Source organism: Acanthochromis polyacanthus, chromosome 22, assembly GCF_021347895.1.
Source record: "Acanthochromis polyacanthus isolate Apoly-LR-REF ecotype Palm Island chromosome 22, KAUST_Apoly_ChrSc, whole genome shotgun sequence".
In the NCBI taxonomy this organism is placed as follows: domain Eukaryota; kingdom Metazoa; phylum Chordata; class Actinopteri; family Pomacentridae; genus Acanthochromis; species Acanthochromis polyacanthus.
The window spans coordinates 30,263,646-30,335,734 of NC_067134.1; the positions used below are offsets into that span (position 1 = coordinate 30,263,646).

The 72,089-nt window shown below is 41.3% G+C and overlaps 2 protein-coding genes across 3 annotated transcripts in view; both read left to right on the forward strand.

The window, feature by feature from the left end:
- The first annotated feature begins 6,513 nt into the window (after window positions 1-6,513).
- LOC127532213 (NACHT, LRR and PYD domains-containing protein 12-like) lies at window positions 6,514-39,161 on the forward strand. 2 transcript variants are annotated; one of them, XM_051943566.1, is made up of 8 exons: window positions 6,514-6,795; window positions 8,537-10,316; window positions 20,346-20,519; window positions 20,943-21,116; window positions 25,788-25,964; window positions 33,441-33,614; window positions 34,221-34,394; window positions 37,479-39,161. In XM_051943566.1, exons 1-8 carry the CDS (start codon window positions 6,516-6,518, stop codon window positions 37,483-37,485), a joined length of 2,940 nt encoding a protein of 979 aa, XP_051799526.1. In that variant the 5' UTR covers window positions 6,514-6,515; the 3' UTR covers window positions 37,486-39,161. The 2 variants fall into 2 exon arrangements, with proteins under 2 accessions (XP_051799526.1, XP_051799525.1); XM_051943565.1 differs by lacking the exons at window positions 25,788-25,964; window positions 37,479-39,161 and having other exon boundaries at window positions 34,221-34,868.
- Window positions 39,162-53,278: 14,117 nt separating this feature from the next.
- LOC127531929 (NACHT, LRR and PYD domains-containing protein 12-like) overlaps window positions 53,279-72,089 on the forward strand; it is a 101,411-nt gene continuing 82,600 nt past the window's right edge. The window contains exons 1-4 of the mRNA XM_051942371.1: window positions 53,279-53,527; window positions 55,381-55,535; window positions 56,980-57,051; window positions 57,875-58,157. Coding sequence (XP_051798331.1) covers window positions 57,031-57,051; window positions 57,875-58,157 — 304 coding nt within the window. The 5' untranslated portion in view covers window positions 53,279-53,527; window positions 55,381-55,535; window positions 56,980-57,030. The remainder of the gene's footprint in view (window positions 53,528-55,380; window positions 55,536-56,979; window positions 57,052-57,874; window positions 58,158-72,089) is intronic.

A 72,089-nucleotide genomic window follows, 5' to 3' on the forward strand; every position in this document is an offset into this window, starting at 1 on the left:
CACCAAATATCTCAGCGGGACCGGAAGTACGATTTCTGATTTGCACCTGTAGAAAACAGAGAATGTGTGACTCGTGGGGAGGATTCGAGTGGTTGTAAGTAGCAATTTGTGTTTGTGTGTTAGAGGACACAGCTATTTTCATGGTAAATTATTTCACATACTTATTGCACAAGTTCACATTCAGATTTGCACATACTCAAATTCTCACTTCAACTTCACTTCGTACAATACAGGTGCACAAGTATGTTTTGCACTTAGTGTGCTGCAACAATAGGTGCAAAATGTGAGCGTGTCAGTGTTGAAATATGTGACTTGTGGAGAAGGATTTGTGCACCTGTAAATGTGATTTTGTGAATGTGTATTTTTGTGTTGTATTTGTGGGAAGAAAAAAATCGACACATACAAGAAATTATCTTACAAGTACACAACTCATAGAGTGTGGGAAACCAGATTTGCTGATATACAAATTCAATGTACACAACTACAAATTTGATGCTACAGGTGCTCAAACATTTTGCACCTGAAATACCTTCATACAAATGTTTCTGTAGACTTCTGAGATCATTTTGTTGCTGCCATCATGTGTTCCATCATCAGTGAAGATTAATGAGTCCGTCCCAGAAGAAGCCATTCAAACCCAAGCCATGACATTACCTCCACTGTGTTCACAGATGATTTTATATGTTTGGGATCGTGAGTAGATCTTTTCTTTCTCCAAACTTTAGCCTTCCCATCACTTTGGTAAAGGTTCATCTTTGTTTCATCAGCACAAAAAGCTTTGTCTCAGAATATTTGAGGTTCATCTCTGTACTTTTCTTCTTGCTAATGAGTGGTTTACATCCTCTGGTGAATTCTCTGTACTTTTGTTCATGAAGTCTTCTGCTAACAGTAGATTGTGATGCCTTCACTGACAGTTGTTTTAGGTTCTTTCTTTACAGCTCTCACAATGTTTCTGTCATCAGCTGCTGCTGGTTTCTTTGGTCTATCTGTTCCACGTGTGTTGCTTTGTCCACCAGTGGTTTCTTTCTTCTTCAGGACATTCCAAATGGTTGCATTTGCTATGGCCAATGTTTGTTTAATGGCTCTGACTGATTTTCCATCTTCTCTCAGCTTCACAATTGCTTGTTTTCCACCCATAGACAGCTCTCTGGTTTTCATGTTGGTTACATCTCTAACTATAGATGCAGTCTGCACAGATAAAACCCAAATCTGAAACTGAACATAGACATTGAGCACTATTTATTGTTTGAATAATCAATGTAATAGGACACACCGGGGCAACAAAACACACCTGTCTGTCACATGTTGCAGTATTTCTGGTCACATTAAAAATGGGTGGGTTCAACAAAAAGGTGCTATCTTCTAAGTTGTCTATCAAATCCTGATGTAAATACCTGGAAATAAAAGCTGAAATGTTGATCTCTTGTCTCATATTCATTGTTTGATGTCAATATACTGAACTTTATGTAATAGTATCGGTACTGAAACACACCTGTTTCCTGTTCTTAAATCAATGCATCTGCATCTATACCAGCTATCTTTCCATCAGTCATCATGTTCTGACCTTTGTTCCTGTTTCTTATCTGCATGACCTGACTACAGTCTGTTCCTGGTGTGTTTTACAGCTCTGTTACTCTGTAAATGATTCTCTGACCCACCCAGAGAACCTTTAATTTACAGTCAGAGCCTTACTGAGAATATTACTCACAGCTCCAAACTGCCACATCATCATTTAATTCATCTGTATTGATTTCATCTCTCTAAAGAATGTGAGATAATATTCTGATCAGACTGATGGTTTCAGGTAGAACGTCTCTGGAGCTGCCGAGGTAACATGACACCTGTTAGATTATTGGAGCAGCTGCTATGAGAAGTTCTGACAGGATACAGCAAACTTTAGAGTAACTGATTTCTGATCACCTCTTTAACCAATATTTTACTTTCGCATTATGAATGTACATATTCCAAATAATGGCGTAGTGGTTAGCACTTTCGCCTTGCAGCAAGAAGATCTCTGGTTCGACTCATGGGGTGGGCCTGGGATCTTTCTGCATGGAGTTTGCATGTTCTCCCTGAGCATGCGTGGGTTTCCTCCGGGTACTCCGGCTTCCTCCCACAGTCCAAAAATATGCTGACGTTAACTGAGTACTCTAAATTGCCTGTAGGTGTGAATGCGAGTGTGATTGTTCGTCTGTGTATGTAGCCCTGCGACAGACTGGCGACCTGTCCAGGGTGTCCCCTGCCTTCGCCCGAGTCAGCTGGGATAGGCTCCAACACCCCCCGCGACCCTAATGAGGATAAAGCGATGGATAGAGAGAGGATGTTCCAAATAAGAAACTTTTTAATAAGTTTTTAGTTCTTTCTAAGGGAGTGGAAGCAAGAAGGTGCAGCAGGTTAATGATTTATGATAATAAAGTCCAACAAAGGAGCTCTTTGATCTGTTTGAGGTGTTTCAGTGACGGCAGCCTGCAGACTCAGAGGACCGGTGACAGAGAAGCAGCCCAGGATTTTCTGTGTTTCTGCTCAAACCAGGACAGCAGAGATCTGTACTGGTGGGAAGAAGCTCAGTAAGTAGAACTTTGATTGATTGCAGTCTCTGAGGTTCCTCCTTCATCACCAACAATCAAACATGAGGCTCAGTGTCTTTAAAAGCAAGTGTGCAGACAGAGAGAAGTTTTCTTCCAGAGGACACAGACATCCCATCAGACTGAGGACTGGACATTTCATCTGATCCTGTTTTATCCTCGACACTAAACTGGTGACTAAAATGTGCTGTTTAGTGAGACTCAGTTTGTTGTTTGGACTCAGTGGCGTCATCAGAGCTGGACATCCCAAGCTGTAGCCCCCAGTGTTTATGAAGAGCCCTGGATCTGGTTCATGGATCAGTCCAGTCATTAAACTCCCCAAAATAAGAGCAGAGCACTGATCCAGCTGTAGCTGATGTTGTGTGTCATGAGTTTGTGTGGTTTACAGACGGAGTGCTTGTTAGAAAACTGGTTGATCTGCTTTAGCTGGCAGGGTGTCTGCTTTTGGATCCTTCAGCCAATCAGTGAGTGAGAGGAAATCTCTCGTTTGTTCATGATGTTGATTTTTCTTGTGAGAGGTGTGTTTCGTCCCTGGTTTGTTAACTCTGACTGAAGTTTTAGTTTTTATCAAGCCGACTTCCACAAATAAAGTCTGGCTTTGTTGAACTTGTTTCATAGTTCATCCCTCTGTTGTGGTGTTTGTTCTGAACTATTCTGGTTGATCATTCAGAGGATGTCTTCAGATGTGAAGAGCTTCTTTCAGACTCCTTCAGAGTCTTTCTGGATCAGTGCACCAAGGAGCAGCTTCTACAAATACAGAGCATTATGGGATAGAAACTGCTGATAGGAAGCCTGAAGTGAGTGTAAAGGTTAGTTGAAGCTGGACCTGATTGAGGCTGGTGAGCTTTGGAAGCAGCCTGTTTGTCGTCCAGGAGTCAGTGAGAGACTTAGACGGTAATTTAACTTGTGGACAGCAGAGGGAGTTATTGCAGTTCTAGTTAAAGCAGCAGTTGGAGCTGCAGTGACTGAGGCTTGAAATAGAGGAAAAACGAGAAACCATAAAACAGAGAACTAAAGAGGAAAATCCTGAGGAGCAGCAGAACCATTTGGAGCTTTACTTTCTGAAGGACCTCGTCCAAAATCTACCATGAAAATATTGGACATTAATATGATTTTCAACTTTCACTCTGTTATATTTTGAAGCATCATCAATCCTGATCATGTCTAACAAATATTCATTCACTTCTCAGATTTTAACTTTTCAGATTGCAGTTTATTTGCGTTGTACAGATGTTGATAAAATGACATAAAGAAGTGTTTTCTATATAATATATGTTAAAGGGATATTTTTACAGTGTGGTACTACCAATACCACAGAGTGTAGCTGAAAGCAAAGTGTGTAAAACTGCAAAATTTCATGATTTTTTCACACCTCTGTATTTGGTACAGCATGGTATCAATAGACCTTCGCATACTGATCAATAGTTGGCTTAATTTGCATTCCAATTTTGCATTGATGCATCTCGATAGATATATAAAATATTTTAATGATAAGTAAGCTTTGACGGCATTCTTTTCCTGGAAATCATCTGATAAAACGTACCACAGACTAAATGCTTCATTTGTGGAACATTTGAGTTTTGATACACTCTACAATTTCCTCATGTTTCCTGAACGTCTCACATGCAGACTATGGTAGATGCTGCTGGGTTCTCAGACAGGTGTATGACCAACAATAACTGAAAGAAATACGGTGTTCTAATGTCAGATTTATCCAAGCTGACACCAAGTCATTTTATCTCCATCATCTGTTTTCAGAGTTTTCTACCAGTGGAGCTCGCAGTGAATACCACAATTGATCAGTTTCATTTAATGTGGAATGTCAAAATCATGACTGTGGTTAGTATTCACTTAGTTTTGCTGCTCTAGTGCTGTGTGAACTTTTCAGAATGAGGTGTGTCTGAGTCACACCTCTCCCTCTCCACTAGCCTCCTCCTCTCTTCTCATTTAGTTTTGAAGAATATCATCCACAGACTGCTTTATTTTTAGAATATGCAGCAGCTGAATATCTCTCAGAGCACCACATGCTTTCCTTTTGGAGTCTGTTTCCATTTTCTTGTGAAGCAATACATGGCATGGATCTGGTCCCTCTCTCTGTTCCTTTGCATCAAATGACGTTAACTTGTGGGTTGGTTGAGGCTGACATGGCCGTTGGCTTTCAGTCTCAGCTCCCAGTAGAGGAGGAGCAGCTGATGCTTGGTAAGGATTTAGCCGTGGATAAAGTGTGGGCCGGCTGGTAATCTGAATATATTAAAGCAGCCGACACCACGCCCTGCAGGGACTCCCTAGTGAAGTTTCTAGACTCTGATGGGGAGACTCCAGGTGATATTTTCCCAGCCTGTGCTGTTATTTGAGCTTCCTCCGGTGCTACACTAGTTACAGTTAGTTGCAGCTGCTATGAACGTTGCAGGTAAACCAGCTAGCTGTTTGTAGCACAGAGTTGGTGGCAGCACAGAAAGTAAGTTCTGTTTTGTCTCAGTTGTTTGACAGAGTTATGTCAGCATCAACAGTGAGGAACAGCACTCAATGCTATTTCCTCCTGGATGGGATCTTGGTTGCCACATAGTGGCCACTTTGTAGGAGAGCCAGTTTTCTAAGTGGTGGTTCTGACAAGTCTGCATGGCAAAGTACCCCGATTTGTTGCATTCCAAAAATGATCCAATCTGGTGAAGTTTCCAATTTTACATCCAATTTGTTTGCTCAATCGACTTAAACAGATTTCATGTTAAACATAACAGATCTACTGAGTTTCATGCTCAGAGCCAGGGTGCTTTGGAACATTTCCTTTACTCAGTGATGTCATTTGGTTTCAGCATTCGATGAACTAGAAAGTTGCTGGTCTCTCCGAGTGTGCAGTGTGTTTGGAGGACATGGTGGTGTATTCATGCACTTGATGGGTGCATGTTAACTGTGTGTGTGTGTTCTATTTGATAGCTGTGCAGCTGTGCTGCAGTTTCCCCAACCAGTAACCTAAAAGGAGCTGAGACGTCTTTTAGGAATGTTTGATTTTGTGAAAACTTTGCATCGTTAGTCTCCCTGCTGACAGACCTGTTAAAGGAGAGAGCTGAGTTTATCTGGACTCCACAATGTCAGGAGGCATTTCAGGGAGTAAAAGCTGTGTTGTTTTTAGCTCCAGTGTTATTGGCAGCACAGAGAGATGCCAACCAAGTGGATGCTGGGTTGTTGTGGTTGTTGTTGCTTTTTGTGGTAGAATGCCCTGAGCGTGGGTTGTCCTGTGAGTTTCTTTTCAAAGAAGATTAATAAATATGAACTAAACTACTGAGTCACTGAAAAGGAGACGATGGTTCTGGTGTGGGATTTGCAGCACTTCAATGTTTCCATTGATTGTGAAATGTTGCCCCTGGTGGTTTTTACTGCCCATCATCACATAGTCTGTGTAAAACCCAAACCAGAGACTGATGCATTGGACTTTATTTCTCCAACCATACAGTTAACACGTTGACCATATTAAGGTGTTGAGGAGGGTCATGAGACTGAACTGGTTCTACCTCTGTAGGCCTCCACTCAGATTACTTTGGTCTAAACATCGTCTCTCTCTCCTCGAGGATCCACACCTCTTGTCTGTAGTTTGTTTCCTCATTTGTTTCTCGCTGGTAACACTCACACACGCCTCACTCATCCACCAACACTACTGACACTTGGATTCCTCACACCTCAAGCTCATCATTGTTTGTCCTGATATTCCTTTGAAATGAAACATAGATGTTGCATCTTAGACTTGTTTCTCCTCTTTTGTCACTGACTGTGAATGAATCACAACATGAAACAGTTTCACTTGTTAAGGAAAATATCTACAACAGCTGCTTCAATCATGCAGACTGGTGGTGAATCATAAAGTAAATTGCGCAGCTGTTTCCACAGCAATGATTTATTTTTTGTCATTTCTGTTGGATCTTTACAGGGTGAAAGATGACGACACCTCAAGAAGTTCTTCTGAGGACTTTGGAAGATTTAGGAGATGAGGACTTTGAAAAATTCAAATGGTTCTTGACCCAGGAAGGAGTCCTAGAAGACTTCAAATCAATCCCAAAGTCTCACTTGGAGAAGGCAACCAGGGTCAACACTGTGGATCAAATGGTCCAGATCTATGGTACTTCAAATGCCCTTAAAGTCACTGAGAAGGTTTTAATGAAGATGAATAAAATTGATCTGGTGAGGAAAATCTTAAGAACCATCAAAGAACGTACAGGTAAGTCAGGTGAAGTTTAAAATGAGATGTTTCAGAGATTCTAAGAAGAATACATAGATGCTAGAATGATTAATTTACATTATCTATCAAGCATAAGCAACAATCAACAAAACCCACAGTAGCAGCACAAACCATTATTACAAAGTTTCCTTGTGAAACTGCGATCAACAAAGCAGGTCTGACAAAATCTGCAGAGAACACAAATCTGTGGATTCAGGTTTGAAGCACCTCTAGAACCCTCCAGACTGCCAATATTTTCTACCTCATTCTTTATGTCTCCACACACAGGAGACATATTACTGATCAAAAACCAGTAGAAAACTAAACCACACAAAAACTGCCCCCAAAATTATGACAGAAACATAAAACATTAGTTAACAATCTGCACATGAATATGACTAAAGTCAAAATGAGTTCAGGAACTGCAGAAAATAGCCCCGAGATTGATCCCAAACACACTTTGTCCATGTGGACAACCAAAGCAAACACACTGCAGTTGGTGTCTCCAGTCTCTTAGTTTAAGGCTTCATTCACACTAATGTGGACATTTTCTAAGAAGGATATTGTCACACTTCACATACTACTCTTAAAAAATTACACAACCGTCATTTTGCACACCTGTACACGTGACAACACAGAAACGACTGACTTGTATCAGTGGACTGGTTGGTAAAGGTGTGTCCATGTGTGAGTAAGAGACAGAGATGATGGGAGACAGTGGAGTGGAATTAGTGATCTGCAGTACATTATGCTTTCTATACTTCTAAATGTACACAAACACACATTTCTCAATGCACACATACACAAAATGAGCTCCACAGCAGTTAATGGAAAGAAGCCTAATTAGCGTTGCTGCTAACCTGCTCCAGAGGAGGTCATGTTCAGAGTTTGGAATTTAATCGTCTGTAAGAAGCATCTTCCTTTCACCAGTTCTTCTTTTGACAATTCTCGTTGAGTAAAATAGATTCTCAGCTGAAGTTTTATCTGAAAGCCACTTGATCTGTACATTAGTGATGGCACTGAATGACGCTATCTAGGTACGATATTTCATAGTGTATATGTTGTGTTGCCATGGGAACCCACATGCTTTCACTGACTGATGCAGAAAATTCTTAAATAAGAGTTTCATACTTGGTCCTAAGTGGCTGCCCATCCTGTTCTACACTGCTGGTGCTGCAGTTAATAGAATAAAGATAACAAAACTGATTAATCTATCGGTTTTTATTTCAGAAAATATTCAGTAAGAGTAATTTCACTTTGGTTTGGCTATAAACCAAAGTGAAATCCTTTATTATGGGATAGTGTAACAGAAATATTGAGTATCATGTCTAAATGAATGAAGTTTAAAGTTTAACAGCTCTAGTTTGCAGCTATAAGTTAAAAATAAGCAGCTGCATTGAGAGTCACTGAGTAGGAAAATACATATCATAACTGACAGCATTAACAGTTTTCTGCCAGAATTACTCTCTGGATTCATAACTGTGATTAAACTCTGATTTTAATATCTGTCAAACGCCAGTAAAACCGTTCCTCTCTGCTTGGATTCAGTCTGTGTTTGCATCATCCTCTCTGATTTCATGAAATAAAGGATGACTTTACCATAAAACCTCACCCAGTAAGGACCTGACAGTCCAATAAGATGAATCTATAACACACCACTCAGAATATGTTTTTATTCAGACATTTTTAAACAGGATCTTCACGTTTGTGTATTTTTTTTGTTTGTTTGTTTTTGATGCAGAGATTCTGTCCGGGTGTCAAGATAAGCTCAAGTCTAACCTAAAGAAGAGGTTCCAGTGTGTGTTTGAAGGCATTGCTAAAGCAGGACAGAAAACCCTTCTGAATGAGATCTACACAGAGCTGTACATCACAGAGGGAGGGACTGCAGAGGTCAATGATGAACATGAGGTCAGACAGATTGAAGCAGCATCCAGGAAACCAAACAGAGCAGAAACAACCATCAGACCAGAAGACATCTTTAAAGACCCATCTGGAAAATACAAACCAATCAGAACAGTGATGACACTGGGAGTGGCTGGCATCGGGAAAACAGTGTTAACACAGAAGTTGACTCTGGACTGGGCTGAAGACAAAAGCAACCAGGACATCCAGCTCATGTTTCCATTGACTTTCAGAGAGCTGAATTTACTGACAAAGAGAAAGTTCAGCTTGGTGGAACTTGTTCATCACTGTTTCATTGAAACCAAAGCAGCAGGAATCTGCAGCTTTGAAGACTTCCAGGTTGTGTTCATCTTTGACGGTTTGGATGAGTGTCGTCTTCCTCTGGACTTTGACAACAATGAGATCCTGACTGATGTTACAGAGTCCACCTCAGTGGATGTGCTGCTGACAAACCTGATCAGGGGGAAGCTGCTTCCCTCTGCTCGCCTCTGGATAACCACACGACCTGCAGCAGCCAATCAGATCCCTGCTGACTGTGTGGACATGGTGACGGAGGTCAGAGGGTTCACCGACCCACAGAAGGAGGACTACTTCAGGAAGAGATTCACAGATGAGGAGCAGGCCAGCAGCATCATCTCCCACATGAAGACATCACGAATCCTCCACATCATGTGCCACATCCCAGTGTTCTGCTGGATCACTGCTACAGTTCTGGAGGAGCTGCTTAGAAGCAGAGAGGGAGGAAATCTGCCCAGAACCCTGACTGAGATGTTCATCCAACACCTGGTAGTTCAGACCAAAGTCAAGAAGATCAAGTATGATAGAGGAACTGAGACAGATCTAGACAGCAGGAGGATGGTTGAGTCTCTGGGAAAACTGGCTTTTGAGCAGCTACAGAAAGGAAAACTGATCTTCTATGAGTCCGACCTGACAGAGTGTGGCATCGATGTGGAAGCAGCATCAGTGTACTCAGGAGTGTTCACACAGATCTTTAAAGAGGAGAGTGGCCTGTACCAGGACAAGGTGTTCTGCTTCGTCCATCTGAGCATTCAGGAGTTTCTGGCTGCAGTCTACATGTTCCACTGTTACACCAACAGGAACCAGAAGGTTCTGGAGGACTTCCTGGGAAAAGACTGGAAATACAAGAACAGAGACACTCTGGATGTGTTCATGTACGGAGTCATGGAGAAATCCCTCAGCAGTAAAAATGGTCACCTGGACCTGTTGGTTCGCTTCCTTCATGGGCTCTGTCTGGAGTCCAACCAGAGACTGTTAGGAGGTCTGCTGGGTTGGACAGAGAACCATCCAGAAATGATCCAGACAGTCATCAACAACCTGAAGGAGATGAACAGTTATGGAATGTCTCCAGACAGAAGCATCAACATCTTCCACTGTCTGATGGAGATGAAGGATCTCTCAGTACATCAGCAGATCCAAGAGTTCCTGAAGTCAGAAAACAGATCAGAGAAGGAATTCTCTGAGATCCACTGCTCAGCTCTGGCCTACATGCTGCAGATGTCAGAGGAGGTTCTGGATGAGTTGGACCTGGACAAGTACAGAACATCATGGGAGGGACGGTGGAGACTGATTCCAGCTGTGAGGAACTGCAGAAAGGCTGGGTGAGTCCAGATGTGATGAACATGATCAGTCAGTGTAGATCAGTAGTTCAGTTCTTCAGATGTTCTCCAGAACATTCTCATTACACACGTGGACAAAATTGTTGGTACCCCTCAGTTAAAGAAGGAAAAACCTACAATTCTCACTGAAATCACTTGAAACTCACAAAAGTAACAATAAATAAAAATGTATTGAAAATTAAATAATCAAAATCAGCCATCACTTTTGAATTGTTGATTAACATAATTATTAAAAAAAACAAACTAATGAAATAGGGCTGGACAAAAATGATGGTACCCATCACTTAATATTTTGTTGCACAACCTTTTGAGGCAATCACTGCAATTAAACGATTTCTGTATTTGTCAATGAGCGTTCTGCAGCTGTCAACAGGTATTTTGTCCCACTCCTCATGAGCAAACAGCTCCAGTTGTCTCAGGTTTGATGGGTGTCTTCTCCAAATGGCATGTTTCAGCTCCTTCCACATATGTTCAATGGGATTCAGATCTGGGCTCATAGAAGGCCACTTTAGAATAGTCCAACGCTTTTCTCTCAGCCATTCTTGGGTGTTTTTGGCTGTGTGTTTTGGATCGTTGTCCTGTTGGAAGACCCATGACCTGCGACTGAGACCAAGCTTTCTGACACTAGGCAGCACATTTCTCTCCAGAATGCCTTGATAGTCTTCAGATTTCATCGTACCTTGCACACTTTCAAGACACCCTGTGCCAGATGCAGCAAAGCAGCCCCAAAACATTACTGAGCCTCCTCCATGTTTCACCGTAGGGACAGTGTTCTTTTCTTCGTATGCTTGGTTTTTGAGTCTATGAACATAGAGTTGATGTGCCTTACCAAAAAGCTCCAGTTTGGTCTCATCTGTCCAAAGGACATTCTCCCAGAAGCTTTGTGGCTTGTCAAAATGCATTTTTGCAAATTCCAGTCTCGCTTTTTTATGAGTTTTTTTCAGCAGTGGTGTCCTCCTTGGTCGTCTCCCATGAAGTCCACTTTGGCTCAAACAACGCCGAATGGTGCCATCTGACACTGATGTACCTTGGCCTTGGAGTTCACCTTTAATTTCTTTGGAGGTTCCTCTGGGCTCTTTGGATACAATTCGAACGATCCGTCTCTTCAATTTGTCATCAATTTTCCTCTTGCGGCCACGTCCAGGGAGGTTGGCTACTGTCCCGTGGGTCTTGAACTTCTGAATAATATGAGCCACTGTTGTCACAGGAACTTCAAGCTGTTTAGAGATGGTCTTATAGCCTTTACCTTTAAGATGTTTGTCTATAATTTTTTTTCGGATGTCCTGGGACAATTCTCTCCTTCGCTTTCTGTTGTCCATGTTCAGTGTGGTACACACCTTTTCACCAAACAGCAGGGTGACTACTTGTCTCCCTTTAAATAGGCAGACTGACTGATTATGAGTTTGGAAACACCTGTGATGTCAATTAAATGACACACCTGAGTTAATCATGTCACTCTGGTCAAATAGTTTTCAATCTTTTATGGAGGTACCATCATTTTTGTCCAGGCCTGTTTCATTAGTTTGTTTTTTTAAATAATTATGTTAATCAACAATTCAAAAGTAATGGCTGTTTTTGATTATTTAATTTCCAATAAATTTTTATTTATTGTTACTTTTGTGAGTTTTCTCAGTGAGAATTGTGGGTTTTTCCTTCTTTAACTGAGGGGTACCAACAATTTTGTCCACGTGTGTATTCTCAGTGTTCCACTTGTTTATTTCAAACATCACATGTCAGCTGTGTTTAGTCTCAGATGTTCTTGAGATGTTTCAAATGCTGTGAAAATGTAGATTTTTCATTTGCTTGTGTTTAAAGCTGTGAAGTTAATAACTGTTTTATGTTTCATTCTGGGGCTGCACAGTGAGTCGTGTTTAGCACTTTCGCCTTGCAGCAGAAGATCCCGGTTCAAATCCCGGGGTAGGCCTGGGATCTTTCTGCATGGAGTTTGCATGTTCTCCCTGTGCATGCGTGGGTTTTTTCCGGGTACTCCGGCTTCCTCCCACAGTCCAAAAATATGCTGAGCTTAATTGGTTACTGTAAATTGCCCACAGGTGTGAATGTGAGTGTGATTGTGTGTCTGTATATGTAGCCCTGCGACAGACTGGTGACCTGTCCAGGGTGTCCCCTGCCTTCGCCCGAATCAGCTGGGATAGACTCCAGCACCCCGTGCGACCCTAGTGAGGATAAAGCGGTGTATAGAGAATGGATGGATGAATGTTTCATTCTAATATTTGGTTATCTGACAGTTTTTTTCTTTTGTGTTTCTTCCTTTGGCTGATGGAGGAAACATGCAGATCTACTGAAACACATGAAGAACTGTAGAAGTTCTTGTCCAGGTTTTATCACAGCATCACTTTATCACATGTGAACACACTAAAGTTGTTATTACACGAGGAGCTTCTGAAATCAGATTTTATTCACTCCTGTTCAGAGTTTAAAATATGGTCTGAATCATTTTCTAAAGTCTGGGACAACAGCTTGAATGGATTGGTGGTATTTTTATTGAGTTGCTCTCGATTTATTCTTTTTGTATCAGTTTTTATTCATCTAAAGCTTTAGAAGTTGTTTTGCAGCACTAGATAGTTCAACAGATAATTCCTCTAATTTAAACTGAGTATCTAAGTTTAGCTGAAGCAGCTGCTTTGGTCACACATGACAATAATGAGATAATGTTGATGCTGAAACAGTGATTTGGTTTCTCAGATAGAGAATAATCCAGAGATCAGTGAAGTGATTCAGTCACTTGTCTAACAGTTTCTATCTAAAGCTTGTTAACGTGGACATGAGACTCCTTAACTAGTGATTATACAGAGACTGTCGCTGCAAAGTGTGTTAAACTGAGTCATGGAAAATTTTATTGATCTGAACTCAGCTGTTAATTTTGTTTAACAATGTGTCTATTTGTTTTTGAAAGGAAACAAACACAAACAATGTGGAGAACAAAAACAAAACAAAAATAGCTCAGGTGGGACAAGACAATAACCAGTTCCAGATCAGACAGGAGTTTACATAGGCAGGCTAGACCAGTGTAGGAAATCCTGATAGTATGGGAGAAGACAGTGTAGGTCCAATATATTTTAAGTACGGTTCCCAGACTTTATGGAAAGTGTCCACTGTTGAGTGCAACATACAGGTAATATATTCATTAGGGATACAGTCCATTTGGAGATTGTGCCACGATTTCTTTGATGGGGTGGCGTCCTTGCTCCAAAAGAGCAGAATGTTCTTCCTTGCAGCAAAAGTCAGTAATTTGAAGAGTCTTTTATGCTTCCTCTTGGTAATATGAACATCGAGGAGACCGAGTATGAGGCACATAAGGTCCAGCAGTATTGACTTACCAAAAATAGTGGAGAGTTCATTTGTAATATCTAGCCAATACCACTGTAGTTTAGCATGACCAGAAACAGTGCACATAATCACCAGTCTCAGTATTACATTTCCAACACAATGAGGAGGAGTTAGAGTCTAGTTTGTTTTTTAGAACAGGTTTGATATGGACACGATGTAGAATTCATAACTGAATAGATCTGGCCTGGTTACAAACAGATATATCCACAGCATGTGCCCATACCTCCCATCAGGCTGCACTGTCTATAGAGATGTCCAGGTCTCTCTCCCAAGCTTCCTTGGTGGGCTGGGCGGTTGGAGGTAGATTGGAAATAAGTGCCTTATAGAAAATAGTAACATGTTTCTTCCTAATCTAAGCTTCCTAATCAAATCAGAATTATTCACAGACAAAAGGTTAAACAGCGGACATTTGGACTGAGAGGATTCTACATCAAGCCAAATGGAGGCTGGATCTTGTTTAAGCCAGTCAGCTATCACCCGTCGGTGAGCTGCAAGCTGATGTAGTCTCATATTAGGAACATCTAAACCACCATCAGAAGCAGCCATTTGAAGTTTTGTCATCTTGAGTCTGGGTTTCCTTTTGCTGCAGATAAAAGCACTTAGCCAGCCTTCCAACACCTTAATAACCCTGTTTGATAAAAGAATAGGGATCATTTGCAGTGAGTAAAGCAATCTGGGTAGAATGTTCATTTGCAGTTGTTCAGCTGTTCATTTTAAAGAGGGAAGTCGTGTTCCAGAGTCCAGATTTTACGTCTTTACTCATATTCAGTTTCTCACAGACAGAATCTCAGGTTATCAGAGCAGAATGGTAGAAGTCAGACTGTTTCCAGAAATCTGATTCACTCAAAGTTCAGAGTTGTGTTTTAATGCTACAAACCCTGATAATGTGTTTGTGATGACTTTTTGATGGAAATAATTCAGCTATGTTGGTTTGTTCTTTGTGTTTCTGCTGAACAAGTTTCTCAGAATCTCAACAAAGAACGTTGAGGACAAAAGTTGACTCAGTGGTCTGTCATCACATCAGAATATTTCCTGATGTTCATATTAATGATGTTCAGGTGTGATGCTGTCCAGTGATCAGTTTGATTTGTGTAGCGTTTGACAGCAGGCTGTAAATGTTGAGTGATGGAGGTGAAGCTGACAGCAGCAGGTCCACAGCAGAGACATCATCATCTTTCTACTGGAACTGTTTATACAAAACCAACAAGCAGTAAAGTCTCAGTAAAAACAGACAGAAAATGTTCTTCTGATCCAGATGTTCTCCTGAGAACTTTGTGAAGTCAGACTTGGGATCAGATCACACTGACAGACTGTGGACAGTATGGAGGCCTGAACATAACTCCATCTTCTGTGCTCCATCTGCAGATTCAACATTTACATTTTATGTACAGTTGAAATCAGAAGTTTACATACACTGATGAAAAAACACCTCACTTTCCCCAACACTGTCTGACTTTAAATCAGAATAAAATTTTCCTGTTTCAGGTCACTTAGAATAACCAAAATTATTTCTTTTTGCTCAGTGCCAGAATAATGAGACAGAATTTTTTGGGGAAAATTTTTAATTACTTTCTTCAAAGTCAGATGTTTACGTACTCTAAGATTACTTATGCCTTTAAACTATTTGGGAATGCCCAGATGATAATGTCATGGCTTTGAAAGCTTTTGATAGGTTCATAGAAAACATTTTAATGAATTGGAGGATACCTGTGGATGTATTTTAAGGCACACTTCAAACAAAATGCTTCCTTGTGTGTCATCATGGGAAAATCTAAAGGGTTCTGTGTCCCAGATATGATCATGTTTGACTGCATAATGTGTGTATCAACTCCAGAACAAAAGCTAAAGACCCTCTGAAGATGCTGGATGAAGCTGGTAAGACAGTGTCATTATCCACAGTGAAATGAGTTCTGTACCCACATGGACTGAAAGGCTACTCCACGAGGAAGAAGCTATTACTACAAAAGGAACATAAAAAACTCAGATTACAGTTTGCAAATGCACACAGGAACACAGACCTTAATTTTTGGAGACTTATCCTGTGGTCTGATGAAAATAAAATTGAACTGTTTGGCCATAATGAGCATCGTTACATTGGAAGGAAAAAGGGAGAAGCCTGAGTACACCATCTCAGTGTAGGAATAATTATGAATTATGAATTATGAACTTGTTAATTGGGGCACCACCTCGCGTTTTAATTGCGAGGAAATTTATTAACATTAATAAAAATATTAATTAATATAAATTTTGATTAATTAATCAGTCTAATATTTGAACATCGAAAATTCTGAGAAAAATTGACCCCAGTCTAGACACACAGAAATGCCAAAGACGGTACTTTTGTGCTAAATGAAGGACATTTATTGACTAATAATAACACAGTGATTGATACAGTGACAAAATAGAATGTGTACGTGCCTAAATGAATAAAGACTATGTGTGTGTGTGTGTGTGCAATGAGATGGGTGTAAGCCATGAATCTTCTGTCTTGAATCTGAGATTATGGTACGGAGTAATCAGACCGCGGAAGAGAATGGCTAATAATTTGGAATATGACCGATTGACACAGAACTAAACGGAGTTATTAATATTTAGATGAAATTATGATTATTTTTGACATCAACCACTAATTCAGATCACAAGTCAGCTGGTCTTACTTGATGATGGGTCACCCAAGAGTCCAGGAGCCAGGATGCGGTTGCGGTATCACAGAGCTTAGCTGATTCCCAGATGGAGGCTGGAGCCGTGTGTTGTCTAGCAAAGCTTCTGCTGCGTCCTGCTCGCTTCAAACTTCGGGGCCTCGGGGTCTGGTTCGACCCAATTCGGCTGATGCTCGGCTGACGGTGGAGAGGGCTGGAACAGTCTGCGTTCTTCTGGGTAGACTTTGCCAAAAATAATTTGAAAAGTGAAGGCTCACGTTCGATTTCTGCCGGCAGGTCTGGCTGAGGCACAGAGCAGATGTATAGACGGAGCCGCTGAAAAACCGGAGGAATAAAAACTGAACCGGGACCAAATTGGTTCCTAATACAAAAATCGCAGATAAAACAAAATGAGTTCTGCTTGTTGAGAATGAGCAAAAATGATCTATTATCGAAAAAGGACAAATGAATAAGAAGTCGTGGTTAACAGAGACCTGCTCTGATGACCACGAGGGAGAAAAGTTTCAGGGTGAAGACAAAGGAAAGAAGGCGCGCCTAAAAAAAAAAAATCAGAGAGTCACTCGGACAGAGTTTCCAGAAGCAGATCAAAAGGCAAGAGAGCAAGAGCTGTAAAATGGCTGTTTTTATACCTTTACTGGCGAAAGAAGGCGGAGAGCTGAAGGCTGAGGCGTACATTCCTTTGAATCTGGGGTGCCTCCCCCTGAGCTACAGGAGAGAGATGAGACCTGACCAAATAGCTGATTAAAATATTAAAACGCGCAAAAAGAGGTCTGTTTACTTTGTCCATAATCCAGGGACTACTTTTAATGCACTCTAAGGTTACAATATTACAGAATGTATCGGCTATTCAAAAATATGTGAGATATTAATTCATAACTATATGTTTGTGTACTCTGTCTAGAAATTATGTGGGTCACAGTGCAAATATCATAACATAACATACATAAGGTGGTAAATAAACACTTTTCAACTCTTTTTGACCTGTATAAAACACAATTTTATGATTAATACGGTGACATTCTTGATCATGTCATGGCATTCCGGCGTCAAGAGGTGGCAATGTTGAGCTGTGGAAGAAATGGCATTGGTTATGAACTACACAGTAAATTTGATAACTTTTGATTTAAACCAGCTAGAAACATGGGATTTGCTTCAAAGTGCATAACGAGTCCTTATTATAACATTGGTAATCACAACATCACAAGATATATTTCAGAAACATGATTTTGGAGAGAGAGTCCTTGTGGGCAGCAGACAGAAAGTGAGCGTCTTTCTGCAGCCCTCCCGGGGTGGCGGAAAGGTCATTAATTATTTACGACCTGTAGAGAACCAGAAACAGAGTGGAGCCTCAGAAGAGGATTTCAGTTCATCAAAGCAGTTCCTGTCAGTGTGAGCAACAAACATTTAAATGGTAATTTTTAAAGGTGTTAAAAGGTCTGTGAACAACAGTTCTCTGCAGGGACTCCGGGGTCTCTCTGTGGAAGTGGAAACAATAGGGGAATATACCTGTCCCAATCTTCTTATAGGAACACATGTGTCCTTTGTTTGGAAAAGGAGGTTTTCTTTAAGAGTCAGATGTCATCATAAGTTAATTTTATGAGTCCTGGTGGAAGGTACGGATCGCATCTGGAGTCGTAAAAATCCTCTTTGGGGCTCTTGGTTTGTTTGTTTAAGGCCTCTCTGGCTGAGAGAGGTTGTTTTCCCTGAGTTGATATCTCCTCAGGAGTGTTTAGGATCCCTTTGATCTGGATGTCTGCCTACATCAGCTGTGAAGTACATCAGTGGCAGCATCATGTTGTTGGGGTGTTTTGCTGCAGGAGGGACTGATGCACTTCACAAAATAGATGACATCATGAGAGAAGAATATTACCGTATTTTCACGACCAAAAGGCGCAGTCTCAGTTATGTGTGCCATTACTGTATTTAACACACACATAAGGCGCACCTGATTATATGGCGAGGGTTTTATATGCAATCCATGCCCACACTTCCCCCTTTAACGTTCTCATGGTGTCCTCTACTACTTCCGCCTTACAACAACAACACACACACAAGCATACAAGTGTGCGTATTTAAAAATAGAGCGGGAGCAAAACTGAGTTTGGTTGTGCTTTATTTAAGTATTGATTACAAAGTACTAACATTTTTTTAAACATCAATAGGCGCGGGCATGGTAAAACACACGGATGAAACAAGCACACAAGTGCGCATATTTAAAAATAGAGCGGGAGCAAAACTGAGTTTGGTATTCACATTTTTTTTACTGGTAATCGTCATCAATCAAACCCATGGAAGTCCTCATCCTCTGTTTCTGAATTGAACAGCTGCGCTAAACCTCCATCAAACATGCCAGGTTCACTTTCTTCACTGTCAGAGTCACTTTCCGTGCCGTGCGGCGCCTCGGAAATGATGCCGGCTTTTGCGAAAGCTCGAACAACAGTGCCAGCAGACACGTTAGCCCAAGCATCTACAATCCATTCGCAAATTGTGGCGTAACTCGCCCGGCGCTGCCTTCCACTCTTAGTGAAACTGTGGTCTCCATTGGTCATCCATCGCTCCCACGCCGCTCGCAGCCTTACTTTGAACGGCTGGTTCACACTGATGTCCAGCGGTTGGAGTTCCACCTCGCCTTATGTCCGCGGAAACTCAGCTGCGTCTTCTTGACCTGTCGGAGCTCGTTTTCCAGCTTCCTCCACTTGCGAACCATTGATTCATTAATCTTAAATTCTCTCGCGGCTGCTCGATTTCCATGTTCCTCCGCGTAGCTGATGGCCTTCAGTTGAAACTGTGCTTCATAAGCGTGTCTCTTTGCCATTTTCAGGGTTGTTAAAACAACGATGTTCTGCATAATGCACCTACCTGTTCTTTTATATACAATCCACGCCCACACTTCCCCCTTTAACGTTCTCATGGTGTTCTCTACTACGTCCGCCTTACAACAACAACACACACAGGACGCACTGCACCATAGGGCGCGCCGCACAATTTGAAGAAAATCTAAGACTTTTATGTGCGCCTTATAGTCGTGAAAATACGGTATGTGGAAATATTGAAGCAACATCTGAAGACATCAGCCAGGAAGTTAAAGCTTGGGCACAAAGGAGTCTTCCAAATGGACCATGACCCTAAGCATTCTGTTAAATTAATTACAAAGTGACTTATGGAGAACAAAGTCAATGTTCTGGAATGACCATCACAAAGTCCTGATCTCAGTTCTGGAGAAAGTTTGTGGGCAGCTGAAAAGGGATGTGTGAACAAGGCTGACTACAACCTGACTCAGTCACACCAGTAACTAAGTAAAATGGTAAAAAAAAAAAAAAAAAAAGTCAGATTTTATGTCAGACGGTGAGAAAACAAATGTTGTGTCTTTTTCTACAGTGTGTGTAAACTTCTGGTTTCACCTGTATTTCTATAAAATGGTTACAGATTCCAGGAAGCGTCCAGGTGGGATCCGATCCTCCTGGGAGAGTGAGGCAGGGGAGTAAGGACAGAGCAGAGGCAGGCAGAATCTGAGACCTCCTCCAGAGGTGAGAGTAGGTATTCATGGACAGACAGGAACGACCGGGCAGCACGGCCAGCAGAAACTACAGACACAAGAGAGCACAGGTCAGGTAAAGCATGAGAGTTCCAGCAGACCTGTGTGTGAGCCAAAACACTAACAGCTGAAGCGACTATCTGGCAGGGTGTGGAGTGTGGAGCCAGTTTCTATTGTGGAGGATGAGGGACAGGTGTGCTGCCCGGAGTTCTGCTGATGAGGCTGACTGAAGATTGAAGAAAGCTGCTGGAGAGAGTAAGGGCAGGAGAACAGAGAGAGAGAAAGAACTAAGGAGTGTAGAAGAGGAAGAATCAGGGAGGAGGAATTCAGAATTCAGTTTCATGTCAAATACAGAGAAGATCAGCTGAACCACTGATGTGTCCAAATGTTCTGCTGTCAAATGCATGAAGGAAATATAAAATGTTTGCTTTCATGTTAATATGTTTTCTCATTTATGTGTCTTTACAGACTTTCTGACTGTAGACTCTCAGAGAGTCACTGTGAAATCGTGGCCTCAGCTCTGAAGTCCAACCCCTCCCATCTGATAGAACTGGACCTGAGTAGAAACAAAATCCAGGATTCAGGAGTGAAACATCTTTCTGATGGACTGCAGAGTCCAAACTGTAAACTGGAAGCTCTCAGGTCAGTTCACTGTTTTCAATATATTCAGTTCAAATCCTGGTTTGTGGTTCATAAGTTTTCAGTGGAAGATTTGAATGAGACAAATCTATGAAGCTGATTTCCACAGAAGAAGAAGGTGATGGAAAAATGAAAGAATGAAGAGATTTGATGTTGATCCTGTAATGAGAGAGTGGACTGAGGTCAGCAGATGTTATTGATGTGTGGACATGAATAGGTGGATGAATGTTGTGCTGACATGTGGATGATGTGTGTAGAAGGCTGACATGATGATGATCCACAATAAGAGAAGGACAAAGTCACTCTGCTGGTTTTAGAGAAAAGCTGATTGATGAGGACAAAGTAATGTTGATCTGCACATTCAGAACCTGAACACATCTGATGGATCATCAATGATTTTATCTACATCTTTTATTCTTTATTCAGATTGGAGTACTGCAGTTTGTCAGAGATCAGCTGTGATTCTCTGGTCTCAGCTCTGAAGTCCAACCCCTCCCATCTGGAACATCTGGACCTGAGTCTGAACAACCTGCAGGATTCAGGAGTGAAACATCTGAGTGGTTTTCTGGAGAGTCCAGACTGCATCCTGAAGACTCTGAGGTCAGACATCATGTTTTATTTGTGTGCTGAGATGAATGTGATGTAAAGTTGTGGTGACTCTAAACTGCAGCCATCAGGCTGATATTCTCTATCTTCTACTCTTCAATTCAAACTGGCAGCAGCAACTAACAGTTGTTTTCATGATTGATGGAGCTGTCAGTTATTTCAGTAGTTTAGTTCATCAAATGTTAAAAACTGAAAAATGTTGATCCCAGTTAGTCAGAGTTGAAGGTGACGTCTTCAAATGTCTGATTTTGTTCCAGCAACATTTTGAAACCACAAATATTCAGTTTAATGTGATAGAGAACATAAAATGTTGACAGTGAACAAAGTAGAACCAGTTTGATGTTTTACTGGATAAATAACTGAAACCATGAAGGAAATGTTTCTGATGTTTTGTTCATGGACTCATCCAACAGTGGACTGATAGTTTCAGCTGTAATTGAAGCTGTTTTTCATCCTGAGAGACAGAAACTAATATTCAACATCTGCTGGTTGAACTCTTGGAAGAAGCCGTGTGATGTTTTAGAAAGTGAAATGTTCAAATCCAAGAGACCTCCACTGACAGAAAAATTGTGACAGTTGATGAACAGTTGAAGTCATTTATCAGGAACAATGGAACATTTTCTGCTTCAGTTTCTGCTGATTTTCTTTTTTTTTTAAAGAAAGGGGCAGCATGGATCAGTGGGTAGAGCGGCCGTCTTGTAACCGGAGGGTTGTCGGTTTGATCCTGGCCTGGAGAGCTCATGTTGAAGTGTCCCTGAGCACCACACCGAACCCCTAACTGCTCCTGATGGGTCATGGTTAGCGCCTTGAATGGCAGCTTCCACCATCAGTGTGTGAATGGGTGAATGTGTCATATCATGTAAAGCACTTTGGGTATCACTTCAGGTAAAGTGCTTTATAAATTCAGATCATTTACCATTTTCTCTGGTTTGTGTCATTAGAAAGTGAAGATGTTTGTGTTTGAGAAAACAGTTCGAAGACGTCACCTGGTCCTCTGAAAACTGTGATGGACACTTTCCACCAGAGGCGTCACTAGGTTTTAAGGACAGGGGGGGCTTAGCCCCCAGGAGATGCACAGGATGTGAGCGAACATTCAATTTTACAGCTAACAGAAACTGAAAAATTGCTTTTCCACATTAAGATTTAGATTTATTCAGAGTTACTTTACTGTGTAAATGTTTTACACCAAAGTGTCCATGAATTTTGCTCACAACACAATAACTCAGAGTTGCCAAGTTGTGACCAGACCTCAGAGTGAGATTTGGTTTGTGCAGGATGCTGATGGGGGTCTGGGGGTCCTCCCCCAGAAAATTTTGAAAATTACTGATCCTATTTCCTGCATTCTGGTATATTTTATGAGCATTTTGTTAAAATCTTATTATAGAGGGATAATAAAAAAACAACATTGAGCTAAAAAAAAAAGGCAAAAAACAAACAAACTGCAATGGCAGGCGCAGTATTGAAAATGGCTCTTCATGTAAAATATGGATGAAAGTTCTGTGGCTGGATGAGCACAACACATTTCAGCATTTTCCATAAATATCTGCATAACTGAAATAACTCCAGCAACCACTTGTAACATTTGTCTTGGAGGATTCTAATGCACAACAGCTTCAATTTGACCACATCAGCAACTAAACAATAAAAAGTGCTTAAGCAAAAGCAAAACATCTTTATAACTAAAGTTAACTATTCACTGAACAGAATTACAATCACACACTAAACTCTGTCTCACAGGAGCAGGGTATCATGGACTAAAATCAGGACTAAACCAGATCTGACTGGATATCACAGGAGCAGGGTATCATGGACTAAAATCAGGACTAAACCAGGTCTGACTGGATATCACAGGAGCAGGGTATCATGGACTAAACCCAAGACTAAATGAATGAATAACTTCACGAGGCCCAAAAATAAATAATAAAGACTGTCAACTCAGAATAAATGGCACAATTGTAAACAGGAACAGGGAAAGAACAGGGAAAAATGAATTCTTGTGAGCCATGTTGTACTCCCTGGCGGCTTTTTTTGAAGCCTTGATGATCTCTGGGGTGGGTTCCCATTTATTGCATGGCTCCAAACGAGCCATTTTAATAATCATAAAAGAGGAGAGTGTTCCCTCTAGAGCCACAGTGCTCCTGGTCTTAGTCTTCTTCAGTCCAACCAGTGAAAACAGAGTCATATTAGGTCCAAAATTAGCAAAATTATTTATTTATTTATGTCATATATTTGGCTTATATATCTCTTTCTTGGCTATCTCCACTTTCCAATCATTACTCTAATAAATAAAAGCTCAAGTTAAATAAGTCTTATATGGTGCACCTGGACTGAAATGTTTCATATTTCATATTCATATTCATATCAAGTTCCATAAAAATCCAAGACTGTCTGCATCACAAATGACTCTCTCCTGTAAAATCCTTTAGACTCACCTTTCCAGTAGAGGTTTCTCCCCTCTCACTCTCTCTGCTCCTCTGCCCTGACTCCTACAGGTCAATAGGGGTGGTGGAGTGATTATTATTATTATTATCATTATTATTATCATTATTCACATAATCATATGTGAATGAGCTCAGCTCCTGTTTCACTGTGTCTGATGCTGGAGCTGATGCTCCAGAAGGAAGTCACCCCAAAGGTAGTATGGTAAAAAAAAAAAAAAAAGAGAGTGCACACCCAACTCCATGAACAACCAGAACCTTCACAGTGTATTTCAGACTAACTAGCTAGCTAAGTAGCAGCGTTCTTTTAGAACTGAAATGTAACTTTTGACCGCAGAACAACAAAGGTAAGACGTGCACAGAGATACAGCAGCGTCTCACGCTGCCTCCTTTACAGGGACTCTCTCCTACAGAGTGTGAAGCCAGGTTTTTATTTGTCAAACAGGGAGCATTTGGTTCATTAATTACATGGGACTTTCTGCTGTTAGCTGGGGGGCTGGAGCTCACTTATTGTTACTATCAGCACTGAAGAATACTTACTCTCTTGAAAACATTCGCATATCCATTCTTGTTCACGTTCTTCTCCTAATGCTGCTCTAGTTGGTTCTGTGTGCTCCTCCCGGTAAACACATGCTGCACGTACCGAGAGCTGCCTAGGTTGCAGGGAAAACGTGGACTGGATTTCAGTGATGTGGGCGTGCTCCATATGAACAAGTGGAATGGACTGGATAACGACGCACTGACTCGGACTCTCTACCTTCCACTATGAAGTGAAGAGAAACTAAGATTTATGATCGTATCTAAGTTAAAAATGACTGGTTATGTGATTATGTATTTAAACTCATATTCTGGTCACATTATATGGAACTTTTTGGCGCTTTTTTGTAAAAAAAACAAAAAAAACAAACAATTTAAAAAAAAAGAACATAAAATTATTTAGGGGGGCTTAAGAATATTTTAGGGGGGCTGAAGCCCCCCTAAAATAGGCCTAGTGACGCCACTGCTTTCCACTATCAATGACAGATGGATCAATAATGAAATCATGTGAATGTAGAGTCCTGATGGAAACGTCTCCATGGTTCCAGATCATGAAGATATTTTAGAGTCTGGAGCCTCATTTTGTCCATGTTTCCTTCTTGTGTGTTTGTGTGACTCTGAGCAGAAAGTGAAATAAATGTGCGAGTGTTTTTCCTTGTGTTTGTTGCTCAGCATGAGTTTGTGTGGATGGAGCCACTGGTGGAGCTGCAGAGTTTAAGGGTGCTTTCACACCTGTTAGTCCGTTAGAGTGGTTCGCTTGGACCCAAAAGTTGTTACAATGTTGCTAATTTCAACTGGTTCGGTTCGCATTCACACCAGTGTTTTCGCAGTTGAACCAACTACGATGAATGTTTTATCTCCCCCCAGTCGTTTGGTGGCGCTGTTCACAAAAATAATGATGCAGGTGAACGCTGATTGGCGCAGCATATGAAGAGGGAAAATCCCAGAAGAAAACAACAGGCTGGTTTATTCGTAAACAATGAACTATGCTCTCCTGTTCGTTCTTGTTGCCATATATTCGTATCATTGCTTTATGCAGCAAGCACAAATACTGCTGTTGTTCCAGCATGAAGCTCGCATTCGGTACGAGAACATTACACAGTCGTTTTTGGCACGGAGAAGATGCATTGCAAGACGTTATCGTTATCCCAAAATTCCCCCTGCAGGTTGCTACGGCAGCTCCCGTACACCAAAAAGTCTGCTGCGCCATCAAGCCGGTCCGAATGAGACAGGTTTGTGTTCTCACCAGGAGCGAACCGAACTGGAGTTCACATAGAAGCGGACCGAGACCACATCTCGAAGGTGGTCTCGGTCGGGTTCTTTAGTCCGCACCAAAAACATCTGGTCTGCTTTCACACCAGCCGAAATGAACCATACTTGCTGGTGTTGCGGACTCCAGTCCGCTTTAAGCGGACCAAAAGCCGTATGTGTGAAAGCACCCTAAGAGCTGAAGTCACTCCGTCTTTATTGAAGCAGCAGCATGTTGTCATTAATATTAATGAGAGCTCTTCTTCACTGCTTCTGTTGGACTGTTTGAAGCTGCATCCTGTTGGCTTCAGCTGTTTGGAGTTTCCATTTTCTAAACTTGGACATTCTGAAGCTTCTTCATCTCTGAACTCATGATGAAACTCTGAATGATTTCAAGCAGGAACTTTGTCTCCTCAACTCACATCTTTTATTCTTTATTCAGATTGAGAGGCTGCAGTTTGTCAGAGATCAGCTGTGATTCTCTGGTCTCAGCTCTGAAGTCCAACCCCTCCCATCTGGAACATCTGGACCTGAGCTGGAACAACAAGCTGCAGGATTCAGGAGTGAAACATCTGAGTTGTTTTCTGGAGAGTCCAGACTGCATCCTGAAGACTCTGAGGTCAGACATCATGTTTTATTTATGTGCTGAGATGAATGTGATGTAAAGTTGTGGTGACTCTAAACTGCAGCCATCAGGCTGATGTTCTCTATCTTCTACTCTTCAATTCCAACTGTCAGCAGCACCTCATTTTTTTTTATTATTATTCATGGAGCTGTCAGTTATTTCAGTAGTTTAGTTCATCAAATGTTAAAAACAGAAAAATGTTGATCCCAGTTTGTCAGAGTTGAAGGTGACGTCTTCAATTGTCTGGTTTTGTTCCAGCAACATTTTAAAACCACAAATATTCAGTTTAATGTGTTAGAAAACATAAAATGTTGACAGTGAACAAAGTAGAACCAGTTTGATGTTTTACTGGATAAATGACTGAAACCATGAAGGAAATGTTTCTGATGTTTTGTTCATGGACTCATCCAACAGTGGACTGATAGTTTCAGCTGTAATTGAAGCTGTTTTTCATCCTGAGAGACAGAAACTAATATTCAACATCTGCTGGTTGAACTCTTGGATGAAGCCATGTGATGTTTTAGAAAGTGAAATGTTCAAATTAGGGATGTCAGATAATATCAGCCCACCGATATGATCAGTCCGATATTGGCGTAAAAATGCATTCTCTGTCAATATCATTGTCGAGTTTTTTGCCTATCATGAAAACTGATAAAATAATGCCTGGATTTTGCCGACATTTACCGGCGTGCAAATGATCACATCATCAAACTCTGTCCTGAAGCGTGTAAACAACCATAATGGATTTCTGTCGTTTGGCTCAAAATAAAAAAGATAGGACTCATTGCCAGTTGAGTTCGTCTACCAATGGAATGAGGGGAACGCAGCTTTTGCTCTCAACCAAACTAAATCACTAGCCAATGGAAGTAGAGTGGGGGCGGGTCTTAGAAAGCCGTTGAGATCCAGCTGCAGGTGAGTCCATTGTTGTCATGGTTACAGTGACGCAGTGATACAGAAATCTTTAACAAATCCGTGGATTCAGCCTATAAGCCACATCACTGCTAAAATCTAATCACTTGGTCCTTGTGTCATTTATAACCTTCCATGAAAATGTCATACAAATCCGTTCTTCCATTTTTTTGAGTAATGTTGCTCACAGACAAATAGACGGAAGGACAAACGTACGCTGATCGTCACATAACTCTGCTGCATTCCTTGATGGAGTAAAAATAAATGGCGCTTTGTGTGGTTGGAAGAGTTAAACAGAGACAGAAAGCCCTTTGGTTGCTTTTGTGAAAAACTGAAGGAGTCTGGTGCTTGCTTCTGTACTGTGTGTTAACAAAAACCTCATGCTGCAACTAGCGGCAAAAAGTGCTGCCACGCCACAAGTCTGACCCACAGAGCTGCTGTCTGCTCTGATACTGACAACTGGTTTACCGGGAGCAACAGTCACCACTGAGGTATCGGCATCAGACTGACCGGGTTTGAGATTTAAAAACACGCGTGTGCTCGTTGATTGCAGAACACGACTTGTCCTTCACCAGATCTCAGCCACTTGTTAATCTGTGTAAAAAGTTGGCTGAAGATAAAAATGCTTTGTCTAAACTGTCCGTGTCAAATCAGCATGTTGGTTCCATAAATACACATGGCATAGCACCAACATTTAAGAAACTTAATTCTGAAAAGCTGAAAAAAATGTGTGTTTTCATTGAATATTGATAAAGCCACTCGACAGAACATGGACACAATTCTTCATGTGCTTGTTTGTTTATTTGATGATGATGAACCAGAGGAACTCAACATCTAGCAACCAGAAAAGTGAACACTGCCTCAATGCTGACGGAAGAAGTGAAAGATGTCAGAAAGAAGGAAGAAATAGATAAAAATAGATAGCTTACCAGTTCTTGTAGCACAGTAAATGTTTTTTTGAATTGAACTGTAGTTGTCTGTAGTAAAGTCTATTTCTTTATTTTCTGTTTTCTTATTTGTGTCTGATTATTTCAGTTACCAATTCTTAGAGTATTTGAATGTTTTTGTTGTTATTATTTGAACTGAAATATAGTTTGCTCTTACAAACTATGTTTTCATTGATTTTTATTTTTTGTACTGTAGCTGTTTACATATTTCAGAATAAATAGTGCACATATTGTTAAAAGGTGAATCAATGTCCTTTTTCCATGTCTTTTACTGATTAGTTGCTAAATAATATATTCACACCATGTTGTAGTCAGATGGAGTACCTACCACCACCTACTGATCTTTGTAGTGTTGCTATAATCTGCATTCTGAGGTTCTGAATGCAGATATTTCCATTTCTTATTAATTAGCTAGATTGTACCCTGACCCCCACCCAAAAGCAACAAAGTTCAGATTTTGGACTATTTTTCACTTTAAGCTCTGCAAGTGTGTCTGCAGTAACAAGCTTGCTGTGCCTGACTAACAACATGTCTGTGATTTGGAAGTATTTCCAAGTCCACATATATCGGTATTGCTTGATATCGGAATTGGAAATTGAGAGTGGGACAATATTGGCAAATCGTTTTTCTGCAACAAAGTCAATATTGGACATCTCTAGTTCAAATTCAAGTTACCTCGATTGACAGCAAAAGTTGTGACAGTTGATGAACAGTTGAAGTCATTTATCAGGAGCAATGGGAACATTTTCTGCTTCAGTTTCTGCTGATTTTCTTCTTTTTAGCTTTTCTTTGTGTCATTTGAAAGTGAAGATTTTTGTGTTTGAGAAAACAGTTTGAAGACGTCACCTGGTCCTCTGAAAACTGTGATGGACACTTTCCACTATCAATGACAGATGGATCAATAATGAAATCATGTGAATGTAGAGTCCTGATTGAAACGTCTCCATGGTTCCAGAACATGAAGATATTTTAGAGTCTGGAGCCTCATTTTGTCCACATTTCCTTCTTGTGTGTTTCTGAGACACCTCATATGGAAGGAGTTCAGCTATTTGGCATGCCGGCTGTACACCGTCCAAGTTTCGCAGGCGTATAATAGTGAGGGCAAGATGACTGCGCAGTACACCTTAAGCTTGGTCTGAAGGCTGATCCCTCTTCTTTCCCAGACTCTGTCCCTGAGTTGACCAAAAGCCGAGCTGGCCCTGGCAACTCTATATGACCCTTCCTTATCTATGCTGACAGTTCGTGACAGTGTGCTGCCAAGGTAAACAAACTTGTCAGCCACTGTCAGCTTCTCGCCATTAACTGTGATGGTTGGCTCTGTGTAGGAAATGGCTGGAGCTCGCTGGTGCATCACTACCGTCTTCTTTGTGCTTATCGTCAGACCGAAGTCGATACATGCCTTGGCGAATTGGTCCATGCTTTCTTGCATGTTGGACTGAGTACTAGTATTCAATGCACAGTCGTCAGCGAAGAGAAAGTCATGGGCAATGTCTTCCTGGACTTTGGTTTATGCATGCAGCCTCCATAGATTGAACAGCTTTCCATCAGTTCGGACTCTGAAGTCAACTCCGATGTCACCCTCACGAAAAGCATCTGACAACATGGCCGAGAACATCATACTGAAGAGAGTCGGTGCGAGGACACACCCTTGCCTGACACCATTTGTAACAGGGAAGGGCTCTGAGAGCTCTCCGTCATCCTGCACGCAGGCTTGCATGCCATTGTGAAACTGTCTGACCAGGGAAATGAACTTTGCAGGGCAGCCAAACTTGGCCATGATCTTCCAGAGCCCCTCCTGGCAGACAGTGTTAAAAGCCTTCGTCAGATCCACGAAGGTGGTGTAGAGGTCGATGTTCTGCTCCCGACACTTCTCCTGGAGTTGACGTGCTGCGAAAATCATGTCCACAGTACTGTGTCCCTGCCTGAACCCGCACTGACTTTCAGGTAGTCGGCCTTCTTCTAAATGGTCAATCAGGTGGTTCAGCAACACTCTGGCCAGAATCTTCCCGGCAATGGAGAGTAGCGAGATGCCGCGGTGGTTGTCGCACACCTTTCGATTTCCCTTGCGCTTGTACAAGTAGACGATAGACGTGTCCTTGAATTCCTGTGGGATATTCTCCTGGTTCCACATGGATTTAAATATCTCCGTGAGCTTCCTGATCAAGGTTGGGCCACCAGAAGCATAGATTTCCGCAGGGATGGAGTCAGCACCAGGTGCTTTTCCACTGGACAGGCGCTTGACTACCTTTTCCACTTCAGCTTCAGTAGGGATGTCGGCAAGAGAGTGCTTGGTTGGAACCTGGGGCAGCCTTGTGATAGCTTCCTCATTGATGGTAGATGGACGGTTGAGGACATTGCTGAAGTGTTCTGCCCAGCGTTCAAGGACATTTTCCTTGTCCGTGATCAGTACGTTCCCATCTGTGCTGTGAGGGTATGGAGTAAGATTACTGTCAAAAATATTCATCCATGATTCTAACCATTCGTATTCGTAATGTTAAACATTTGTATGTTAATTAAAAACTTGTACACAAAATTCTGCTGTCATATGCATGAGTTTGATAAATTAAGGGTTAGGATTGTTTTTACGAGTATGAACCTAAAAAATGTGAGTGCAACTCTAATTTCTACGACTATGAAGTCTTCCCTGTGAGGACGAATTCAAGTTTATGGGTACGAGTAGAAAAATACTGAAATGACGTCACATAGGTCACAGGGAAAGGTAATCGAACACCGATTGCTCCAAACGCGCATGCGCCATTTATAAAGAGTATAGACGCCGGGTGGACCTGGTGGACCTACCGGGGCAGGTGACGCCTCACAGGTCAAGTAAATAACACATCCAACTTCTTGTAATTTATTTATTTCATGAAATTGTACTGTTTTAATTGATATACAGTTTATGGACGAAAGACGGTACTGCTTAGCTTGCACGCTGACGAGCCGGGCCGGTGACACATTAGCCTTCTAATGCAAGGAGGCTAATGAGGAGGCTAAGGAGGCTTAATAACGAAACAAACATAATTTGAGATTATGAATCGTGGCAATTGGCGTATAAATCAGCCCATTGTACGGTCTAAATTGCTGTAAATTAAGTCCAGTTTTAGTTCTTTGCAAACTCAGACACATGCATTACTTTAGTTTACAATGAATCTCGCGGATTTAGGTAAAGTTGGAAAGATATTCACAGATTCGGACTTCCGGCATCAATAACTCATGAGATATATGTTGTCAAAACATGAACGATGCCTCTTTCAAATCGTTGTAAGGTAGACAATGTGCTACAAGGCCAATTTTATCAAAAGTCGCTGTCTTTCAAGCTACAGAAATAACATTGGCGTTTATGAGCAGCCGGCGGTGCAACGAGTGAACAGGGACCGTCTGCAAATAGCAAACCGCTGCAACAGCGAAAAGAGACACTACACAAATATTCAATAACTTCACTGTAGAGCCACCAAAATCACTGGAGCCATGAATGGGCTCTTGCTGGTCAAACTACAACTCTTGCTTTGGCGCTAAATTAAAAATCTGAATTTTAAGGAATTTTTATGTTTTGTATGATTATTTTATGAGTATTAAAATGGCACTTTTCTTCATGTATGTGGTATATTTTATATAACACACAGGAAAAATGGCATAAGGGCATAGTGTACTTGCTGTGACCCGTGCTGGTCAGACCGTCAGGTTTATTACCTACAAGTATTGTCTGTACAGTCCTTAACTAGAAAAATATTACTCTCAGTTTAACATTATGGTATAAATAAATCAACTGACACTGAAACTTTGCAAGAAGGTGTCTTATCATCTTTCTTCTCAATCATCAGTACTTGAGGTGACAGTCTAAACAGTTTGTTTGGTATATTGGTGTTATCTGATACTCTCTTTGGTAAGGATTGTAAATTCCATTACTATACAGAATTATGTGTTTGGACAAACAAGTGATTTTGGTGACTGTGTGTGTAAGAGTGAAGTTACTGAATTTTAATACTCATAAAATAATCATAAAAAATCCTTAAAATTAAATTTTTCATTTAGCACCAAACAAAGAGTTGTAGTATGACCAGCCACAGCCGATTCATGGCTCCAGTGATTTTAGTGGCTTTACAGTGTACAAGAGTGAAGTTACTGAATATTTGTGTAGTGTCTCTTTTCGCTGTTGCAGCGGTTTTGCTATTTGCAGACGGTCCCTGTTCACTCGTTGCACGGCCGGCTGCTCATAGACACCAATGTTATTTCTGTAGCTTTAAAGACAGTGACTTTTGATAAAATTGGCCTTGTAGCACATTGTCTACCTTACAACGATTTGAAAGAGGCATCGTTCATGTTTTGACAACATATATCTCATGAGTTATTGATGCCGGAAGTCCGAATCTGTGAATATCTTTCCAACTTTACCAAACTTCGCGAGATTCATTGTAAACTAAAGTAATGCATGTGTCTGAGTTTGCAAAGAACTAAAACTGGACTTAATTTACAGCAATTTAGACCGTACAATGGGCTGATTTATACACCAATTGCCACGATTCATAATCTCAAATTATGTTTGTTTTGTTATTAAGCCTCCTTAGCCTCCTCATTAGCCTCCTTGCATTAGAAGGTTAATGTGTCACCAGCCCGGCTTGTTAGCGTGCAAGCTAAGCAGTACCGTCTTTCGTCCATAAACTGTATCAATTAAAACAGTACAATTTCATGAAATAAATAAATTACAAGAAGTTGGATGTGTTATTTACTTGACCTGTGAGGCGTCACCTGCCCCGGTAGGTCCACCGGGTCCACCCGGCGTCTACTCTTTATAAATGGCGCAGGCGCGTTTGGAGCAATCGGTGTTCGATTACCTTTCCCTGTGACCTATGTGACGTCATTTCAGTATTTTTCTACTCGTACCCATAAACTTGAATTCGTCTTCACAGGGAAGACTTCATAGTCGTAGAAATTAGAGTTGCACTCACATTTTTTAGGTTCATACTCGTAAAAACAATCCTAACCCTTAATTTATCAAACTCATGCATATGACAGCAGAATTTTGTGTACAAGTTTTTAATTAACATACAAATGTTTAACATTACGAATACGAATGGTTAGAATCGTGGATGAATATTTTTGACAGTAATCTTACTCCATATGAGGGGAGACGATCCAGATGAAGTAGGTCCGTATGCCGTCTTGAGCGCACTGTAGAAGTTCTTCATGTTGCGATTAGCAAAAGACTGGATCTCATTCTCGCTTAGCCATGTTGGCTAAGCAAGAAAATAGACAGCTTACCACTTCTTGTAGCACAGTAAATGTTTTTTTGTATTGAACTGTAGTGGTCTGTAGTAAAGTGTATTTCTTTATTTTCTGTTTTCTTATTTGTGTCTGATTATTTCAGTTACCAATTCTTAGAGTATTTTAATGTTTTGTTGTTATTTTTTGAACTGAAAAATAGTTTGCTCTTACAAACAATATTTTCATTGATTTTTATTTTTTGTACTGTAGCTGTTTACATATTTCAGAATAAATAGTGCACATATTGTTAAAAGGTGAAGCAATGTCCTTTTTCCATGTCTTTCACTGATTAGTTGCTAAATAATATATTCAACTTTGTCTCCTCAACTCACATCTTTTATTCTTTATTCAGATTGATGTACTGCAGTTTGTCAGAGATCAGCTGTGATTCTCTGGTCTCAGCTCTGAAGTCCAACCCCTCCTATCTGGAACATCTGGATCTGAGCTGGAATGACCTGAAGGATTCAGGAGTGAAACATCTGAGTGGTTTTCTGGAGAGTCCAGACTGCATCCTGAAGACTCTGGAGTCAGTTCACTGTCTGTCTGTTACTGTTGTAGATCTGATGTGTTTAATGACAACTGAGGCTCATTTATGTTCAACAGAACTTCCATCCATGAAGCTGTAAATCTGCTGTGGTTCATATTTTCTGTTTTCTTTAGTGTGTTGAGTCAAGAGATGAGTGTTTGTAGCACAAACTACAGAAAATGTTCAGTGATAGTTGTTAAAGTAAATAAATGTTTGTAATTTGTGCTGAAGAGTCACATCTGGATCCAGAAGATCTTCTGAACTCAGATCAGTTTGAAGTGACAAAGTTTAGTGAGTGAAATAGAAATATTTCTTTGGTTTGTGTTGAGTTTTATTTGACTGATCCTGATCCTGCTGCTGCTGATGCAGCATGTTATTGATGTGTGGACATGAATAGGTGGATGAATGTTGTGCTGACATGTGGATGATGTGTGTAGAAGGCTGACATGATGATGATCCACAATAAGAGAAGGACAAAGTCACTCTGCTGGTTTTAGAGAAAAGCTGATTGATGAGGACAAAGTAATGTTGATCTGCACATTCAGAACCTGAACACATCTGATGGATCATCAATGATATTAGCTACATCTTTTATTCTTTATTCAGATTGTTTCGGTGCAGTTTGTCAGAGATCAGCTGTGATTCTCTGGTCTCAGCTCTGAAGTCCAACCCCTCCCATCTGGAACATCTGGACCTGAGTGAGAACAACCTGCAGTATTCATCAGTGAAACATCTGTTCGATCTTGAGGAGAGTCCAGACTGCATCCTGAAGACTCTGAGGTCAGTAGAAGGTTCCATCAGTCTCTGCTGCTTCCAGCAGTTTTCTACTAAACACAGTCAGTATCAAAGCAAAGATCCAGTGTCTCCTGTAAACCTGCAGCTTCTCAGTGAAGCTGTGAGAGCAGAATGGAGACAGAAACACAGAGACAGCAGTCAGCCAATCAGAGGAGCCGCAAGCTTGTTGTCATGGTGTGTTTGAGTGGATGTGAAGCCGTCTGTTGTTGTTGTGTTGATGTGTTGAGGAAATAAAGCTGATTCCAGCTGTCAGCCTTCCAGATGTGCAGAGACAGTGGTCCTCCTTCATCAGAGTGTCCATCAGATCTGATCTCGCTGTTTGTTGTCTCATTTCAACAGTGATCAGCTGATCAGTCTGATGTTTGTCACAGCTCTGAGATCAGTGAGACTGAAGCCTGCAAACCAGCAGCTCTTATTTCACAGCAGCATCATCACATGTAGGAACCATGAGGTGTTTCTACAGAGCAGAAGCTCTGCTCTGGTCCAGCACTCACATCTGGATCTGTGTCTTTTCCGTTCCTTAATACCAAGTATGCAAGTCTGTACTTGATGAGAACTTATCTTGGTTCATGTTCAAACATGAGCGTACTTGATGACGTCACCACCTCGTCTCATCTGAACGATTATCTTTACAGTGAAAAACAACAAAATGGAATCAGATATAAAAACACAGCCCTATATGTTCATGTTTTAATACAACAGTTTATACAACAGTTGTCATGATCCTCCTGCTCCGGTGCTCTGGCTCAATCAGCCAAATGAGGAATGGCTGTGCAGAGAGCACAGCTGGCAATAATCAACAAATCACTGCAGTATATAAGCCAGCCTTTCTGCGGAGTTCTCTGCCGGCTCATTGTTCCATGCTCCACCTGCCGAGACTCAGCCACGCTCCTCCGTCCATGCCATAACTCACTCTGTTGGAACCCTGCACTCTGTTCATCGTCCCCTACACATAGTTTCTTGGACTCTGCTTCTCCTTTGGATTATCCTGCCTGTTTTCCTGCCTGCCTCTCACCACTTCCTGCAACCCAGTCTGCTCTGCCCCTCCTTTCTGCCTGTCAGACACTGGACACCCTGGACTGCTGTGAGTTATCTTCCCCACTATTTAGTCTAGTTTTTGGTTTAGTTCTTCTCGGCCTACTGGTCCCCCCTCTGTTAATTAGTTTAGGTTTTCCTCTCCGTTGTTTCCCTCCGGCGTCCCTCACTCAGTGTTTCTGTTCAGTTAATATTCTGTTTTCTTAAATTAAATCATATTTAACTTCACCCTCCTGTCTACGCCTGCTGCTTGGGTTCTTCCCTGATTGTATGACAACAGTTAATGTCTGCATGCATTCAGGTTTGTCCGATTGTTATAAATCTTCAATTCATCTTTAGAGGTGTTGATTTATTGACAACTGAACTGAACCGTCTTATTCTCAGTTCTATCAATGGATCATAAAAACTTTTCTGAAACTGATCACTGAAAAATATAAAACCTTCACCAGGACTCCTCATGACGTAGAACTGTTTTATAGGAGCACATGTTTTATCTGAATACACCTCATAACAGGGATGGATGGTTTACAGTTTATTATTAACACTAAAATACATGAATCTACATCCAGAGCTGATGTTGGTCCTCCAACATCCAGAAGTTTATAGTCTGACAGATACACAAACATCACTACACTTTAATGTGATCACCAGGACTTCTGGATGCTGAACATCACTGATTAATGAGAGAAGATTTCATGTCAGCTGCTTTATTCAGAACCTGAACACAGGTGAGCTCTTCTTCTGCCTGTCAGGTAATAAAACAGAAACCTTTTCAAACATCAGCAGCATCTGATCAAACAGGTCTGATTAAAAGATTAAATTCTGGCTTTAATGATTCAATTCATTTTCTGAACACAGTTGAAAATATTTAACTGCAAAATGCTGAAATACACTGAATCATTTTCTGTCCTTCAGTTTCATGAACAGCATCCTGCTGGTCCAGATGCTGAAGATGGAGCTGCTGATGTTCTGTCTGTGGAGTCTCCCAGCAGTCAGTGAGGATCTGGGTTTCTTCAGATATTCCTCCAATAAAATAGTGCTGAAATATGAGGGGACGCTCACATCTCTGAAATCATTGGAGCTAATTTTTAATCAAGGCTTAATTTTGATAAAATGACCAAATATTTGACATTTATAAAACTACTTTCTCACCTGAAATAATCTTAAAGCTACATTTTGTGTCACAATAACTTTAGTATTCCCAACAATACTTGTGTTTCCTCTGAAAGTTTTCTCTTCGGTCTTTGCTGCTGGTCTAAATGCATTATGGGTTATTTGGCTGCTGAAGTCCACACTAGTCTGGTCTGATGATCCTCCGTAATGTGGGCGGAGCCAGAACACATCCGGATATTTCATCTGTTCTTGGTCAGATGTGTACTTTGAATTGGAACTGTAATAGAAATTTCAGCCAACCCCTTTATTCTGCTGCTTTACTGTTACTGACGGCTGAGTTGGATTTTTGTCTTGACACATGCAGATAAAGATGAGTAGAAGTGGATCCAGTTCATCCCAATGACCATTTATTGCTTGAATGAATATACAGATAAGTTGAAAATAAAACAACAAAGCTTTAAACTTCAGAGTCTTTTTAGAAGGCCTTGTTCCTTCTTGCAGTCACACGGTCAAAAAACCTTTTCCTTCCTCAGCCTCATCCAGATGTTGACAGCTGGTCTTGGGTTCCACCTTCAGCTTCCTCAAGGACACACCTACACACTCTCTCTCTCTCCCATTCATATCCACGTACTAATAAAAAAAGAACGGGTGAAAATAAACAAATTTCAGTTTGGATCCTACAGGAACAGTACTTGGTCTATGATCTGATGACGTTTCACAAGTACACGAGAATTCAAGTATGGACAAGTACGCATGTAGAGAAATGGAGGTTGTCTGATTCCATCCAGATGTGCTGACTGACAGCCTCCATGTTGGTTTGTCAGCTGAAACTTCATGACCAAATGAGATGTTGCTGCTCTTTATCCTGATGAGCTGCTGATCAAACTCATTGATCTCCTCTCTTCTTTCTTCTCTCTGCAGATGGTAGTTGCTGATCAGGATGGTGTTTGTGGTGAGAGGATGAAGTGTGTCCTGATGATCCAGAGGTTGAAGCAGCAGCAGCTGGTGTGTAGAGACTCTGACTGGACCATGTTACTGGGAGGTGGACTGGGAACCAGTGTAAAGTGTGTTGTTATCACTGTGTAGTTTAGTGTTGCAGCTCCACACTGTGAATGATGGAGAACTGCAGTTAATGTTGACATGAAACGTTGGAGGTTGATGTCAGGTTGCAGAGTGTGCAGGAAGTTTCAGGATGTTTGTGTCAGTGCAGGATTATATTTCAGTTGACTTTCTATTTCCAGCTGCAGTCAAAGTTGTTGAGCTTCTCTACCTGCAACACATTGAGCTGATGAGAACAAAGTGTCCTGGAAACATGTCAACTGAAGCCTTGGAGCCCAGAGAGAGTTTAATGAAGCACATTTTAGTGGGTTTTGATCACATCATGTTGAGGAGACAAACAGCTCTGAAGATGAATCCAGTTTAGTCCTCAAAGGTCCAGAAGCAGCTTGTTGAGCTCAGAGTTCATATTTAATGTCAACATCCTTTGACCTTTCTGAGCTCCAGTAAATGTTTCTTCTAGTTTCTCTCTTCTTCACCTTCACTCGGTTCCTCATGTTCAGAAGCTTCCAGATCACTGATATTCTTTGTTTTCTGAGCTGCTGCTTTCTTTAAATCCCTCCAAAGATTTTAACTGGGATTAAATCCAGGACTGAAACGAACCTCCAGGACTTTCCAGGAAGGATTCCTGAAGCAGGCTTTGGTGGACGTTTGCTTTGGATGCTGGTCCTGCTGAAAGTCCAGTGAGCTTCAGTTTCCTCACATTGTTCTTGTAACTGTCCTGGTGTTTGAGAGAATCCATGCTGCTGCTCACATGCTCCAGTTTATCAGCTTCAGAGCCACCAACAGGACTGTTGATGCTGTTCTTCTGGTCCTTCTGCCTCCAGACGTTCTGCCCAAACGGTCCACTTTAGTCTCATCAGTCCATCAGACTCCCACAACTCTGCTTTGTTCCAACATGAAGATCTTGTTGTTCAGTGTTGTCAGACTTTAGTTTCTGCCTTCATCAGGTCCTGCAGCTCTTGACCAATAAAACAGATTTTCTACCAGCTGCTGCTGTCAAACATCTGCTTCCTCTTGGACAGATTTTGTCCAGTCTGATTTATTGACTCAGTTCATCCACATGAGATTTCTCCTGCTCCATTCTTCAAATGAGCCAGAAAATCTTCAAGTCTTCATCAACACTCAGTCTCCTGGTGAACTCCAAGTATTTTCTGTCCTCAGACTTAATAAAGAACAAAACACCAAAGTCAGACTCCAAGTCAGTCAGAGTCAAATGAAGTCTGAGATTTACTGTCATTTCAGCTCCATGCAGCAAACAGAGGCTGGTTCATGAACACAGACTCTGATTCTGAGCTGAAAATCCACTTTTTTACCCTCTGACTGATATCTGCCCACTTGGAGCCTCAGTTCCAGGTTTTCAGTCCTTCATCTGTTTCTGGGGATGTTCCAGCGTTATCTTTTAGTTTGTCATGACCTCATCTTTGGTAATGATTCAGTCTAACATTTTTACAATCATAATCATGAAACATAATCCTTAATCATCTTGTAAATAAAAATAAAGGCCTTTATGCTTTTAAATAAAATTTGTCTGCACACTTGATAGAATTGATTCTTGTCATGACTTTATTTTAATTTGTTTTTCCTCTAAAATATTGATGGGATAAACACCAAATCTTTAACATCCACAAACTGTTGTTCCATTTATTCTTTTTTTGTGTTTTCATGTGTTTCGTCATACATATATTTGTTTAATTTATTCAGTGTATTCATTGATTCTGTTGTTTCATTAATTTCAACCAATTTATTCAGTTTTATCTCATGCTGAAAAATCCTAACTACAATCTTCTCCATTGTATTTTGAATCACGTTATTGGAAGTGCTGCTTATGAACAAGTTTTGTTGCTTTTGATGAACATGATGTTGTAGTTTCACGCTTTGGCCACCAGAGGGCAGAAATCCACTGTTCTGGATGGTATTTTACTTCATCAAGCAGAGGAGGATTCTCCTGGTGAGTTGCTGATTTTCCATTTGAACTTTTCAAACAGAGAAGCATAAAAACACAATCAGACCAAGTGGAGAAGTTATCGCACACAAATTACACCTCAGTTCACATCTGCAGTCCTCATCAGCCTTCCAGTTCCAGTTGTTAGTCAAAACCAACTTGTAGCTATGGAAACTTGACCTTTTTCACATTCCACATGGTCGCGTTAATACGATCAGATGACACATAAGAATTACAACGTGATTTATCTGACCTGACGGCAGATGAAACGTTTAATTAATATAATAGTGCTTTTATTATGAAGGAGGAACAGGAAGTGTAGCTAATCTGTAATTCCTCTTACTTTACATTGACTAGCCGCTGTAGCTAGCTAGTTACCAAATCCTGATTAACGAGTTCACTATGATCAAGTTAGTCTCAGTCACGTAGTAAAACATTACAACTCAAACTAGAATCCAACTACAGCTGTTTATCTTACAGACGACTTAATTTATTTTATTGCTCATTTTACGGCTACAAAACAATCTGTGCTGGTGGAGAACCTTGTTAGCATAGCTTGTTAGCTAGCTCAGCTAACCTCGCCTGTCAGGTCATGATGGGTTTGTAGGTTCACAATTATCCACAAAAATGGATTTATTTTCAGTTTGAGCTTCAGTAAGACAACAACACAAATATCCAGAGCCTGTGACTGTTCCCTGACAGCTTGGCTCACACCAGCAGTCCTTCTACGTCTTATAATTGTTTGCCAAACCGAAATGAAACAAAATTTTAAACAGACTAGATGACTTTTCAGTTCATTCAACATTACAGTCAGTATTGATTTAATGAATATTTCAGAACCTGTTTTAGTTCTTGTTAATTCTCTGTATTTAAAATGACACATATTAAAATATAATTGCTTGAAACAGCTTTGAAATAAGAAAACACAAAATATACAAAGGAAATGCTGCTATTTTTGATGCAGAAAAGGTCTTTAAAAACTATTCAGGAAAATTTGTGGCTGAGAATTTACTTAATTTTTTTAATTTATGGGTCAGAACACGGTCTGTGCAGTTAGCACCAGTTCATTATGTTCACGAAATTATATAAAAGCAACATTTACTATTAGTTCTGGAAAAATAAAAGTCTTATATAGACTATCTATGAAATAAATGACGATAAAGCAAAACCTTCACCCAATTTGCTTTAGTTTGTGGGTATTTATCAGTGAAGCAGCAGCACATTTTCAGTTTACCAGTTTTACTCTCTGTTGGTTTGTTTTAATCAGTTTTCAGTTCAGTAATTGGGATCTTCGGCTGATCGGACCAACAGACACTGAAAGACTCCAACAGTTGTTCACTAAGTAAATGTTTATTTATTTATTGGTGCCAGTTTTAAGGCTTTAAATGCAGCTTTAGAGTCAAATATAATGTGTGCAGTGAAGCCCAGAAGTTGGTGCAGTTTATTTCTGTGTGTTGACCAGAGAAGAGACTCAGCATCCAGTAAATACTGAAGTGTGTTGTGTTCCTGTAATGTTGGACATGAAGGTAATAAAACTGGTTCACGTTAATGGAACGTTTAGGGAACTTAAACGTGATTAAAACGGTAACGTTGAGGCTCTACGTTGTCAGTAATCAGCTTTAACTTGAGACTCAAACAGACTCTGATAGTTCTGAAGTGACATCAGTTGCATGAGTTTGTTGAAAATGGTCTCATTTGTTGTTGTGATGTTTGCTGCTGCCTCATTTTAAAAGCTGATGATCCGCGTTGAAGACCAGTTTAGTTCTAGTATCAGAAGTAAAGAAGGAGAATAGAAGTGTAGTGCTGCTGCCTGTAAAGATGAAGGAAGAAAATAACTGAGTCTTTCAAACACTTTTATATTTTTGCCTTCTTTACATGGGACATTTTATTTTGCATTTTTCCTTTTGTTTGTTTTTATTTACTGCACATTTTTGCTCATTTATCTGTTTTTATGGTGGTGGAAACTGGACTCTTTCTGCTGTAGCGACCACATTTCCCCTCAGTGATAAATCAAGCATTTCTATTCTGTTCTATTTATGCCTGGAACTTTATTTTCCAGTCATGAAATAATAAAATATTCACAGATAAAGTTAGTTTACCACATTATCTAGTCAAACTGAAATATCAGGGTACTGTTCAGCAAAAAGTTTGTCCTCATTGAGAAGGGGTGAGTTCCACAGCAGGAGACTGTAGTTAGTGCAGAGCCCACATCCTGCTGCTACATGTCTGCTGCTTGGAGGCGTGTGGCAACAACTCCTCTCCCACTTTCTTTGGACATCCTCCTGCTGCTCAACAACTGGCTGTTCCTTTGCCTGTGAAGCAAAGCATGGCTCGCAAAATGTCATTTTTGTTCAAATTCACTGTCAACTTCTGAATAAAAAAGTTCACAAAAAGGACAGGATTGTATGCTGCATATTTTTTAAACTCACTGGGATTCTGTGTCATTCCATGCATGTACAGCTCTTGTTATGGCGATCTTGCACAGCTCAGCAGTAAGGTTAGATGTGCAGCATCTGGTCACGTTGTCATCCATGTTGAGGACTTCCTGATCCTGCAGCTGCATGAGGGCCTCCTTCACTGGCTCATTTACCCTGTTATTTATCTCTACCCACATTCACTCTACTGTAGGATTATGGAGACAAGAAAAGGGGATTTAGTCTGCAAAACCAGCATGGTGAGAGTTTACAGGACTGTATCAGGTGTAAAAAGTTTACAGACAGCATTAAGAGGTTTGATTAGGAGTCCAATGAGCAGGACCATTGATGTGTATGGGACCTACAAGCACCCACTCAAGGCTGCGTCTGGTTAAAGGGAGATTTCAGTTTGCATAAAGTTGGGTCCTATCGGCTGATATGCTAAAGATATTCTACTATTTAGCGCCATCACACCCCCTCCCTCCAGCAGCTGCACTGATCCTCAGTTTGAACACACGAGGCCAAAACCTCAAACCTCAGTTATCCATATAAACGAATGGCTACCTTCACAACATGATGCTGGTGAACATTCACACTCTATCTAGAGAATGGTCACAAAACCACTGATCCATTTGCTCTGTTTCTATCCCCGTGTGGTCACCTGTGTTTACCTTTGGCACTGCAGAGTCATATACTACGCCCTGCAGCTCTGCAGGCAGACTGATAGAAGCTTATGGCTGTGCAATGGTTGGAAGACAAATGGATGGGTGGTTTAGTGACAAAGAAACACGCTGAAAATTCTCTAGATGGATCATGTATGGACACCAATATGGCATTGTTTAGGTGGGCGTTGGTTTCTATGCTAACTCAGGTTGGAGGTTTTGGCCCCGTGTGTTTGAACTGAGGATCACTGCAGCTAGAGTTTGTTCTTTCTTTGTTCAGCACCAGTACATAACAACTGAGGAACATCTCTAAAGCTTAGTCTCATTTTGGGCATTAGAAGGCACATTTTGCACTTTAAGGAAACCATCACCTCACCTTTGTTGACTGAGTTTGGCGATATGGTTGCCTTTCAAGTTGTGTCTGTGGTTAGACAGCATCTCCTGCATGTAGAGGGACAAGTAAAACTCACGGTGGTCCATGGTCCACCCTGACCTGCTCCCACATCCCATATTCAAGAAGTGCTGATGTGTAAAACAGTGAAACATGACTCATCAAATGTTGAGTCTGCAAAGTATGATAGAGCAGCGACATTGATCTGTACTAGTGCACCGTTTCTGTGACTTATTGAAAAGAAGGTCACAGATTTATATTTTTTACTGTCAGAAATGTGTATTTGGACATTTGGAGTTGTTTATTATTCTCACTTTAACCTGTAAACTTCTTCATATATCAGGAGCTTATTCTTGACAGGCATGGTTGCATGGCTAACCACCTCACTGCTGTACCATCTACTGCCAAAACGTGCATCACTCCGAACATGAGCAGTTTTTCATTCTGGTCCATGTGGATTTTGTGTCCCATGTATGCAGCACTGTAGGGGGCGGGGTTAAGGTTACTGCACCCTTTGGGGGAAAGTAAGGAAAAGTTAGCCAGTAAAATACATGATACCATATACCACAACATTAAAGGCTTGCTAAAGATACACGTTTGTGCATTTGGTGATGAGGACGATGCATTGTTCTCTAAATCCTCCCTCCCTCCCGTTCACCAGCAACCACTCCCACTGCAGACAGGAACCCGGTCATCATCTTTGGACCAGATGTTGACACTGTCTGATGAATCAGCAGAAGTAAGCTGTGTCTTCATGGATTTAGATTTTATAAAGGATATGTAGTCTAGAAAGAAATCAGCAGAGGTGGGTAGAGAAGCCAAAAACTGTCCTCAAGTAAGAGCATTGTTACTTCAGAATAATACGACTCAAGTAGAAGTAAAAAGTCGTCGTCTAAAAATACCTGAGTGAGAGTAAAAAAGGACTGTTCAGGTAGTGAGCAGCTGTTGAGGAACATCTGATTCATTTGTGAAGACATGCATTTAATTAGACAAAATACAAAATAAGAATCTTCAGGTAAATTTGAGGACTTCCAATCAATCAAATATTAGAATAAATAAAATAACAAATTACAGCACAAGAAACAGACAATTCCAAATATGAGTGGTGAAACACACTGAGGTGGTAGAGCCCCTCTGTGTGACAAAATCAAACATTAAACTGGTTGATGCATCGGGGGATAATAATGTGTAGAATGGTGAATGGGTAAAGAAAAGGAAGCAGCTCAGTGTAGCCTCATGGAGGGTATTAAGAGGACATTCTTCTTCACAGATCTACTCAAGCCAAAGTAAAAAGGATGGAGATGATGGAAAACTATCTGAGAAGCACAATTTATTCACAAACTTCATCAAGTAAATGTAACTGGTTCTACCACCTCTGTAAATAAAAGAAAACCAAAAAACCTCCCTGATTTATTGCCCTGCTGATAGCAACTTCTACCTGTGTGTCGGATACATGTCCCCTCCTGGAAATGTTGGGATGTGCACAAAATCTCCTGACACTCATTCCAGAACATCACTGCACACCTGGCTGTGATGAATTGGTGGAAATGTTTTGATCAATCCTGTCTCTTCTTAAAGCTCCACAGGCCTCCAGTGACTCCATCTCATCCAGCCTTCAGACTCCTGCCAGCCAAACCTTCCGTTGTGCTAAAGACATGCTAATCGCAGAAGAAAAGCTAAATTACTGCTTCTGGTTCACTTTGGAATAATACAGATATCCCCGCATTTATTTCCATTTTAAATGTGTGGATTTAATGACTACAGCTGTATTTTATATTATTGTGAATTCTAAATGAGATCAAACACCAGATGATGGATCAGTTCATTCAACATTACACGCTCAGTATTAATTTAATGAATGTTTTCTTTCATTTCACGTGTCTGTATTTAAAATGATTCACATTAAAACATGATTCCAGTGAAACAGCTTTGACAGAAGTCAAAAGTCTCACTGTTTCCTGTTCAGTCCCTTCAAATTAAAGCTCCACAGTCTGAGTGTTGACCTCATCAGACTGGAAATGAGCCGATCTGAGGATTCTTTAGGATCCAAAGCTGCTTTTTACAGCCTTTTACACAAATCTCTCTCAGAGATTTCCTCTGCCGTTTCTACTTCCATCTTTTCTGCTTGTTTTCTTGTCAGATAAAGTTGAGTGCAGAAAGACTCACTGGCTTCTTTTCTCCCTCAAATGTTTGACAGTGTTGGTGTGCTTGTTGTAAATGTTCCACATGAATCCATGTTTCCTTCTTTAATGCTCCTCATGATGCTGGGACTAAAGATGTGCTCTACATGGATCATCTGCAGCAGCAAACATCTCAACTAAAAGTCCCTCAGAGAGAATCTTCAACTGGTTCATGGAGCCAACCTCACTTTAAAAGCAGCATCAGCAGCGTCTGTTTCAGCCTCACATGAAAACTTTGAGCTTTTTCCTTCTGATTTGATCTCAGCTCCAACATGAAGGAGTGCAGAGACCACACAGAACAAACCTGCATCACTTTGGATTTCTCTCCTAAAGCACCACAAATGACTCAGCTCTTCTGGGATTCTGCTCACATTTGATGCTTTCAAACTATCTGCCAGTTGCTTCATGGACTGATTGAGCTCACCTGATCTTGGATCTGAATCAAAAGCCAACAAAGGAGCATCAGCTGATCCACCTCCACTCATAGGTGAAAGTAAGCCGGAACGCACCAGAACGCCGTGCCGGTAAGAAATATACTGGCCTCTTCTACCGGAACGCCTCTGAAAAGCAACTTTCACTCATGCATACAATGTGAGCCCATGGGCGTAACGGACGCGGGGTACGCGTGGGACATGTCCCCCGCACTTTCCACATCTGTCCCCTCTGTCTCCCGCACTTTTTTCAGCCGTTACAACAGCTAAACCCGTTATTAGCATCCAGCAGTGTTTTCCCGAGCCGTCTTTGAATGCACCATGAGCGCATGCTAACGCAGGTGTTCCACAGGAGACGTGCTGCTGTGCTGAGCAGTGCTGAACGTGCGTCTGGAGTAATGTTTAGCAAACCAGCCAGAGCCAGCAAGAAGCAAAAAACTTTACACAGTTTTTTCCAAACAAACCGTGTAAGTTGTGTGACCTTGTTGGATGCAAACAATGTTAGACTTGTTAGCTAAATGATGACAAGGTAAAACGTGGCAATATATCAATATGTTAAGCTAGTTAACAATAATTCAAATGTGGTTGCCTCTGTTACATTATTGCTAATTAGTTTATTCTTGGAATAAACCCAGTCCTCTTTAATTTCTGGGCAGAAGATGTGCTCACAATTACTCTCCGTGTATTTAAGTCTTTTGGTCCCAAAAGAGGAGAGTCAGGGAGGAGAAAAAGAATAGGCTATCTATGGTATAAAAGTGGTTAAATTTACAACTATTTTTACTGCTTCTCTTTCAAATTCTATCTCAGAATTTGGATTTTCAGATTTTTTTAATGATTATTTCCATAACAAAGAGCAGAGTCAGGCAGGAGATGGACCAGAGGCGGCGGCCAGCAGTAATGTTGACCATGCAGGGTCTGCAGAGGTGAAAAAAAATATATAAGTGGCTGAGAAAAAAATATGTATCTATGGGTTAAAGTGATTTTGAGGTTAAATTCTACTGCAATTTTTACTCTTCCTAATGCTATTTCAGAATTTTTCTTACCACATTTTTTATGTTTATTGCCATAACAGAAAGAGCAGAGTCAGGGAGGAGATGGACCAGAGGCCAGCAGCAGGGACAAGGATGTAGGGTCTTTACAGGTAAGGAGAGATTATAACTTCCTGAAAATAAGATATCTATTGCAGGGAGAAACCAGGCAGTATTGATCATTTCATGTTCAGTGTTTGGCACCTTTGGCTACTCGTCCAGTAGATGTTCAAGGGACATTGTTGTCAACTCAACTAGAGTTTGGCCACTAAAACTTTAGATTTTATAGTTTAAAGTTTTATACTTTATAGTTTAAAGAACTAGCCTAGTTGGTCCCCTGGTATTGTACTGTGGCTGTTAGGGATTATGTGGTTCTTTAGCCACTAAGGACGGTGCAATTAAATGTAAGAGAATGATAAATCACTCTGAAAAATTTGTCCCCCTCACTTCTGAGATGGTGGTTACGTCCATGCCTGTCTTTATTCCAATAAAACATAAATCATCATGGTAACATATCAATTTAAACTGGCTTATTAGAAAACTATACAGGAAAAATACAGGAAAGAAAAAATAAACCAGCAGTCCGTTGGTGACTCCATGCTTCATGCGTAAGTTAGGCTACTGTGACACCACGGCACCGTTTCAAACTTGATCGATTACACTGGTCTGGAGAAGCCACAGATGGAAAAGCAGTAGCACTAGAGATGGCATCATGGCTCCAAAAAGGAAGTTCAGGAGTGGGCTGAATATTTGGTGTTAATCATGTGTATGTGTGTTTTAACCCAATTACAAGCTGTGCAAGTGATTTGGTAGTTGCCCTGTGCATGTTTTGGGGCCACAAAAAAAAATCTTGCTTCGGGCCACCAGAGTCCTAGGGCCGGCCCTGCCCGAACCACAAACATTGCGCTACAAAATTTAAATTTGAGCGTGCAATTGAGGCAGGTATGACTTCTTCTTGTGCATAAACCAAACTTCAGCAATAGAATATTAACAATTGCTTCATCTTAGGGCTACTCAGTGAATTGAATTTTAATCGTGATTATGATTTTGATTCCAGACGATCTCAAAATTCATATGATCGAGGGAAAACGATTATTTTGTTTATGTTCTGTTTTTTCCTACTACTGTGCTGTCCTCACAGCACCGAACTCTGCGCTGCTGTACAGCAGAGAACCATTCAAGCTAAACTTCATACACAGGATTTCCTTTTCTTGTCTTTATGAAGTCGCCTTGAAGTCAAAAACAGTTGAACAATCAGTAGAAAGATTTCTCCGTGTTCAAACAGTCTAGAGCCAACAGTGCTCTCATGAAAGTTTCTTTTAGCTTCGTCTAGCTTTCTCTTCTAAGGTGCAAAACAAAGATTGTTTTTAGTTGAGTGAACACCCACTCTGTCATAAACAACTGATCCTCTGTAGAGGGACGTTTCACTCTGAAGACTTTTAATAGTGGCCTTTTAACCGTTTTAACATGAAATTAACTTACATATTTATGCACAATGAACTTATGTCTTTTAAATAACTTACTACAGTTATTAAATTATAAACATCTTTAATCTGAAGGCATAACAACTACAGTACAAGATATTGTTATATATTTAACAGGAGAGCATTTTTTTAAGCATGTTCAATAAATGCTGTTCCAAATTCAAGACATAATCATGTAGATAATTGTTGTGTAACTGTGAAGCCTGCAGTGATCGTGTCGTCTGTCTAATATTTCAGTGAAGTGGAGGAATTGTGTCCAGGGATAGAAAAAGAGCTGAAGAAGAAGAAGACTGTTCAGTCTGTAAGTGGTGCTCACTTCACAAGATGGTATACTGGCATGAAATGCTAGAAATAAAATATATTTTACCAAATTAAAACAGTGAAATCAGTGCAGTTTATCAGATATATCAGTGTTATGTCTATTTATTCATCTTAATGTGTGTCTCAGTGTTTCTCTAATAGTGGATCAGAGGTCTGACAGGAGGATGTGATCGACTGGGAGGAAAAGTTTGTCTACGCAGAACTAATTAACTGAACTATTGTTTTAACATCGGCCTGTTTTTCACGGTGCACAAACTGCACTGATCGTTCAGACTCTGATAACTGGAGAACGCTTCGTTAACGTCCAACTAGAACATTGATGACGTCACCACCTCGACTCTTCTACTCCGATTATCTTTACTGTGAAAAACAACAAAATGGAATCAGATAAAATAACAGCCCTGCATGTTCACGTTTTAACATAGAAACACATGTATATATACAAAGTTATTGAGGAGGTGCAGAAGTTTTTTGTCCTCTGAAGGGAGACAGAAAAAATCTGAGAAGCACTGATCTGTCAGGAGGAAGTGAGACCAGGAGTCAAAGAGCTCATTTACCTTTGTGAGATTGTGTGTTTAGATTTTATTTTTATTTAATTTTATTGTATAAAATAAATATGAATATATATCTGCCTCCAAAGTTGTCTGTGTGTTTTTCCTCTTTCCATCCTTTCAGACTGTCCTGTTTCAGATCCAGACACCACAAAAGTCATTCCATGATTCCAGTATGTTTTATCTGATAATTTCACAATTTGTCCAAATGCAGGCTGTGAAGGAATTAATTCCAGCCTTCTTCATGAACAGGTAGAACCACTGCATCTTTATTAGGAACTTTATCAACATAGATGGTCAAACATGCAATAATTTTCCGACACTCACAGAAAACTTTACTTCCGTATATCGGTGCACACCTCCTTCAGAATAAAAGCATGGCTCAAAACAATGAGTAAAATGTGTATAAATTTTATGTTGCTGAACACAAGTCTGAACAAAAAAGTTATATTGTAGTAAGTACTATTTGGGTGAATTAAACCTGTAAAACCCTCAGTAGGATATGAAGTAGTAATCTGTGTGGTCCTGAAAGTTCAGCCTCCAGCTCTGTAGACAAACTCACTGGGGTCAAAATGAAAGAGGAATACTCCTTAAAGGCATTATGGAGGATGTTTTTGTTGTTTAATTTGTCTGATTCACATAAAATGAATATACTGACCTTTAGTGGACTTGTATGTATGGTTTCTAAAAAAATAAAAAACTGTGGACATGGCAGGACCTGAAAAACATCAGCCAATCAACGCGCTCGGAACGAGGCATTTACTTTGCTCCCTTTCCTGTCAATCAAAAATCTTCTGGCTCAGGGCTAGTTACGTAGATTACGTACGCCTTGGACTTCCGTGTTTTCTGTATGTGTTGCTTTGGTATAGCTTCGTAGTTAGCTGGCGACTTGTTTTGCTCATCTTTTTTGACATAATGGCAGATAAAGATCCAGGGGGACCCAGCCATAAAAGAAAGGCATTTTTTGAGGTCAGAGAAAATAAAAGACAACTGGATCGCGAGAATGCAAAAACAAAAGTGATTATTGGCGAGTCATTTGGGCGATGGCGTCAGCTCAGGCAACAAATGGACCTAAAGACAGATGCCTTGGTTGCTAAATTCCTTCTGGACAAGTAGATTATTACCATAGATGTGTCTGACATGTTCCACAAAGTGATAAAATGGTAGAAGGAAGATTATACTGCGGCTGTAGGCAACTTCACGAGTCCTATGCAAGTTTCTGGAGGGGGGCGTTTCTTCGTAAATGTTAAGAGGGGGGAGGTTAGAGGGGGGTGAGGGAGAGGTTGTATGTGCGTATGCGCATGCTACGTTCAAAGTCGTAGGAAATTAAATCTCCTCTAATGCCTTTAAATAAACTTTTAAAATTCTAAGTGCATTTTGAGGGAAATCATCCTTTAAAACCGTGAGTTGTGCATTTAAATTGTAAATTCTGAACTTCAGTGATCTTCTATTGTGGTAGCTGTCTATAAATAATGCTCTAAATGTGGGCAGACTGTTGATTTTATCACCAACAAGCACAAACATGAGGCTCAGAGCGTTTCTCAATGGGAGACGCCAGCGTGTCGTCATTTGTTATGGTCACGTGGTACAAGACTGCTACTGGTTGGCAAGAACCGGCAGTAACATAACGGCTTGCTACGAGAACGGTATCGGGTTTGAAACAAATACGTAAATTTATCGCTTTTCATGAATGAAATTGCACGTGTATTTACCACAATGGTACTAGCGTGTGTAGCTGTTGGTTGTAAGAAGCGTTTTGAGAAGGGATCAGGCTTTAAATTTCACCGAATACTGATTTCAGGAGAGAGAAAATGGCGGTGGCTTCAGCCATCAACAGGAAAAATTGTACCCCAGTAAGCAGCAGAGATCGTGTTTGTGGCTCCCACTTTTCTTCAGGTAAACTATTCAACAGTTTAGCATGTTTAGTATGTCCAACTTTGAGCTTATTTACCAAACGATATTGATTTAGTGTCGCATCCTTCGCGTGAAGCGATCTCTACACTTTCGGTTTGGTTCAGTGTTGTCATGTGTTACCGATCGCTTTTTAGGCGATGAAAGTATACTAAAGTCGAATGAAGCATATTCAATAACGTCTCCTTAAGCCAGCAGCCTCCTATTTGTAACCATATTTGTTTCTGTATGCGTCTAGCGATCGTTTTTTAGAATTGTCCTATTTTCGATCACCAATGCTGTGGGTCCGTTACTGTTACATTGAAGCCATACTGCAGACAAAAAATATAGCAACTTCTTGACGTTTCTTTGATATCTTGTTGAAGATTAACAGAAGATATGTTATTTTTAATTCATAATTATATATTTTTGGGTGGGTGAACTGCCCAGCGGTGTCAATCAAGTAAAAATAAATGTCGGTGAAGGAAATGTCCGGCCACAATGAAGGATCGTCAACCCACTCAGTCTTCAAATTGTAGGGATCTGGCAAGGTTTTACTGTTTCCCTGATATCTCAGCTTACTCACGTATATTTGTTGGGCCTCAGGTGATAAGGATTGAGCATAATCGGACAATTTCACGGAAGGATAGTTCGCATTGTTATCATCAGCCATTGTTCCTCTGGTTCCTCTTGCCAACCAGCGCGGGAATCACGTGACTTCGTGACGTCACTGTTTGTAAACACTGGCGTCTATGGCAAGCCGTTTTAACATTTAATGCCCAGACTGGATATTCGCTACAGATATCTGTAATTCAGTTCTTCCTAGTTGAAAAGAACGTTAGAGATATCAACAACTCTATTTCTCCTATCTGTAATTATCATTTCAGATATCCACAAATACATTCTTCCTAGGAGAAATGATATCACTTTTGCCATTCATGTGTATGGGTTACGTCATTGCGCCTATCCATAATTCTGTTGCAGATATCCGCAATATGAGTTACGGATATCTGCAACTGAATTAAGGATATCCGTAATTCCAGTTGCAGATATCTACAACTGAATTACGGATAGTCAAAATTCCAATTCGAGATATCTCCAACCCCTCCTCAATTACAGATATCTACATGTTCCTTTATGGATATCCATAACTCAGTTTTGACTAGGCGGAATTCGTTGTAGATATCTTAAATTAAAGTAACGCCTAGTCAAAATGACGTTGTAGATATCTCAAATGGGAATTACGGATAGGCAAAACTTGATTGTGGATATCTAAAATTACGTTAGAGATATCTTTAATGAATTTTGACAGAGATATCTAAAACTGGAGATATCTGTAATTATAATTCTGCCTAGGCGAAATGTAATTAAAGATATCTTGAATGACAGTTTTGACTAGACGAAATGACGTTGCAGATATCTGTAATGTCGTGCTATTAGTCCTCCCACTTTCAGGCGGAAAGCGGTGAAATGCATGATTTGAACTTTTGACGCCTTTTTTTGACGCCTTTTTTTGTCTGTCGCGGCCATGGCCTCCCGGCTGGACAACGTTTCCCTTTTTGACAGACTTTTCAGTACAACTACCCATGCTCGACAGGAACTGGCAGCAAGAGACACGGATAATATTGTGAATGCAACGAGACGGCTATTTCGCCGTCAACCGCAAATCCTCCGGAGTAAGTGTTGCCAGCATAGGCTACATACCACCGAACTAGCAAAGTAGCAAAAGCGCGGCTAAATTCATTTCATTTTTCTGGCTGTAATTGATTCAATAAATAGCAATCAAAGTTCCCGATCTCTGCTCTCTGCTTTCTCCCTCAGGTCTCTGTTTCTGCGGTTGCCTTGGTGCTGCGTCTAGCGTCTTAAAGGGACAGTAACATGCGTTCTATGAATTGCTGGTTTACTGTGTGGGTTACATTCACATCTATATAAATGTCTTTTAATTGTGTACAAACTGCTCTTTGCACCACTGTATGGTGCACACTGTCACTATGCACATCTTCAATGTATAGGAAATGTAAGTTGTATTTCTATTTTGCTTTATATTGTACTCCATATCTTTATGTAGTTTAAAACTTACATGCCTCTTTACCATACTTATCTCTCCCCTTTTTGAGCTACTGTAAATGCCAATTTCTCTTGGAGATCAATAAAGTATCAACCTGATCGACAGATTTGATTGATCTATGTATCATGTCTTGTTTTCATTTTTACCTTTACCTAACACTGCAATCTCCCCATGGGATGAGCGTGGTTGTGGTGTGACGCATGTGTGCCTGCGTGCCTGCGTGCCTGCGTGCCTGCGTGCCTGCGTGCCTGCGTGCCTGCGTGCCTGCGTGCCTGCGTGCCTGCGTGCCTGCGTGCCTGCGTGCCTGCGTGCCTGTACAGGGCTGATGATGGTTGGACGCTCATCCCATTCGGCCGCATATGGATAAATAAACAAAATTATTATTATTATTTTTATTGTGATGGTGGCAGTGAAGAGTGACAGGTAAAAGGGAGAAGAGTAGGGGAAAGACATGCAGAAAAGTGCCATAGTTAGGAATCAAACCCAAGCCACTGCACATGGATCACCTGCTTAACCCAATGAGCTACACATGGAGCTACCAGATACTGTGTAAGTACAAATCTGTAATTATATAATTACGTTTCAGTTACGTCATTAGAGATATCCGTAATTCAGGCGAAACTGAGATTTAGATATCTCTATCTGTCCTTTCGAATAGTCAAAATTACGTTATGGATATCTTTAATGAAAATTCCGGATATCCAAAATTCATTCATGCCTAGTCAGAATGGAGTTGTGGTTATCCGCAGTCTTAGTTCCGGATAGTGCAATCTAGGCATTAAATGTTAAAACGGCTTGCCATAGGCGTCTCCCATACCAAGTACACATGTCTGTTTTCGCCAAAGTTGGAAAGATATTCACAGATTCGGACTTCCGGCATCAATAACTCATGAGATATACGTTGTCAAAACATAAACGATGCCTCTTTCAAATCGTTGTAAGGTGGACAATGTGCTACACGGTCAGTTTTATCAAAAGTCGCTGTCTTTAAAGCTGCAGAAATAACATTGGTGTCTATGAGCAGTTGGCGGTGTGACGAGTGAACAGGGACCGTCTGCAAATTGCAAAACCGCTGCAACAGCGAAAAGAGACACTACACAAATATTCAGCAACTTCACTCTTATACACTGTAGATTCACCAAAATCACTGTAGCCATGAATGGGCTGCGGCTGGTCATACTACAACTTTTGGTTTGGTGCTAAATGAAAAATCTGAATTTTAAGGAATTTTTATTATTATTTTATGAGTATTAAAATTCAATAACTTCACTCTTACACACTGTACAGTCACCAAAGTCTCTGGAGTCATCAATCGTCTCTTGCTGGTCATACTACAACTCTTGTTTTGTTGCTAAATTAAAAATCTGAATTTTAAGGAATTTTATTTATTATTATTATTATTTTATTTGTAATAAAATTCAATAACTTCACTCTTACACACTGTAAAATCACCAAAATCACTGGAGTCATCAATGGGCTCCTGCTGGTCATACTACAACTCTTGCTTTGGTGCTAATTGAAAAATCTGAATTTTAAGGAAATGGAATAAATTCCATTACTATAGAGAATTATGTGTTTGGACAAAAAAGTGCACAATGCCCCTATGCCATTTTTCCTGTGTGTTATATAAAATATACCACATACATCAAGAAAAGTGCCATCAAAGCTAGTTTACTCAATCCTTAAACTTCACATACAAACACACACATTAAATATTGTACATAACATCATATGGCAATAACCAACCCAAATGTAATAAAACTGAGTCCCTAAAAACAGTGGGTGATCATTTATATCTGTTTAAAAAAATCTGTCACAACAAAACAAATTCAAAACAATGGACAGTTTTTCTGGAATTATTTTTGAAACAGTTTCTGATCCTTACCCCAGACCAAAATCCTCTTATATCTGATAAGAGCCTAACTTGTGTACAGCCTCTTCAACTGTGGCTGTTGCACAACACACAATACCAAGGGATATTTTTTGTATTACTAATAACATAAAAAATTCCTTAAAATTCAGATTCTTTATTTAGCAACAAACAAAGAGTTGTAGTATGACCAGCAGGAGACAATTGATGACTCCAGAGACTTTGGTGACTGTACAGTGTGTAAGAGTTAAGTTATTGAATTTTAATACTCATAAAATAATAATAAAAATATAAATAATTCCTTAAAATTCAGATTTTTGATTTAGCAAAAACGCAAGAGTTGTAGTATGACCAGGCGCAACCAATTCATGGCTACAGTGATTTTGGTGGCTCGACAGTGTATAAGAGTGAAGTCACTGAATATTTGTGTAGTGTCTCTTTTCGCTATTGCAGCGGTTTTGCTATTTGCAGACGGTCCCTGTTCACTCGTCACACTGCCAACTGCTCATAGACACCAATGTTATTTCTGCAGCTTGAAAGACAGCGACTTTTGATCACATTGTCCGTGTCCACAGTCCGAATCTGTGAATACCTCTCCAATTTTACCTAACTTCCTACCTGTCCCTGAGGTGAGCTGAGTTTGACCAGGAGAGTCTTGGTGTCGCAGCTCATTTTCTGGGTGTGAAGGTAAGTAAAAGACACTTTAAAGTGTTTTCTAGCTGTTGTTAGTTTAGTTCCAGCAGAAATGTGGCTCCACAGCTCCGTGTTCGCTCCTTCATGGGACTAAAAAGTTGTTTTAAGTTGTCGTTAAAGACCACAAACTGACACATTTAGCTAACAGAGGCTGCTGCTAAACCAACTGTTAGCTTGTTAGCTTGTTAGCTCATCTATGTCAGGAAGCCATAGACAGCTCTGTGTTGGTGGGAATTAATTCTAGCGAGGACATGAATTAAACTGAAGAGGACCATAGAAGCATGTCCACATGAGCTCTCTCTGTGTGTGTTTAGTCCTGGTTTGTGTTTTCAGTAGTTCAGGTGTTTGTCTTGTTTTTTTTTTTTTTTTTTTCCTTTATTTACATTGCATTGTATTTACATAGACTTGTCATTTTCCCATTACAATGCATACACATAGCATACAAGCTTGCAATAAAATAAGTTTAAAGGAAGAAAGAAAAAGGAACAACATTGTCTGGGGTTTGGTGACGTCTCTTTGGATTGGAGTAGCTGTGTCCTGTTAGCTTAGCAGCTAGTTCCCTCTGGTTCTGAGTGCATATGTACCCCCCACTAACTGCATGAAGCCTCGGGGTGAAACAGCTAGTTAGCTTTAGCTGGAGTTAGCATAGATGTAGGGGTGATTCTCCTGTTCACATTCAGCCCAGAGTTCTGCACTATGAAGCCAGATTAGTGGCTCAGCAGGTATGTTGAGTCCAAACTCAGAGTTTCCAGGATCCTGAAGGTGTGTCTCTTTGTACCTGACTAGATCTCCATGGTAACCGTGGAGCTAACCTGGTCCAGGTTGTGTTCAGAGTTTAGATGGAAATGGGCTGGAAGAAGCGTCTTCCTTTAACCAAATCCTTTCCTGGCCAGTATTTCTGAGGAAAAAGTTGTTTCTGTAAACATGCTGAGCTTTATGCGACTAAAACCACTGGATGAAATCGTGTAGTTCCAGGATCACACACTATATGTGTGGGGTTGCCATGGGAACCTACATGTATGTGGTGGGTGATGATCAGAAAATGCATAAATGTGTTTTAATGTCTGGTCTGTTTTCTCTGCTGGTACTGCAGCTGATAGAACACAGATTGGAACATTGATTATTTATTGGTATTTATTACACACAATATTCAATCAGTCACATTCATTCATTTGGATTTGGACACAAATTAAAGAGATTTCCTGCATTATGGGATGGAGTCAGACCTAAATGCTCTTCAATACAAGATCATGTTTAAATGTATGAAGTTTAAAGATTCATAGTTTTATTGTTATTATTGTTTATTGTTCAGTAAAATAAATTTATTACACATTTTGTTTAGATTTCAGACTTAAAAGCTAAAAACATGAGAACACGTGTTGAATTTCCCTTCAGGGATTAATAAAGTTATTCTATTGTGCTGTTGTTGTTGTTCCAGCATCTATAAAACACAGGTTTCCTGCTTGGTTGCCCTGACAACAGTGATGTCATGGCCCTACCTGTTCCTCAGGTGAGTTCTGCTTTTGCCGTCTTTTACTGTCTTTGTGTCACAGCTTCTTTTCTCCGCCTGAATGTGAATAAAAGACACTTTAAACTGTTTTTTATCTCTTATGTATCTATAGAACTGATTGAATCATTCATCGTATTTTAACTCAAAAACGTTGACACAATTAAAAAATTAAATAATCTTTTTCCCGAAAACATGTTGGGGTGTTCCCTACCAGCAGGAGTTCTCAAACTGATGCTGAAATCAATGTGTTGTGTGTTTTTTTTTTGTCATTTTGTGTCTTAATTTGTCTCATTTTTTATAGTTTTTCTGTTTTGTCTAAGTTTTACTATTTTGTGCTGCCTTTGTGTCATTTACATTGTAATTTGCTATATTTTTGTAGTTCTGTGTATGTTGTCCCATTTATGTTGTTTTGTGTCTTAATTTGTCTAATTTGGGGAATTTTGGAACACAATTTGTCTAATTTTTCTAGTTTGGGGTCTGAATTTGTCTAATTTTTGACCATTATTGTCATTTTGACTCTCGTTTTTGTCATTTTGTGATGGATCATTATTTAGTATTCATGATGAAAGTAGATGGCAGCCAAGTCAACTCCTGGTTTGTGACGCCTAAACTTTTATTGTCTTGTAAATTAAACAGATGAAACATAAAAAAACTGAAGAAATCAGCTGTTCACAGAGTTGAATGCCTCCAATATGGCTTCCAGAAGAAGAGGAATCAAAAGTGGTTTCTCTGAGTCCTGCAGTCCTGCTGCGACACAACAACCTCCACCACACCAGCAACACAACTGTTCATTAACTGCTGACGTTTTCTTTGACTTTATCAGGGAGCCACGATGACGTCAGAGGACCTCAAAAAGATCCTGGATGATCTGGATGACAAGGAGCTGTCTGATTTCCAGTGGTTCCTGCAGCAGCCCAACAATGTTCAAGGCCTCCCAGCCATCACAAAAAGCCAACTACAGACACGAGACAGGTGTAAAACTGTGGATGTGATGGTGGAGACTTATGGACTTCAGAGAGCTGTGCAGATGACCAGGGTGGTTATAGAGAAGATCCCCAGGAATGATCTGCTGCAGAGGTTTCCTGCCAGCAGCTCAGGACCAGAAGGTCAGTCACAAGACAAGAACAACATGATATCATTACAGTCAGAAAGATGCATGATGGTTCTGTTACAGTCTGATAGAGTTCAGGTTCTGTTACAGTCTGGTAGAGTTCAGGTTCTGTTACAGTCTGGTAGAGTTCAGGTTCTGTTACAGTCTGATAGAGTTCAGGTTCTGTTACAGTCTAACAGCAGAGGTGAGAGGGTGCAGGTAGGAAGGTCTATGCGCTAAAGAGAAATAGACAGACTAGTAAAGGAAAGGAGGCAGTTCAAGAAGCAGTGGAGGAAGGCATCAGAAGAAGAAAGGGAGGAAATGAATGTGTTGCAGGAAGAAGTGAGAAGCAGGTTAGCAGTACTCAGAAGGGCTGAACACCTTAGGGAGAAGAGAAAGAAGAAAGAACGTGCAAGGTTAGCATCTTTTAGGAACTCTTAAGTTTGTGAAGGACATGTTTAATCAGGAAAAAGGAGAACAACTTAAGGCAGCAAAGTCAGAGGTTGAAGAGTATTTGAGGTTGACGTATTCAGATTCAGAGGAGAATAGGAACATAGGTCTTCCTCCTGACATGCCACCATTGGTAGAAATGTGTCAGGAGATGTATGTTAGCCTACTGAGATGGAGAAAAGTTGTGGAGGTGGTCAGACATGCAAAGGTTTCGTCGGCCCCAGGGCCTAATGGAGTCGACAAGAGTTCACCTGGTATCTATAAGATACTGTGGAGTAGGGGTGGGACGGTTCACAAAATCCATGGTTCGGTTCATATCACGGTTTTGTGGTCACGGTTTTCGGTTCGGTTCGGTACACATTAATTGTTTCAAAAGTCAATTATGTCTTGTATAGTAATGTTAAAACTTAAAGAATGAGGCAGCCTGACATTTGATACATTATTGTGACAGTCTTAGGTTAAAGGTAAGTGAGATTCTGGCACTGAAAGCTGAGACATTGGTAGTTCCAACACACGTTTCATTTATTTGCAAAACAATATATCTAAAAAAAAAAAAAGAATCTTACAATTCAGACGGTTGAATTTGTGCATAATATGAAAGAATTTTACATTGCTGTTTTTACAACTCAGATTATACCGTCAACGTAAAGCATAAGCCCTATCATACTTAGGTTCCTTTGAAATCACCACAAAGATAACATTTTCTTCGAACACTAACCCCTTGAAATTAAAGTGCAGTATTTGAAATACAATCAAACAAATGAGGCTGGAATGTTTATCAAACTTAAAGTGTCACTGTGTTATCTAAGGTAACATAAAATAAATAATCCAAATGAAGAGGTCAATAATATAAAATGCAGCGTAAACCAAACGTAACAGATAATGCACTCTACTGCACTCCCTCACACAGCTCTGGTCATTCTATTCTCTTCAGCTGAAGTGCTTGCGGGAGGGGATTTTATATCGCGGCTCGAGTGCCTTTATCATGAACTGAAATCCCGTACCCTCAACTACGGCAAAAGGTTGCATGTCTTTAGCGATGAAACACCCCAGTGCTTTCGTTATCCCTTTCGCCTTGTCTGACTGGTCTTTGTACATTTGTTTAAAAGCCACGGGGAGGAGAATTTGTGCAGCCCTGGCCGGCTCCTTGCCTAGCTCTCCACCCCTCCTGCTTGCGCTGCACGTCACTGTGGGGTGATGTCTCCGCAGATGAGCCGACATGTTAGATGTGTTTCCGCTAGCGTAAGTGACACGCGTTGCACAGTGCTTGCACACTGTCGTGCTTTTGTCCACAACTTTCTTACCGCTTTCGTGGGTCACCCTGAATGCAAAATGGTCCCACACACCAGACCTATATAACGCTGCTGACGCATCTTCCAGCTCCAAGTCTTCTCCGCTCGCCATGTCCGCACCTTCTCTTCAATTGATTTCCTGGGACCCACCCAAAGTTGAGCATGAGTATGAACCGAATGGTACGCATGCGCCCCGAACCGAGACAGCCGTCCCGAACGGTTCGGGTCGGTTTCATAAACCGTCCCATCCCTACTGTGGAGATATCTGAGAATAGTCTGGGAGAAACACAGTATTATTCAAGAGCACGGCATAGGACAGGAGTTGTTTTCATCTCTAAGGAGAAGGATTCATCAGACCTCAGCCAGTTTTGGATGATTTCTCTCCTAAATGTTGAGGGAAGGATTTTCTTCAGTGTTGTAGCTCAGAGGTTTGCTAGTTACTTCGTGAGGAATGGTCTGATAGATTCTACAGCACAGAAGGCAGGGATACTGGAATTTTGTGGGTGCTTGGAGCAGAAAAGCATGATTTGGCATCAGATTCAGACAGCTAAGAGGGAGAGCAGAGACTTGAATGTTGTGTTTTTAGATCTGGCTCATGCCTTATTTGGAGTTCCTTTCACTACTTTAAAGTGCCAGAGATGGTTGGTAACATGGTGAAAGCATATTTCAGGACATCAGATTATGTGCAAGTACAGGAGATTTTCCAACAGGCTGGCAAAGATTGGAGGTTGGTATTATGGCAGGATGTAAAGTTTCACTGTTAGCTTTCACAATGGCTATGGAGTTAATGATCAGGGCTTCGAAGTGGGTCGTAGGTGGAGAGAGACGGCAGAATGGAATGAGTCTTCTACCAGTTAGAGCTTCTATGGATGATATGACACTGATAACTACAACAGTAAATTACAAAGAGGTTGTTCGATAGAATAAATAGGAATCTCAGATGAGCTAGTATGAGGATCAAGTCTAGTAAATCGAGGAGTATTTCATTATACAGAGGGAAAGTAAGTGATAAGAAATTTTATATCCTAGATTAATGAGGCCAATATCCATTTATGAAGTCCCATTATCCATGGCAGAGAGAATGGAAAGCCTAGTTAGTTCTTATATCAGGAAATGGTTGGGTGTTCCCAGGTGCTGAAGCATTGTAGCTTTGTATGTGAAAGGGAAATTTCAGCTGCCAGTATCCAGTCTAACAGAGGAGTTTAAATGCACCAAGGTTAGGACAGAGCTCTTATTGTCTGGGAGGAAGAACAGTTTAGTTAGCAATGTGGTTCTGAATCCTACCAGGGGAGGAAATGGAACCAGAGAGCAGCAGTGCAGGAGGCAGAGGCAGCTCTGAGGCTGCAGAAATACTAAATAATGTTCAATTTGGCCGTGGCTTGGCCCAGGTAAACCAGCGTGGAACAAAGCAAGTCCAAAGGAGAAAAGAAAGCTGGTAGTGGAACAGATGTGTAGACAAGAGGAACTGTTAAGGGGGACAAAGGCAGTTGGTCAGGCCAAACAGGGGCAGTGGTTGAGCTGGGAAGGTGTTGAGAAGAGGAAGCTCAGCTGGAGGGACCTGTGGAAGATGGAAGAAAGCTGTATTAGATTTCTAATAGGGGCAACATATGATGTGTTTCCAACCCCCCAGAACCTCAGACTCTGGGTAGATGGAGACCAATCATGTCCGCTGTGCTCAGATACTGCTAGCTTACAGCATATTTTGTCTGATTGTAGATTAGCCTGTCACAAGGCCGGTATACATGGAGGCATAATCAGGTGCTGAGAAGCTCAGCTTATGGAGAGGAGAAAGCAGGAGAATTCTGGAAGTTCTAGTAAGGAGAGGTTAGTGGAGAAATTAGTTGGAGATGGGGAGAAGGATAGAGGCCTTAAAGGGGAACTTCGGTTTTTTTCAACCTGGGGTCTGTTTCCATATGTAATTTCATACATGTGAGTGATGGAGAAATGAATTTTCGACATAGCTCCAGTATTTAGCCAGGCAGGCAGCTGAGCAGCTCAGCTCACAGCTCGGCTAGCGAAAAGTATGGGGCAGCTGGCCCCCCCGCATCACAGTCCGCCCTAACGTGCTTTTGCCCCACACTGACCGGCTCAGATAGTCTCAGTGAGTGTCCCACAACATCCTCGAGATGAGAAGTGAACAAAAACCTCCACATTACCTGGCGATCGCTCTTTGTTGTGGTCTGTATCCAAATCTCAGGACGCTAGAAAGCAAATCTCATTCCGAAATCGCACGAGAGCTCACGCCAAAACACGGGTTTTGCCCAAGGACACATCAGCACATGACTGGGCAAGAGCGGGAATCGAACCGCCTCCCCTTCGGTCATTGGACGACCTGCTCTACCACCTGATCCACAGCCACCACATAGTTGGCAGTGATGGTGAAATTGAAGCTTCTTGAAGTGATGAACCACTTTGACACAATTGCACACTGCTTTGAAGCATTTAGGACGACCAGAAGAGTGACATCTGCTGGCTCTGTCAGAACTGCATCTCAGTGGAAAAAAAACATGAAAAAGCCTCAGCTGTGTAAAGAGATGCTAAAAACTTTGCCCTGCTTGGGGTGGGATTGGCCAAGAGCTCAGGAGAGGTGTGCATCACAAACCCAGACCTCAGAGAAAGGTCAAACCTCAACAGGCAGTTCCTCTTCAGACCACATCATATACAGAATCCCAGGAATCACTGCTCACTGGTGTGTACAGTGATGGGTCAGGGATCCTCGGTCCTTCATTGAGTGCTCATCCTTCTTGTTTGGAGCACAAGTGTCTTGTGTTTAAATGAACTGTTTAATTAGCTGAGTCCCATCAACTGAAGTGTTGGTGAAAGATAGAACATCCATCCCACCTGTGGTGAGGTTCATGGTCTCTCTGCTCTCCCTGAAGAGGAGCTACACCCTCATAGGGACCCTATGAGCCTTTTCAGATGTGAGGCTGTTCAAAGGTTTTTGGTTCCTTTCAGACTGTAGGGACTGAGAGCCAATCACTAGGCAGCAGAGTGTCTCCTGAGACTGAGGCCCCATCCACACGAAGACGAACGTATAAGCTTCTTGCCGAATCTGCGTATCATCCCCACGAAGACGGCGTTTTGGGGGTCTGCAAACGATCATTTTTGAAACCGGGTTCCAGAGTGGAAAGATTTTGAAATGCGTTTACGCAACTCCGTGTTTACGGGCAATCCGCTTCTTTTCAGAAACGCTTGCGTCATAGTTTTGTATCTTCATTGACACGCAAGTGCAGTTTGACACTCATGCTTCCCAGCTTGGTCTCTGTTTACAGCTTTTGCTGCAAGTGCCCATGCCCACTGTTTTTTCTTCTGTTTGCGCGTTTCTGTCATATCGTTACAGCGCCCCTAGAGGTCTGGCATGTGTTTTACAGCGTTTCCATGCATATCGAGTGCATTCGTGTGGACGCACACATTTTCTGAGATGCCTTCGTCTTTATGGTGATCGTTTTTGAAACTGTTCAGCGTTTTGTCTTCGTGTGGATGGGGCCTGAGAGAGAATGAAGAGTCCAGCTCACTGACGCTATGAGGAGTCCAGACTTCATCAAGAATGGAGATAAAGAGTTTAAACACATGAGTTTGGAGATCCTTAGTTTGGTTCCAGTGGGGTTCATGTTTGAGTGAAAACCAAAGCATGAGTCTCAACAGCACAAGTAGAAGTGAAGGAACCTGAAGAACCAGGACTGGAGATCAGAAGACGATTGTTCTGGAACAACATCAGAGATGGAACCGAGTCTGACAGTGATTTAATGGCTGCCATCAGCATCAAGTTGACTATTTTTCAGATTGTAAAGAAGGAAAAAGTCCAAAATGTGACTTGTCCAAGTGTGTGTCCTTATTTGAATCCAACAGACCAACTTTGGGGTATTTTAAAGACAAAGGTAGAGCAACACAAACCCTCCAACAAAGAGCAGATGAAGACCTAGTCTCTGAAGATGGAGGAACATCTCTGCAGAAATGTGGTTTCTTCATGCTGAGGAGGATTAAATGTGTCATCAAAAATAAAGGTGGATGTAGAAAGTAATGAAAAAAATCCACCATTCTAATGACAGTAATGAAAGATGTACTGACCTTTATTGGATTCATTTCTTGCTGTTTGGCCTGTATTCTTCATTTAGGAAATCTCAGACCTGCCAACCTTGGTGAAATATTTTGCGTACCACTTAATCTCACACACGCACGCGCAAACACACACACACACACACACACACACACACACACACACACACACACACACACACACACACACAGCTTGCGCTCATGTCGATAGGAAAAAAAAACTCGATGATTATTTCCCTGATATGACATTGTATTTTCAACGTGAAAGTAACGTTATTAACAGTATTTGCCAAAAGACACACACGTACACTCACACGTGTGCACACACACACACACACACACACACACACACACACACACACACACACACACAAACACACACACACACACACACACAGAGACACACACACCATTTTACCATTTTAACCGCCAGCTGCTGCGGGTGGGGGCACAGGGAACGGGGAGAGAGGCGGAGGGAGGCAGAGGACAGGAGAGAGCGGGCCAACAAGGGTTCGGCAGACTCGTTATTCTCCGCTACTCTATGATGATTGGTTGAAATTGCACCACGACACTGCTGCATCATGCATGAGTATTGCACGTCCACATTTCTAACAGCACTCACAGATGTCTGCAGCTTTTTGCGTAGTTTAATGAGGCGGAGCGTACCAGCGTATTTTGATGTCATATTGTGTACCTGCTACGCAAAATGCGTACAGGTTGGCAGGTCTGAAATCTAAACTGTCAGTTTGTTTTTAATTGGATCAAATACTTTACTGCTCAGCTTCAAAGTAATCTGATGACTGTAATGGGCTCCACTTTGGATTATTTTCAAATTTAAATAATATTGCAGAGGACTGTATTCTGGACATAGTGGGATGTATTTGTTGTTAAATTCACTGCTGTCTTTTCAACAGGACAGAAAATACTGAACTTAATGTTTTACTTATTTTCTTGTCTTTGTCTCTTCAGACTTAATAACTGTAATCTGTCAGAGAGAAGCTGTGGAGCTCTGTCCTCAGTCCTCAGCTCCCAGTCCTCCAGTGTGACAGAGCTGGACCTGAGTAACAACAACCTGCAGGATTCAGGAGTGGAGAGTCTTTCTGCTGGACTGGAGAGTCCACACTGTAAACTGGAAGCTCTCAGGTCAGGACTCATCAACCTGTTCAACTGATGACCATTTAAAATGTGTTTTTATTCATGATGAGCAGAACAGCTGAGGTGGGAGGTTTTCTGTATTTGTACGACTCAGATCAGTTGTGTTACTGGCCTTTAACTCTAGTTTCTCTTAATGAGGCCTCTTCCACGACAGGAACTGAACAACCTGGAACCTGCATCACAGAACCAGAACCTGTAAGAACCTGTGAGGTCTTGGTTCCAGGTTCTGTTTTAGTTTCCACTGTTTTACTATATAGAATGTTTCAGATAGACGTTGATGAAAAGGAAACACCAGAACAAACATCTCATGTTCACACTTGAACTTGTTTTATGGATCTTCTCCAGGTTGTTTTCTCCTGACGAGATCCTTTCTTGTGTCGTTTCTACTCTCAGATGTTCGTCTCTTTGGATAAAAGCATCTGATACATGAAACTGTAGAAAGTTCAGTTTGTTCAATGACTGAACTCAGTGCAGTTCAGCTGGTGGACAGTTGGACTGTTGTTCAGGTCCAATTCCTTCTCACCATTGGAGCCCAAACAGCCACTGAAGCAGTTTTGTCTTCTGTCTTCACTGAGATCAAAGTTCAGATCCTCTTGATCTACTCTTATGATCTAGAGAGATTTGGGGTGTTTGCTAACAGCAGAGGTGAGAGGGTGCAGGTAGGAAGGTCTATGCGCTAAAGAGAAATAGACAGACTAGTAAAGGAAAGGAGGCAGTTCAAGAAGCAGTGGAGGAAGGCATCAGAAGAAGAAAGGGAGGAAATGAATGTGTTGCAGGAAGAAGTGAGAAGCAGGTTAGCAGTACTCAGAAGGGCTGAACACCTTAGGGAGAAGAGAAAGAAGAAAGAACGTGCAAGGTTAGCATCTTTTAGGAACTCTTAAGTTTGTGAAGGACATGTTTAATCAGGAAAAAGGAGAACAACTTAAGGCAGCAAAGTCAGAGGTTGAAGAGTATTTGAGGTTGACGTATTCAGATTCAGAGGAGAATAGGAACATAGGTCTTCCTCCTGACATGCCACCATTGGTAGAAATGTGTCAGGAGATGTATGTTAGCCTACTGAGATGGAGAAAAGTTGTGGAGGTGGTCAGACATGCAAAGGTTTCGTCGGCCCCAGGGCCTAATGGAGTCCACTGCAGGGTCGACAAGAGTTCACCTGGTATCTATAAGATACTGTGGAGTAGGGGTGGGACGGTTCACAAAATCCATGGTTCGGTTCATATCACGGTTTTGTGGTCACGGTTTTCGGTTCGGTTCGGTACACATTAATTGTTTCAAAAGTCAATTATGTCTTGTATAGTAATGTTAAAACTTAAAGAATGAGGCAGCCTGACATTTGATACATTATTGTGACAGTCTTAGGTTAAAGGTAAGTGAGATTCTGGCACTGAAAGCTGAGACATTGGTAGTTCCAACACACGTTTCATTTATTTGCAAAACAATATATCTAAAAAAAAAAAAAAGAATCTTACAATTCAGACGGTTGAATTTGTGCATAATATGAAAGAATTTTACATTGCTGTTTTTACAACTCAGATTATACCGTCAACGTAAAGCATAAGCCCTATCATACTTAGGTTCCTTTGAAATCACCACAAAGATAACATTTTTCTTCGAACACTAACCCCTTGAAATTAAAGTGCAGTATTTGAAATACAATCAAACAAATGAGGCTGGAATGTTTATCAAACTTAAAGTGTCACTGTGTTATCTAAGGTAACATAAAATAAATAATCCAAATGAAGAGGTCAATAATATAAAATGCAGCGTAAACCAAACGTAACAGATAATGCACTCTACTGCACTCCCTCACACAGCTCTGGTCATTCTATTCTCTTCAGCTGAAGTGCTTGCGGGAGGGGATTTTATATCGCGGCTCGAGTGCCTTTATCATGAACTGAAATCCCGTACCCTCAACTACGGCAAAAGGTTGCATGTCTTTAGCGATGAAACACCCCAGTGCTTTCGTTATCCCTTTCGCCTTGTCTGACTGGTCTTTGTACATTTGTTTAAAAGCCACGGGGAGGAGAATTTGTGCAGCCCTGGCCGGCTCCTTGCCTAGCTCTCCACCCCTCCTGCTTGCGCTGCACGTCACTGTGGGGTGATGTCTCCGCAGATGAGCCGACATGTTAGATGTGTTTCCGCTAGCGTAAGTGACACGCGTTGCACAGTGCTTGCACACTGTCGTGCTTTTGTCCACAACTTTCTTACCGCTTTCGTGGGTCACCCTGAATGCAAAATGGTCCCACACACCAGACCTATATAACGCTGCTGACGCATCTTCCAGCTCCAAGTCTTCTCCGCTCGCCATGTCCGCACCTTCTCTTCAATTGATTTCCTGGGACCCACCCAAAGTTGAGCATGAGTATGAACCGAATGGTACGCATGCGCCCCGAACCGAGACAGCCGTCCCCGAACGGTTCGGGTCGGTTTCATAAACCGTCCCATCCCTACTGTGGAGATATCTGAGAATAGTCTGGGAGAAACACAGTATTATTCAAGAGCACGGCATAGGACAGGAGTTGTTTTCATCTCTAAGGAGAAGGATTCATCAGACCTCAGCCAGTTTTGGGATGATTTCTCTCCTAAATGTTGAGGGAAGGATTTTCTTCAGTGTTGTAGCTCAGAGGTTTGCTAGTTACTTCGTGAGGAATGGTCTGATAGATTCTACAGCACAGAAGGCAGGGATACTGGAATTTTGTGGGTGCTTGGAGCAGAAAAGCATGATTTGGCATCAGATTCAGACAGCTAAGAGGGAGAGCAGAGACTTGAATGTTGTGTTTTTAGATCTGGCTCATGCCTTATTGGAGTTCCTTTCACTACTTTAAAGTGCCAGAGATGGTTGGTAACATGGTGAAAGCATATTTCAGGACATCAGATTATGTGCAAGTACAGGAGATTTTCCAACAGGCTGGCAAAGATTGGAGGTTGGTATTATGGCAGGATGTAAAGTTTCACTGTTAGCTTTCACAATGGCTATGGAGTTAATGATCAGGGCTTCGAAGTGGGTCGTAGGTGGAGAGAGACGGCAGAATGGAATGAGTCTTCTACAGTTAGAGCTTCTATGGATGATATGACACTGATAACTACAACAGTAAATTACAAAGAGGTTGTTCGATAGAATAAATAGGAATCTCAGATGAGCTAGTATGAGGATCAAGTCTAGTAAATCGAAGGAGTATTTCATTATACAGAGGGAAAGTAGTGATAAGAAATTTTATATCCTAGATTAATGAGGCCAATATCCATTTATGAAGTCCCATTATCCATGGCAGAGAGAATGGAAAGCCTAGTTAGTTCTTATATCAGGAAATGGTTGGGTGTTCCCAGGTGCTGAAGCATTGTAGCTTTGTATGTGAAAGGGAAATTTCAGCTGCCAGTATCCAGTCTAACAGAGGAGTTTAAATGCACCAAGGTTAGGACAGAGCTCTTATTGTCTGGGAGGAAGAACAGTTTAGTTAGCAATGTGGTTCTGAATCCTACCAGGGGAGGAAATGGAACCAGAGAGCAGCAGTGCAGGAGGCAGAGGCAGCTCTGAGGCTGCAGAAATACTAAATAATGTTCAATTTGGCCGTGGCTTGGCCCAGGTAAACCAGCGTGGAACAAAGCAAGTCCAAAGGAGAAAAGAAAGCTGGTAGTGGAACAGATGTGTAGACAAGAGGAACTGTTAAGGGGGACAAAGGCAGTTGGTCAGGCCAAACAGGGGCAGTGGTTGAGCTGGGAAGGTGTTGAGAAGAGGAAGCTCAGCTGGAGGGACCTGTGGAAGATGGAAGAAAGCTGTATTAGATTTCTAATAGGGGCAACATATGATGTGTTTCCAACCCCCCAGAACCTCAGACTCTGGGTAGATGGAGACCAATCATGTCCGCTGTGCTCAGATACTGCTAGCTTACAGCATATTTTGTCTGATTGTAGATTAGCCTGTCACAAGGCGGTATACATGGAGGCATAATCAGGTGCTGAGAAGCTCAGCTTATGGAGAGGAGAAAGCAGGAGAATTCTGGAAGTTCTAGTAAGGAGAGGTTAGTGGAGAAATTAGTTGGAGATGGGGAGAAGGATAGAGGCCTTAAAGGGGAACTTCGGTTTTTTTTCAACCTGGGGTCTGTTTCCATATGTAATTTCATACATGTGAGTGATGGAGAAATGAATTTTCGACATAGCTCCAGTATTTAGCCAGGCAGGCAGCTGAGCAGCTCAGCTCACAGCTCGGCTAGCGAAAAGTATGGGGCAGCTGGCCCCCCCGCATCACAGTCCGCCCTAACGTGCTTTTGCCCCACACTGACCGGCTCAGATAGTCTCAGTGAGTGTCCCACAACATCCTCGAGATGGAAGTGAACAAAAACCTCCACATTACCTGGCGATCGCTCTTTGTTGTGGTCTGTATCCAAATCTTCAGGACGCTAGAAAGCAAATCTCATTCCGAAATCGCACGAGAGCTCACAGCCAAAACACGGGTTTTGCCAAGGACACATCAGCACATGACTGGGCAAGAGCGGGAATCGAACCGCCTCCCCTTCGGTCATTGGACGACCTGCTCTACCACCTGATTCCACAGCCACCACATAGTTGGCAGTGATGGTGAAATTGAAGCTTCTTGAAGTGATGAACCACTTGACACAAATTGCACACTGCTTTGAAGCATTTAGGACGACCAGAAGAGTGACATCTGCTGGCTCTGTCAGAACTGCATCTCAGTGGAAAAAAAACAATGAAAGCCTCAGCTGTGTAAGAGATGCTAAAAAACTTTGCCCTGCTTGGGGTGGGATTGGCCAAGAGCTCAGGAGAGGTGTGCATCACAAACCCAGACCTCAGAGAAAGGTCAAACCTCAACAGGCAGTTCCTCTTCAGACCACATCATATACAGAATCCCAGGAATCACTGCTCCACTGGTGTGTACAGTGATGGGTCAGGGATCCTCGGTCCTTCATTGAGTGCTCATCCTTCTTGTTTGGAGCACAAGTGTCTTGTGTTTTAAATGAACTGTTTAATTAGCTGAGTCCCATCAACTGAAGTGTTGGTGAAAGATAGAACATCCATCCCACCTGTGGTGAGGTTCATGGTCTCTCTGCTCTCCTGAAGAGGAGCTACAACCCTCATAGGGACCCTATGAGCCTTTTCAGATGTGAGGCTGTTCAAAGGTTTTTGGTTCCTTTCAGACTGTAGGGACTGAGAGCCAATCACTAGGCAGCAGAGTGTCTCCTGAGACTGAGGCCCCATCCACACGAAGACGAACGTATAAGCTTCTTGCCGAATCTGCGTATCATCCCCACGAAGACGGCGTTTTGGGGGTCTGCAAACGATCATTTTTGAAACGCGGGGTTCCAGAGTGGAAAGATTTTTGAAATGCGTTTACAGCAACTCCGTGTTTACGGGCAATCCGCTTCTTTTCAGAAACGGCTTGCGTCATAGTTTTTGTATCTTCATTGACAACGCAGTGCAGTTTGACACTCATGCTTCCCAGCTTGGTCTCTGTTTACAGCTTTGCTGCAAGTGCCCCATGCCCACTGTTTTTTCTTCTGTTTGCGCGTTTCTGTCATATCGTTACAGCGCCCCTAGAGGTCTGGCATGTGTTTTACAGCGTTTCCATGCATATCGAGTGCTTCGTGTGACGCACACATTTTCTGAGATGCCTTCGTCTTTATGGTGATCGTTTTTGAAACTGTTCAGCGTTTGTCTTCGTGTGATGGGGCCTGAGAGAGAATGAGAGTCCAGCTCACTGACGCTATGAGGAGTCCCAGACTTCATCAAGATGGAGATAAAGAGTTTAAACACATGAGTTTGGAGATCCTTGTTTGGTTCCAGTGGGGTTCATGTTTGAGTGAAAACCAAAGCATGAGTCTCAACAGCACAAGTAAAGTGAAGGAACCTGAAGAACCAGGACTGGAGATCAGAAGACATTGTTCTGGAACAACATCAGAGATGGAACCGAGTCTGACAGTGATTTAATGGCTGCCATCAGCATCAAGTTGACTATTTTTCAGATTGTAAAGAAGGAAAAGTCCAAATGTGACTTGTCCAAGTGTGTGTCCTTATTTGAATCCAACAGACCAACTTTGGGGTATTTTAAAGACAAAGGTAGAGCAACACAAACCCTCCAACAAAGAGCAGATGAAGACCTAGTCTCTGAAGATGGAGGAACATCTCTGCAGAAATGTGGTTTCTTCATGCTGAGGAGGATTAAATGTGTCATCAAAAATAAAGGTGGATGTAGAAAGTATGAAAAAATCCACCATTCTAATGACAGTAATGAAAGATGTACTGACCTTTATTGGATTCATTTCTTGCTGTTTGGGCCTGTATTCTTCATTTAGGAAATCTCAGACCTGCCAACCTTGGTGAAATATTTTGCGTACCACTTAATCTCACACACGCACGCGCAAACACACACACCACACACACACACACACACACACACACACACACCACACACACACACACACACAGCTTGCGCTCATGTCGATAGGAAAAAAACTCGATGATTATTTCCCTGATATGACATTGTATTTTCAACGTGAAAGTAACGTTATTAACAGTATTTGCCAAAAGACACACACCGTACACTCACACGTGTGCACACACACACACACACACACACACACACACACACACACACACACACAAACACACACACACACACACACACAGAGACACACACACCATTTTACCATTTTAACCGCCAGCTGCTGCGGGTGGGGGCACAGGGAACGGGGAGAGAGGCGGAGGGAGCAGAGACAGGAGAGAGCGGGCCAACAAGGGTTCGCAGACTCGTTATTCTCCGCTACTCTATGATGATTGGTTGAAATTGCACCACGACACTGCTGCATCATGCATGAGTATTGCACGTCCACATTTCTAACAGCACTCACAGATGTCTGCAGCTTTTTGCGTAGTTTAATGAGGCGGAGCGTACCAGCGTATTTGATGTCATATTGTGTACCTGCTACGCAAATGCGTACAGGTTGGCAGGTCTGAAATCTAAACTGTCAGTTTGTTTTTAA

Coding starts and splice junctions, on each gene's coding strand:
- LOC127532213 (XM_051943565.1), top strand. CDS start 6,516: ATGACGACACCTCAAGAAGTTCTTCTGAGGACTTTGGAAGATTTAGGA. Junction 6,796..8,536: donor AACCATCAAAGAACGTACAG/GTAAGTCAGGTG, acceptor TTTTTGATGCAG/AGATTCTGTCCGGGTGTCAA. Junction 33,615..34,220: donor TGCATCCTGAAGACTCTGGA/GTCAGTTCACTG, acceptor TTCTTTATTCAG/ATTGTTTCGGTGCAGTTTGT.